Consider the following 72,089-nt stretch of genomic DNA (forward strand, 5'->3'; position numbering starts at 1 on the left):
GCTCTCTTTCGTGATAAAATAATAAAAATAAAATTCTAAATACCACCGTTGAAGCCGGTTTTAGTCCAGAATTGAAACCGTATTGATTCCGGAATTGAAACCGTTTTGATTCTGGAATTGAAACCGTTTTGATTCCGGAATTGAAACCGTTTTGATTCCGGAATTGAAACCGTTTTGATTCCGGAATTGAAACCGTTCTGATTCCGGAATTGAAACCGTTCTGATTCCGGAATTGAAACCGTTCTGATTCCGGAATTGAAACCGGATTGATTCCGGGATTTTTCGGAGTGTAAAAAGAATCCGGAATTCCGGAAAATTCCGGATTTGACATCGTCAAATACCGGTTTCGGAATTTTCCGAAAACCGCCATCCCCATTGAAAACTGATATAGTTGAGAATGTGTCCGAGTCGGGACCACCTCTGATATAATAAAACCAAAGTTGCATAAATTTTCGAACGCTTCTGAGACCATTCTTGAGCTCGACGTGCAATATTGCATACCCTCTTAATTTTATGTAACATTTAAATATTTTGCAAAAGTTCAATGTACATTGAAAACTGAAATAGTTGAGAACGTGTCCGAGTCGGGACCACCTCTGATAGAAGAAAACTAGAGTTGCATAGATTTTCGAACGCTTCTCAGACCATTCTTAAGCTCGACGTGCAATATTGCATACCCTCTTAATTTTATATAACATTTAAATATTTTCCAAAAGTTTAATGTTTATTGAAAACTGATATAGTTGAGAGTGTGTCCGAGTCGGGACCACCTCTGATAGAACAAAACAAAGGTTGCATAGACTTTCGAACGCTTCTCAGACCATTCTTGAGCTCGACGTGCAATATATGTATCTGTAACTGTATATCCTCTTAATTTTATGTAACATTTAAATATTTTCCAAAGTTCAATGTTTATTGAAAACTGAAATAGTTGAGAATGTGTCCGAGTCGGGACCACCTCTGATAGAACAAAACTAGAGTTGCATGGATTTTCGAAGGCTTCTTGTACCATTCTTGAGTGCGACGTGCAATATTGCACACCCTCTTAACTTTATATAGCATTTAAATATTTTACCAAAGTTCATTGTTTATTGAAAACTGAAATAGTTGAGAATGTGTCCGAGTCGGGACCACCTCTGATAGAACAAAGCCAAAGTTGCATAGACTTTCGAAGGCTTTTTGCACCATTCTTGAGTGCGGCGTGCAGTATTGCATAAACTCTTATTTTATATAACATTCAAATATTTTCCAAAAGTTGAATGTTTATTGAAAACTGAAATAGTTGAGAAAGTGTCCGAGTCGGGACCACCTCTGATAGAACAAAGCCAAAGTTGCATAGACTTTTGAAGGCTTCTTGCACCATTCTTGAGTGCGACGTGCAATATTGCATACCCTCTTAATTTTATATAACATTTAAATATTTTCCAAAAGTTCAATGTTTATTGAAAACTGAAATAGTTGAGAATGTGTCCGAGTCGGTACCACCTCTGATAGAACAAAACTAGAGTTCCTTAGACTTTCGAACGCTTCTCAGACCATTCTTGAGCTCGACGTGCAATATATGGATCTGTAACTGTATATCCTCTTAATTTTATGTAAAATTTAAATATTTTGCAAAAGTTCAATGTACATTGAAAACTGAAATAGTTGAGAATGTGTCCGAGTCGGGAAAACCTCTGATAGAACACAACTAGAGTTGCATAGATTTTCGAAGGCTTCTTATACCATTCTTGAGTGCGACGTGCAATATTGCATACCCTTCTTATTTTATATAACATTCAAATATTTTCCAAAAGTTCAATGTACATTGGAAACTGAAATAGTTGAGAATTTTTCCGAGTAACGACCATCTCTGATAGAACAAAACTAAAGTTGCATAGATTTTCGAACGCTTCTCAGACTATTCTTGAGCTCGACGTGCAATATATGGATCTGTAACTGTATATCCTCTTAACTTTATATAACATTTAAATATTTTACCAAAGTTCAATATTTATTGAAAACTGATATAGTTGAGAATGTGTCCGAGTCGGGACCACCTCTGATATAATAAAACCAAAGTTGCATAGATTTTCGAAGCCTTCTTGTACCATTCTTGAGTGCGACGTGCAATATTGCATACCCTTCTTATTTTATATAACATTCGAATATTTTCCAAAAGTTCAATGTTTATTGAAAACTGATATAGTTGAGAATGTGTCCGAGTCGGGACCACCTCTGATATAATAAAACCAAAGTTGCATAGATTTTCGAAAGCTTCTCAGATCATTCTTGAGCTCGACGTGCAATATTGCATACCCTTCTAATTTTATATAACATTCAAATATTTTCCAAAAGTTCAATGTTTATTGGTAACTGTAATAGTTGAGAGTGTGTTCGAGTCGGGACCACCTTTGATAGAACAAATCTAACGTTCCATAGATTTTCGAAAGTTTCTTCGACCATTCTTGAGTGCGACATGCAATATTGTATACCCTCTTAATTTTATATAACATTCAAATATTTTCCAAAGTTCAATGTTTATTGAAAACTGTAATAGTTGAGAGTGTGTTCGAGTCGGGACCACCTTTGATATCATAAAACCAAAGTTGCGTAGATTTTCGAACGCTTCTCAGACCATTCTTGAGTGCGACGTGCAATATTGCATACCCTCTTAACTTTATATAACATTTAAATATTTTCCAAAAGTTCAATGTTTATTGAAAACTGAAATAGTTGAGAATGTGTCCGAGTCGGCAACACTATTGATAGAACAAAACCAAAGTTGCATAGATTTTCGAAGGTTTCTTGGACCATTCTTGAGTGCGACATGCAATATTGCATACCCTCTTAATTTTATGTAACATTTAAATATTTTACCAAAGTTCAATGTTTATTGAAAACTGATATAGTTGAGAATGTGTCCGAGTCGGGACCACCTCTGATATAATAAAACCAAAGTTGCATAAATTTTCGAACGCTTCTGAGACCATTCTTGAGCTCGACGTGCAATATTGCATACCGTCTTAATTTTATGTAACATTTAAATATTTTGCAAAAGATCAATGTACATTGAAAACTGAAATAGTTGAGAATGTGTCCGAGTCGGGACCACCTCTGATAGAACAAAACTAGAGATGCATAGATTTTCCAACGCTTCTCAGACCATTCTTGAGCTCGACGTGCAATATTGCATACCCTCTTAATTTTATGTAACATTTAAAAATTTTGCAAAAGTTCAATGTACATTGAAAATTGAAATAGTTGAAAATGTGTCGGGTCCACCTCTGATGGAACAAAACCAAAGTTGCATAGATTTTCGAAGGCTTCTTGTACCATTCTTGAGTGCGACGTGCAATATTGCATACCCTCTTAATTTTATATAACATTCAAATATTTTCCAAAAGTTGAATGTTTATTGAAAACTGAAATAGTTGAGAATGTGTCCGAGTCGGGACCACCTATGATAAAACAAAACTAGAGTTGCATAGATTTTCGAAAGGCTTCTTATACCATTCTTGAGTGCGACGTGCAATATTGCATACCCTCTTAATTTTATATAACATTCAAATATTTTCCAAAAGTTGAAAGTTTATTGAAAACTGAAATAGTTGAGACTCCCTTTAATACATAGTTTACAGGCGTAAAGGATTCCTACCATTAACACCAGGAGACCAAGCGACTTAGAGTGTAAAATCGTCTGCTATTTTACACTCTAAGTTGCCAGGTCTCCATGTGCAAATGGTATGAATCCTCCACGCCTGTAAACTATGTATATTTTTCTCTATTAAAATCAGCCTCCATTAGTGTGAAAATAGTCCTTAAGTAAAAAACAGAGGCTAATACCAAAATAATAAATGTCTTTATTTCAAAATCTAGTTTACGAAATGGACCATGTTGTGTCTCAGGCCAACAATTGCACGTTCACAGTGAATTATTATAATGGTGGGAGAGCCCCAGCGGCAAGGAGGGTGCACCCACGTCGCCCCCAACCAGAAAATCTACCTCCTGCCCCTCTTCCCCGCCGTCAGCGCCGTCCCCGCAATCCCCCGGGACCTGATAATCCCGCTCCTGCCCGGGTTAATCGTGCCATAGCCGACTCGTGCAGTCGTAGAAGAAGAAGTTGTTGAGCCTGCCAGAGGGGCCAGTTGCCGTCGAAGAACAAATTCCGGAGCATGCCAGAGGGCCAGCTGCGGTGCCGGTCCGCGAACCAGCGCCTGCCCGAAGGGGGCCAGGAAGGCCAAGGGCGGCATACAAATAATTAATCTGCAATTAAGTGAATTAACTCTCCATTTAAAAACCGTGCAATATTAGAGATGTGTACGGAGTAACGTGAAACCTTCGGGAAAGTAAATTTTAAAATTCACAGCCAAATTTAAGTCACATTTTTCAGTCGAAAAGGCTTGACTTCTGAATGGTATATTCGTTAAATGCATGATGAAAACGTACGTTTAAGTAATTTTATGATTTTTAAACCTCTGACTTTAAAATTTACAATGAATAATGCGAAAATTTTGAAAAAAACAATAACGTACGCCTAATAAATATGAGTAAATAATTAAAAAGCTTTATTAATTTAACTATTTCTGAGTGAGCATACTCAGTATACTACCGCAATGAGTCGCACAGTAAAACGCTACCGCAATTATGTTATTTTTGCGGGTTTTTCTTATGATTTGTCTATATTTAGTTTTAAAAGTGATAGTTAATGGCTTAGTGTGAGTCGCGTTCTTGGTGATTTTTTATTCGGATTCCACCATGGTCTCTTAAGCCTTGGTCGCCTCGTTGCATTACCCAGCTATAGATCATCATCATGGTTGTTTCGCGATCCCCGATTGCGACCTTAACCGAGGCCTTATCTTCCTCCACTTTTGATCTTTTTACAAGTATACCACATAAAACATTACTCTCTCATCCACTTGGTTCTACGGACAGTTTATCTCTCTCTACTAGCCCTTTAATTATCTGTTCGGATACGACAGTAGCTTCCTCTATTTTAACCCAACCTCAATCTGAACTTACAATAGAAAATACATGTGATACCCCGTCTGATTCCGATTCAGTGCTCGGTTTAGACTCACAAACTGGTCCCCTTACTAACAAAAGACTACGTAGTTCGCGACTTCGTATTTGTTTTAATCAAAAAACACCCGGTCGTAAAAGCAAAGCTACCTCTAGAAAACGACCTAAGCACCCGTGCTCCTCGTGTCTCACCCAAGTTGACGCTACCCACAAGGCTTTCCAATGTGATTTGTGTCTCTCCTGGTGCCACATTTCCTGTGTCCATATCCCAGACGATATCTACGCTTTTCACACCACATCTAACAGTGAACATTTTTCATTTTTTGCCCGTCATGTGCCTCTAAGGGCCCGCTGGCCCTCCGATCGCTCTCTAAATTTATGTCAGACTTTTATGCATTCCGACAGCAAGTGAGCTCCCTCCCAAAAGAAGTCTTACAATTACAAGCCCAGTTCTCTGCTCTCGCGGTCAAAGCCCTCGTTACCACGGAGCCAACGAATGATTTAACTCCTCAATCCGACTTCCGCGCTCAATTACTTTCTCAATTAAACATCCTGACTGCTTGTCAGACTGAAATTGACTCCCTACGGGTAGACTATGATAGTCATTCGGACAAAATCTCCGCCTTGCGAACCGATCTTATTCATAATAGGGCTCATCAAATTTTAATTTTTGACAAGGTTTGTAACCTTTCTGGACAGCTTGAAGACATTCGCGTCTCGATTTCTACGTCAGTTCTGGCTCCGGCCTTTTGTGTTACCAATGTAACCTGTGATTCAGCTAGTCAAACAATCAACGAGTCACCGCCCCAGATAATTCCTGGTAGCCCTCTTAATGACATTCAAGTGACATCAGGCTCTTCCGGTCCACCTGAACTCTCTTCGGAGCCTAACAATTCTAACAATTCTCCGACTCCTAATCAAAACGTATCCTCCTCTGCCCCAATCGCTGGTCGCGAACTTTTTGAAAATAGTTCTTGTGCAGTCAAGACTTTATCAAATGACCTACCAATTACACATGTCTCTGTACCACCAGCCGCACTGTCTGGTCAGCCACAAAATACTGCCAGTGAAATCTCTACCTCATCCGCTCGAAAGTTGAATGCGTTGCTCTTTCACGTTCCTGACCATGATGATCTGCAGGAAGACATGTACTTTGTCCGCAAACTTCTACAAGACTTGTTCTTCAAACCAGACGAGTACAATTCTGTCTCTATACGCCGAGTTGGGCCTCTTCGCCAGAACTATAACCGTCCCCTGCTAATAACCTTTTTAACTGTGTCGCTTTGACAATATTTCGTACAAAGCATCCATGAATGGCGGCGCCATAATAATTTTCCGTATGCCGCCTCCCATGATCGTAACCCTGTCGAACGGCAGACTCATCGCTCCCTCCTCGCGGACCTTCGTCAATTGAAAGCCCAAGGCCGTTATGACCTTTGTATTCGTCAAGGCAAGATTGTTTCCTATTCAACGAACGGGCCCCGTACACCCCCTCTCCAGTCTCGCTCCCGCAATCTTCGCTGCTGGATCAGTCACCACCGTTAAACTACTACAACCCCTACCGTAGTATCACCAATCTCCCTACCACCACGAGTCGCAAGTCTAAGTGTTTACTCACTCAACGCCCAGTGTCTCTTCAAAAAGCGTGATGAACTACTTACCCTTGCATCTGCCGGTACTCCCGATTGTATTTGTATCTGTGAAACCTGGGCCTGCACCAATCATGCCGATGCCATTTTTAACTTGCCTAAATATTCATTTCTTCGTAAAGACCGCGCCGTTCACAAAGGAGGCGGTATAATTATTTACATCAAGAACTCTCTATTATACCATGAACTAACTGTCCCTAACCAATTTGATGAATCCTTGTGGCTTGAAATTAAACCTCCCACCTCCAAGTCATGGCTAACATTGGCTTGTATCTACCGGAGTCTTTCTACGCCGAAGGAGCAAACGTCGCAACTTTAAAGAGTTCAGCTAGCTAGCTAATTCGACCAAGTCATCTTGCGACTTATTGCCACTTATCTAACTCTTTACAATGCATAGAGGGGTGGTGGCTATCCTCTATGCCACAGCTAACCGACAGCGCCCTATACTAACTATTACCGTTAACCTCTGAACGTTTTGATGGAAAGGAGAAACCGGGTTAGACCGCGGAGGAAAACTCATTTAACAAGCGGGGAGAGAACTTGCAAACTCTACTCCATTTACTCCATATTTCTACCAATAAAACTGACTTTATTATTACCGGTGACTTCAACCTACCATTAATTAATTGGGATACCTTCACTACGCTCCCGCGCGCTTCCCCCGAACACGATCAATTTTTACAATTACTAGCCGACGCAAATCTAACTCAACATATTAAGTTTCCTACAGGCGTCATCTCAGTTTTAATGTCCTTGATTTGATCCTCACGCCCGTAACAGTAATACGTTTTAGTGAGGCAGATTATGTCATAATCGCTGTCAGTTAGGTTTTCAAGCAGGTCATCTTATTTCGTTCGAAGTCCCCTTACATTCAGATAACGTAAATTTAGAGATGTTCTCCTCATGTTTAAAATAGACAGTACTGACGGCTTTTCTTGGGAATCCTAATGACTCGTGCTACTAGTCTTTTGATTTTGATTAGTGTCATCCTTAAGCATTATCGTTGAATTCTCAACTTTTGAACTAATGAACTAATTAATTAGCCGATTAGCAATTAGACATTGAAACTAATCAAATTAAATTAGAAATTAGCCATTTATTTATCAAACTAATTAATTAGAATTACTAATTTCAAATTAGTTACTTGTCTAGTTAAGGAAAAAAAGAAACCATAAGTAACAAAAAAAGTTTAAAAGTGCCCATGGATTTAGTACTTTGGTAATGCAAAGCTTAATGTTTTAATGCCATTGAAAAACGGATAAGGAAGCCGTGAATTATTCACGAAAAATGAAACAAGCCTCGAGCCTTCCGTCATGATAAAGTTTGTCTCATTTCTTCATTTTCTTCCCACAGTTCCTATAATGGACTCTGAGGAGTAAATCCATGGGCACTGCTATAAATTCTAATAGGAAAAACAGTCGAAATTTCGAAATGGGACAGCTACAATTTACGAAATTTCGAAATGGGACAGTTACGATTTACGAAATTTTCTACTAGTACTAGTATTCTCTCATGTTTTGAGGAGCAGAAATATTTAGAGTAGCACTAATGTTTCCTCATCGATATAAAAAGGCCGTTTTCATATTCAAATAGATTAATCAAGAGTTAATTCCTCGATTGGCTCTCGAAGTTGGGGACGCAAGCTAGATGTGGTGTTCTCTTCCCCCCTTGCTTTGGCTTCCCGCTCGCGTTTTTAAATTTACACACGCTAGCTTGGGTCCTCATCAATGCGAAGTATCACACCTCCTCGGTGGTGAGAGCTGGTAACCACTACGTTGTGTGGGCTAAGCGGATACGCGTCCTTCCCAAGCCAAGGTGTTGAGGCATCGTGCCGAGGGCTGCATGGTACTGAAGAAGTAAAACTACGGTATCGCTAACGATCCCCTCGGGGCACCAGGCGATACCTTGTTTTATCTAGCCTTCCACCCGGGTGGGGGACTACCGGGTGGTGACCTTTTTACTTGCCCCCTTCCTCGTGGGATTCTTATGGAAACCTCTATTAAAACAAACTCTAACACTACCAAACCTACGGTGCAGGGGTCTGCTCAATGCAGAACCCACACTGATACCACTACGCTAGGGCCTGTATCCAGCGATACGTGCGTGTGACTGGTAAGGCTTCGAAACGTACCGCGCGACGTCGTCTCAAACGACAGATCGCTAAGGAAAAGGCCAAATCGGGGTCTGGAACGGTCTCCACCCCCGCTGGGGGTGCGGCGACACGTGACACCCAGTTGAAGAGGCCTAGAACGGAGGACTCGACTCCCTCGCCCAGTACCTCGCAGGCGGCGTCGAAAAAGGCTAAGTCCTATAGAGAGGCCGCCAGCGCCGAAAAGATGGCCATTGTTAAAAATGGCTATCCGAAGGCGGTCATTACGGAGGAAGACGTGAGCCCAATCCAGAAGGCGATTCTAAGGGCGCTGGATGGGATACCTTCGGGGAGCCATCTACCGCGCCTTGCGAATTTTAGCCTGACGGCCGGGGCCCTGGTATACTCCTGCGAGGATACGTTCACTGGTCAATGGCTGAAGGATAATTTAGCCTACTCGGTGGTGGGGGATGCGGTGCTCTCAGTAATGAGAGCTAGCGAACTCCCTAAGCCGTTTAAGGTAATGTTCCGCACCAGAGACCAGATCACTAAAGAGCCGGCGGTGCTGTTCCGGCGTCTCAAGGCCCTTAACGATGGCTTTGCTACCGAATACTGGAAATGCATTCGGACATACGTGGACAGGGCAGTGCGATACTGGGTACTGTCCATTGATGGCTCCTCGCTGGAAGCCATTAAGAATGCTGGCTACGTGGGCTTCACTGGAGTGGACAAGGGTTCCTTCAAACTCCTACAGCACACGGAAACCACCAAAGCCACTGCAGCCGAGGCTACGGCAGGGGGTGGGACTAGCGAGATGGGGGATCTCGCTGTGGAGCTCGCTGTTGTCGCTCTAGGCACAGAGGGGGAGGGGGTGGCTCATTCGGAAGCTTGTTCTTCCATGGATGAGTCCACCCTACTGGAAGAATCGGATGGGACCCTTCGGGGTTCAGCCGATGAGCGTTCCAGTGGTCCTGGTGAGGGGGAGGATCTTGGGGCTGGGAGCTTGCCTGTCAGGGGGGAGATGCCACTAGCCCTCTCGGGACTGATGAGGTGTAGCTAGGTCCCTTCTGAACCCCTCTCTTAAGGACCATGGGGACGCTACGTGCGATTCAAATCAATCTGCACCATAGTAAGGCGGCCTCTGCGGTACTCTGCAGGAGGTTTGCTATAGAGGGTCTTGATCTGGCCCTCATACAAGAACCGTGGATTTGCCATGGCAAAATCCTAGGTCTTGACGCGGCAGGGTCACTATTTTATGACCATACTGCTGCTAGACCTAGGGCGTGTATTCTGGTTCGGAGGGATCTTTGCTGTATCTCTCTGCCGCTGTACACGTCCCAGGACACGGCGGCCGTGAAGCTAGTCCTGGCCACTGGGCATGCCAAGTTGACTATCACGGCTGCCTCTGCTTACTTTGCCCACGACGCGGACTCTCTCCCGACAATTGAGGCGATCAATTTGGTCGATCAATGTGAAAAGAGAGGGGACAAACTAATCATCGGCTGCGACGCCCACGCTCATCACATCACGTGGGGCAGTTCTGACTGCAACAGGACAGGAGATGATTTACTAGAATATTTAGTTGGTTGTAAACTCCATATTCTTAATCAGAACAATGAACCTACTTTTGTTACTTCTAATAGAAGGGAGGTCATTGACCTCACGCTAGCCACGGAAAACCTCGTGTCTTCCGTGTCTAACTGGCATGTGTCTGATGAGCCGTCTCTGTCGGATCATAGGCACATCTGCTTTACTGTCGCGACTACCTCTGTCCCGGTGGGGACGGAGATACGCAATCCAAAACGGACCAATTGGGTCGGCTATAAGGAAGACCTAATCCTACGCTACGGAGATGGTCACACCCCTAAACTTACTTCACCTAACGATCTTGATAGGGCTGCTGGTGACTTACAGTGCTCCATCATTGAGTCGTTTCACCGGAACTGCCCACTCAAGACCGCTCGAGGCTTGTTCCTTGGTGGAATGCGGATCTCAGCCGGCTCCGGAAATACACGCGCAGGCTCTTTAACAAAGCCAAGCGCACGGGAGACTGGACTGGATACAGGCAGTCCCTTAATACCTACAACAGGGCCATTAGAGCTGCTAAAAAGGACTCTTGGCGGACCTTCTGTGAGCAAGTCTCCAATTTCCCTGCCACGGCTAGGGTCATGAAGATCCTAGCGCACGACAACACACACCGACTTAATACTATTAAGTTGCAGGAGGGTGTGTACACTAAGTCTGGGGCTGAGACTCTCAAGCATATGCTGGAGGTCCACTTTCCTGACTCCACTTCAATCAATCCAACAAACCCTGACTCTCGATACCCTGTCCTGCACAGGGCGAAGAGGGAGGACTGGCTTGTAGCCAGGCAGGTTGTTACGATTCCCAAGCTTCGATGAGCTGTCAACTGTTTTGAGCCCTACAAGTCTCCGGGACCCGATCGGGTCTTCCCTCGGCTTTTGCAGGAGGGCTTAGACCGCATCGCCTCTCCGTTATGCAAAATCTATAGACTTTGCATTGCTCTCGGCCACATACCTCGTGACTGGAAGCGCTCTAGGGTCATCTTTATTCCCAAGCCCGGGATGGTTTCCTATCTCGAGGCGAAGGCATTTAGGCCCATATGCCTGACCTCCTTCTTCCTCAAAATCCTGGAGAAGCTGGTGGACAGGTACATTAGAGACGAGGTACTTTCGGTAACTCCTCTCTCTTCTTCACAATTTGCTTACCAAAAAGGTAAATCAACTGAGACGGCCCTTCACGGCCTTACGAATTGCCTGGATAGGGCATTCGAGTTTCAGGAATTTTCACTGGCCATTTTCCTCGATATCGAGGGGGCCTTTGATAAGGTCTCTAGCTCGGTTATTACTGAAGCTGTCAAGAGATTTGGCATCAGCGACACTCTTAGCCGCTGGATCAAGTCCATGCTGACCGACCGAGAGGTGACGGCGTCTCTCCTTGGGGACTCTCTAGGGGTGACTACCAGTAGGGGCTGCCCTCAGGGTGGAGTGCTCTCCCCCTGTTGTGGTGCCTGGTGGTGGACGAACTCTTGGAGAGGCTCAGGGGTTCTGGGGTCTGTCACTGTTTCTGGTATGCGGACGATGTGGCGATAGTCTTTACCGGGAAGTTCCCGGATACTGTCACCGCACTTATGAGATCTGCTCTCTCTAACGTGGAGCAATGGTGTCAGGCGGTCAACCTCACTGTTAATCCTAACACAACTGTCCTTGTTCCATTTACGAGGAAGAACACTAAGGATCTGTTCAATGATATCTCTTTCTTTGGCCAGGTCCTGACAAAGTCCACCGAGGTGAAATACCTGGGGGTGACTTTTGATTGTAGACTCATATGGAAGCCGCATCTTGATCGGTGCATCAAGAAGGCCAAAATGCTTTTCTGGAGGACCAGGAGCTCTGTCGGCCAGACTTGGGGCCTTAACCCCAAGGCTGTACACTGGCTCTATACTGGGATCATCAGACCCATATTATCCTACGGGGCACTTGTCTGGTGGACAAGGGTCCGGCTTAAAACGGTGCAGGCTGCCCTGCGCAAGCTTCAAAGGCTTGCCTGCATCGGTGTTACGGGGGCCATGAGATCAACCCCAACTGCTTCCCTGGAGGTGGTCCTTGACATGCTTCCTCTTCATCTTTTTATTGAGGAGGAGGCTGTCCTGGGGGCCTACAGGCTCCACATTAATGGCTGTTGGGTCCCAAGACTCTGGGATTACAGTCATACGAAGCTCTTTCGGGAGTACGCCGCACTCGAGCCGTCGCTTACGATGTGCTCTGACAAAACCGTTACCAGTTTTGACTTCACTAAGCCATTCAGCATCCACTTTCCCAGTCGGGCCGAGTGGACTAACCTGCTGCCTCTTGGCACTGGAGGTGAAACTATTTGGTTCACCGATGGTTCTAAGACTGACTCCGGCGCTGGCGCCGGCTATTACTGCCAAACCACAAGGGTCGGTTTTTCTGCATGCCTGGGCACCTTTGCTAGTGTGTTCCAGGCGGAAATTGCCGCGATCTGTTATTGCGCAGATTACTGTATTAACAAAGGGTATACCGGACGGACTGTGAGAATTTACTCTGACAGTCAGGCCGCCTTGAATGCGCTGAACCAGTGTGAGATTACCTCTCAACTGGTGCGCAGCTGCCTTGATCTGCTAGCGCGACTGGCATCCTGCAACAGGGTTCTGTTGTACTGGGTGCCAGGGCATAGCGGATATCATGGCAATGAGCAAGCCGATAGATTTGCGAAAAGGGGTGCGGAGGCCAAGCTCTTGGGGCCGGAGCCGGCCGTCCCCATCCCCTACAGGCACGTCAAACGGTGTCTGCATGACAGGTTGACTGTCATACAAAACCAGCTCTGGCATAACATGGAGGGCCAGAGACAGACTAAACTTTTTGTCAATGGTCCCTGCAGGTCTCGTGCCAGAGACCTAATTTCGCTCAGCAGATGGGATATTAGGCTGGCCACCGGTCTTTTGACCGGGCACTGTCGGCTTAATAGGCACCTCCATCTGATGGGTTTTGCCGACGACCCTCTCTGTAGGTCGTGTCAGGAGAAGGAAGAAACATCCGCTCACGTACTTTGCGAGTGCGACTGCTTCGCCTCGCTTAGACTAGAATATTTTGATTCACATACTTTGGAACCCTCGAGGGTCTCCTCTATTACGGTGGAGCGAATTCTTCGCTACGCTGCAGCTACGGGCCTATTCAAGGCCTGAATATGAGGTTGCACAATATGCCTTTGGCATCGGTGCTAGGGCGCGTACCCTCCTCAACAACAATAATAATAATTCCTCGATTTGTGGTTTTTACTAAATTAAATGATTAATTGAAAATCCAATTTGCTAATTAGTCAATCCTAAATCTAATTAAATGTTAATTAGATAATTACCTTTCCTATTCATACTAATTAATTAGAATTACTTCTCAATTAGCACTAAGGTAATTAAAATTCAATTTCCATTTTCAATTAGTAAATGTTGTTAATTAATTAGAAATTCAATTAGCTAACTAATTAATTAGCACAGCTCTGTCTTTAATATAAGAATTCCATCCTGTTTCTACGTCCACCATAGTCACCATTTTTCTTAACGAAGAATCCCAGCCAACGGAAATTTTGGAACCAAAACCAAGGAGCAAAGATACCATTACAATCTACTGTCAAGTTGTATGTCCATCAACAAGCTAGTCCTTTCTATGGGCAACGACAAAATCTTGTTGTTCGCAATTTTTACCATTAGCTCTATGGCCAGTTTTGTACTTCCCCCCGAAGGGGGTTTATTATGAACTCCTGCTAAAATATACAGAGTGTAAGTGATCAGATGAACGCTTATTTATTTGAGTAGCTCTTTCAGAGATGAGCCGATACCAGTTTAAATCAATACCCATATATCAGTTTAGCCAAATATCGGTACCGATACCGATATGACATAGGTATCGGCCCATCTCTATAGACGTTCCGATACCGTTTTCAACCGATTCCGATATATCGGTTTAGCCAAATACTGGTACCGATACCGATATTGGTATCGTATCGGCCAGTCTGTAATATCTTTGCTAAACTTTTTATAATTGATTGATTTACGGAAAACCATCACTATGTTAGAAAAGCTAAAAATAAGTAGTAGTACTGCGGCATTGTATTCATAATCAATGTGTCTACCTTGAATTTTATTATCAAATGACAAATACTGTTCCGTTGTAAGGGTAAAAGAAATGGTTTGACAATGTTTCTTGGTGTGTTTTGATCAACGAGAATACGATTTTTCCTTCGATTCTAAATACCTGTAAAATAATATACCAGACAACAGCTTCTACTCTTTGTTTCATACCCTAGCCTACTTTTTTATCTTGTAATATGTTAAGTAATCCCACAAACCTTAATATTTTAATTTTCTACAACATAAAATGAATATATTTATATTAGTAAGGCTAGTCACAATCCAGCTTCAGTATTTTAAAAAGTTAGCAATAAAGCTATACATTGTTGAGGTATAACGAAAGGATAGTGTTTTCCCGTCAACCGAGTTGTGAACATACGTTTTTATAACACGTATAATTGATAATTTTCATTTTGACTTTAGCAGTTTCTTATCAATTGATAGCAATAATTGCAAATCGAGGTAAGTAAGTGGATAGATAGTTATTTTCTCGCCTCAAAGAAGTATAATTTTGTGTACCCAACTTGTTTGTTAAATAAATAATTTTTGCTGAAAAATAAAGAAATACTATGGAAACGTCTCTATTTTAGACTCCAAATAGTCGTAAGGGCCATCCAGCGTTTAACCCTGGAAGGCAACGTAAGAGAAGGGCCTCGAAACTGCTTGAAAAGGCAGTGTGGTGAAAAGGTTAGTTTTAAACTTTCATTATAAATAGTCTAAAAACTAAAAATATTTTTTTAAAAACAAACTATCACGCTTTATTAGGGAACAACTAGCAAGTAATCGGAATAAAAATAATGTAAATATTCAAAATAACACAAGATTTTGATATGAAAATTATTTTTCATGTTAACTAATATAAAATATAAATTGACAAAATTTTTATCAATTAAACTTAATTACAAAATCAACGAGACATTGTGTCTTTTTATGTTCAGTCTGAACTGTTGCAACTGATATTTCGAGGCAGCAAAACTGAGAATAATTAAGTTTACAATGAACATTTTCAGAATTGGTGGTGGGAAGGCTAAGTATACAGATTGTTGCCTCGTCCCCACTAGCAAAAACTAGTCAGGCCGACACCAATACTTACCAATCGGTCAGAAGTGTTATCGGACTGTGTCGACCATACTTCATGTCCAAGCCATTGAGTAGTAACTCGAATAATAATAACACTGCCTTCAAGCCGACTCAAAACTAACTAATCAAAGAGCAGTTTGAAAACTAGATGCCGTCACTAAACCGACTAATAATATTTGGTTTTTGAATTTTAATTATGAAAGTTGTTCTTATCTATCTCTATAAATATGTTATCATACGATCCCAGATATTTCCAGCCCCCAACGGCAGGTATCAAATGATTTAAGAAGCCCCCAACGGCAGGAATAGAATCTCAGATATTCCCAGCCCCCAACGGCACGTGATCAAATCCCACATATTAGAAGCCACCAACGGCAGGTGATCTAATCCCAAATATTAGAAGCCAAAAGCGGCAGGTGATCACATCCCACATATTAGAAGCCACCAACGGCACGTGATCAAATCCCAGATATTAGTAGCCGCCAACTTCAGGTGATCAAATCCCAGATATTAGAAGCCACCAACGGCACGTGATCAAATCCCAGATATTAGAAGCCACCAACGGCAGGTGATCTAATCCCAAATATTAGAGTCGGGACCACCTCTGATAGAACACAACTAGAGTTGCATAGATTTTCGAAGGCTTCATGTACCATTCTTGAGTGCGACGTGCAATACTGCATACCCTCTTAATTTTAAATTACATTTAAATATTTTCCAAAAGTTCCATGTTTATTGAAAACTGAAATAGTTGAGAATGCGTCCGAATCGGGACCACCTCTGATAGAACAAAACTAGAGTTGCATAGATTTCCGAAGGCTTCTTGTACCATTCTTGAGTGCGACGTGCAATATTGCATACCATCTTAATTTTATATAACATTCAAATATTTTCCAAAGTTCAATGTTTATTGAAAACTGAAATAGTTGAGAATGTGTACGAGTCGGGACCACCTCTGATAGAACAAAACCAAAGTTGCATAGACTTTCGAAGGCTTCTTGTACCATTCTTGAGTGCGACGTGCAATATTTCATACCCTCTTCATTTAATATAACATTCAAATATTTTCCAAAAGTTCAATGTCTATTGAAAACTGAAATAGTTGAGAATGTGTCCGAGTCGGGACTACCTCTGATAGAACAAAACCAAAGTTGTATAGATTTTGGAACGCTTCTCAGACCATTCTTGAGCTCGATGTACAATATTGCATACCCTCCTAACCGGGACCTGCTCTCATGGGGCGTGATTGGATTTTTTCCAATTTTAATGTCATCGCAAAACCAGACATTAAAGTGGAACCAACCGTCATCCAACACGTAGCTGCCCCAGACGCAGCGCTCACTGCTCTGGTAGAAAAACATGCCAATCTCTTTTCGCCAGGCATAGAACGTCTAAATGGTCATCAAGTCAAATTAATCATTCGCTCTGACGCCCCCACGCCGCCGTTTTTCAAGGCTAGGTCTATACCGTACCACTTGAAAGACTTAGTTGAAAACGAAATCACGAGACTAGAGAAAGAAGGAATAATCAGTCCCATTAGTCACGCCGACTACGCTACGCCCATGATTCCAGTTTTAAAAAAGGATACAAAAACAGAACACCTTGCAACTCAAAACAAACTAGAACCAATCACAGAACGCCTTGCAACTCAAAACAAACTAGAACCAATCACAGAACGCCTTGCAACTCAAAACAAACTAGAACCAATCGTCTCCTCACAATCGACAACTGTAGGAACCCTAGTTTACACTCGCAACTACGGAAAAGGTACCAAATGGATAAAGGGACAAATCACAAAACCCATTGGAACCATGATGTACCGAATTCGAACCGAGGACGGTCATATAATTCAACGACATAGAAACCAAATTCGTTTCCGTACAAACATTGCCGAAGATCCGTCCGACCAGCCACTGCTGCCTCAACAAAACAAAACCTACGATCCCCGCCATATCTACTTTCCGCTGCCAAAGTCGTAGAAATCCGGGATAAGTTAATCAACCACTTCCACAAATGACTGCCAATGCATCACCTACACAATCGGCAGCTCGTGCCTCAATTTCTACCCCTGACCAAAACACGCCCGCCGACAGAAGTCCTCAGACGACGACCCCAACAACGACAGGTTTCCAAGCAGCCGCCGGAACCTTCCTAGCCGAACCACGACGTTCGCAACGTGCACGAAAAATCCGCGTACCATTTGATGTGCAACTTTTTCTCTAAACGGGGAAGGTGATGTTAGGGTCATATCAGCTTGAAACCCGTTTATATTTCGCGCCTCATCCTAACTCTGACAATGTCATAGATGGCAGCACCAGCGCATAAAAAACATTACCTCCAACCTAGCTAAAACCAACGGAGCGCTCCTCAGTCAGCGCGTAACCCTAGAGCAAATAAGATACCTTTTTCTTTGTAACAACCAACAGTATTAAATCATTCATGTTTAACAAACATTTTTATATCTGTTACTTCACGCAATTAATTTATAAACTTATCCCTTACTTTTTCTAGTCTAAAGACAGTTTCTATTAATAAGAATATAGGGTTAACAGTTGAGGGGTACACAACTGCCCGGTTTCAAACACATAAAGGTTATATTTCTCCCAAAGTAATATCAATAAACTTTTGGTAATATACACTTAATTTCCTGTTTTTTCCCCGCTAACTGATTTCACGTGTCCAAGGCACATTCTTATTGTATGTAAAATTTCATCTGCTTTACCATATACATATTCTCTAAGCTTGGAATACTGCTTTAATAATTCGTAAATTTTTACTTCAAAAAAAGAGAGATAAAATAACGTAGGTGAAACGTCCAAGATTCTCTGGTGAGGCGCTGTCAAAAATAGAAAAATGGACTGAAATAACGTGTGTAGTCAATTCTGCCGTCGTTCTTGAACTAGCTCTCAGTAAGTCTCTAGTGTTACGAAGTATAGGTAGTGTCATACTTATGAAACACATCTTATAAACTTATGATGATACTTATAGATATATGAGGCGCTTGTATTGTATCCCATTTTGACGTCACCATGGTTCAAGCGTCAAACTTATTAGAGTACCCACCAACAATGCCTTTGACAGCGACTAACCAGGAGTGTCTGGTGCAACAGCGCTTCCAGAGCAAAAATTAGGGTTGTTTTTGCTACAAAACAATAAAGAATTTTTATGTTTCATTGTTTAATTTTTTTAATTAGGTTTAAATAGGGGGAAACCGGTTTTGATCATAGAGATAGGAACATAATTCCTATCTCCATGGTTTTAATAGGGCTTTAACTAGGAGTATGAAACTTTGTATACTGGTGTGGTTATCAATTAACATGAAGGTAAAATTGGTTTGCTTTCTCATCTTCGCCGCTCGGGCCCTGTTCCATGTTCTCATCTTCGCAGCTCGGGCCCTCCTGTACCTTTTCCTGATTTTTTTTCACCACTTTTTAAAAAAATAAACTTCAAAATGCCCTGCCTTTCTACAATGCGAACAAATTTTAACTTCTGGGCGCTTTTCCCCCGTACCACCTCCCCTTCCAGCGCCACTTCCACCTCGCCGTCCACAAAGAGAATGGAAGTAGAGGAGTGGAAGGAATGCCTCAACTTGTTGCCCTTTTTCCTGGTACAGGGCAACTTCCGCTAAGCAAAATTAAACGGGCTGGGAGCTCTCATGTACCAATTTTAGAGCAACATCATTATTTGCGCTTGTAGAGCGGGGACCTGCCACTCCTTGGGGTTTATAGTCTCTATGCCGTCCAACACCACGTCCCCCTCCTCCTACATAAATATTGATGGTGACAATGCACCCTTGGATACTGAACTTTTGCTCCATTTTGCTAAGCCTAACTCAATAAAGGAAAAATTATTTTTTTTAAATTTAAAGTCATTACTTCCCAAGTATTTTTAAACTCGGCAACAAAATTAAGTGTTGTAAATTCTTTTTATACGCCGAAGTTTAAAAATAATTGAAAATCATGACATATTAATATTAAATTGTTTACTTGAACTTACTTTCAATCACAGCACTTGACAAATTTAAACGAGTGGCTAAAAGTGCGCCTCTTTTTAGGATAGAATAATATTTTGGAAAAGGTGGCAATAAACAAGCTAATTAGCAGTTATTTAGAAAATGTAGCGGCTAAACTTTACTTTAGCTCGCGCATTCAAAATACAGTTTTTTCAATAAATATCGTTTATTCAAGGTTAATTATAGGATAATTAGTTAACATTAAGGTGGGGAAATTAATTAAAATGTATATTTTCCATGTTTTTCTATATTTTACCCTTCATATTAAAGGATTAAAGGTTAGGTTAGGTTATAGTTTTAGATATTTTATGGTATTTCGTGGCTAGGAAGAATGAACTGGTCGGGTTTTTATGGTCGTGAAAATATTTATTAAAATAGTTTCCGCGACTTAAATGTAATTAATTATCATATAATTAACCTCCAAGAAATGATATTTATTGAAAAAACTTTATTTTGAATGCGCGAGCTAAAGTAAAGTTTTTCCAAAATTTCCTGGGCTTCTACCTCACGTAACCTCAGCCTTCACCGCGGCGAAACGTCTTACCATTTTCAATGGTGATCGTGAATTTGCAGCTCGACCGTTGCCTCTTTTATCTATCAAGGCCTGTGCACTGTGCTATTTTAACAATAATAATAATTCGGAATAGGTAGCAATATTAAGGGGTAAAAACATATCCAATTCAGTAAAATTTTGGAAAAGGGGGAAATTTATTCAGTTGTTAAATTAAAACTTCATAATAACAAAAACATGCGCACATTTAGCCGCTCATCATTTAACATAAATGACCCTGTTTATCTACAGATTTCTGTGTTATTTGGAATATGCGCGCTTTAACAGAAATGGTGCATCACTACCTCCTATATAAGAATCATATTGTTATATAGGATAACTTAATATTTCCTGAAATATTCCTAACTTACAATGGTTGCAGGACACTGTATCTCTAGAACCTTCATTCCAAAAAGATTATAGAGTGCTGTCAGTTGTGATGTTGGATCCAAGGTTAAACGTCATGAGTCTACCTTTAGCAATGGGCGGCCAAAACAGTTACCGTTTTTCTTTATGGAAAAACAGCATGGGTGACGTCACACCGGCGCTTCTGACAGCACTCTATAGTCCTTGATGGGTGGCTGCCAAAGTAGAAAATAGACTTACCCGGGAGTAATCGAAAGGGGATACTAAAAGGCTAGCTGAAATTCTCATCGCTGCTGCTCGGGCTCTCATCGCTTCTCGGGCTCTTGTGTACCTTTTTCGTATTTTTTTTTCGCATTTTTTTCTTTTTTCATTTTCGCCACTTTTTTAAAAAATAAAACTTCATTCACGTTAGGAATCCGCGATAAGTTTAAATAAGTATTTAACTCACATTTTTTTTTCTGGGCAACTACGGACGAAATGCCCCGCTTTTTTGCAATTTGAACACATTTTATCTTCTGGCCGCAAGCGCCCCGTACGAGGTGGTCCTCGCCCTTCCCCTTCTCGCGCTCCACCTCCAAAAATATTGTTATTGACCTGGCACCAAAGATGGCACCCTTGAAAATTCATCTCTGGCTCCATTTGTCTAAGCCTTAATCAATAAAGGAAATTATTTTGAAGTAAAACATACAATTTTGGAAAAGGGGGAAATTTATTCAGTTGATTTAACTTGATTATAACAAAAACAGGCGCACATTTATCCGCTCAAATAAAAACTTGAAGGTCTTACCTTTTCTGAAAAATTTTGTTGGCTTTTTTGGAATATTTGTTGATTTTGCTGCATAAATTTTGTTTACCTTTCTGGAAAATTCTGAAATATAAGTGAGGCCTAACAATTTTTAATCGCGCGTGATTTGAAAACGCGCTCCTATTATCACGTGACAAAATGTAAAGGCAACGTTGTAACATGGCTGCCAGATTCCTTGGAGTTTCTACTCCTTGGATCTGGCAGGGTATATATGCCTCCATGATACAGGCTCCTCCTCCCTACTTTACTTTAGTGATAATACCAGTCTGGGAAATAAGGATATTTTTAATCTGGTCCTTGAGACCAGTGACCCCCCTAGTCCCCGAAATAATTAACTGGTCTCCGGACTGGTCCCAGCCTTTGTTCTCCTACAGATTTGCAAATAATAAACTGGTCCTGAGGACCAGTAACCCCCACTCCTTGAATTAAAAAACTAGTCCAAGCAATTAATAAATTGGTTTTGGACCAGAGGAAGTGTGCTATTTCCCAGACTGGATTTCACTGCGATCAAAAGCGCAGTCGTCAGTTATCTCTCAATGAGAACTGTTTTGTAATTAGTTGGTCAAGAACCGTAAAGTCTACGGGTTAAGGCGGGATCTTTATCCTTTTGTTATTTACTTCAATAAAAGTTAGAAGATTTATTTCTTCTATTTTTGGATGAAAAAGTAAGTTGTCTTAATTCTTTTTATGGCCCTCGGGAGAATACCTCTTTATTTTAATTAATTACTACCGAGGGTTACATAAATGGCACCCGAACAGGGACTCGAATTGACGTCGAATTGAAATGACTAGGCCTTAAGCCTCGGTCTGTCCCGTAGATTAAATTGTTTATCATTGTCGTTATATCCGCCCTCCACGTAAAGTTATGCCTTGGCTCTCCACGTTGGTTGGTAATTAAAGATAATTATTTTAATCTTAATTAATCATTACTAATTTAAATAATAAATTGAAATAAAATTATCCTTATGATTAACGTATCGAATTAAAGATAACTTACATTGGTTATTTTGTATAAACTTAATTAAATTTAATTAACTTGTATATTGGTAAACTTAACCTTAATTATGGCCTACTCGGACGATAAACAATCATGGAGATCACCTCAAACATCTGAGGATGAGGAGGACGATTCTACCTTACATAGACGGGAGGATAATACGAAGGAAGATCTTTTTGCCTCCATGGGAGACGATGGCGACACGCTAGCACCGCCAGAAACAGATAATCCTTTGGAGGGTTTTAACCGGATTCTTCGCATTGATGAAGAGAAGAATGAAGAAGATACTAATACGAGAAAGAGGACGGCCGCCTCTTCAGTATTGTGATTTTCTCCCTATCAACTCTTCCCTCATAAGAGCATTCCTGCTCCCCAGGGAAGTTCAACTCCCTCAAATTTCCCTCCTCAAACTGGGATTGATTCCCTTGTTCCTCCCAAATCAGCCTAAAGTTAGTTTTACAACCACATTACCTAATCCAAGAGTTAGAACTATCGGAACCCAAATGTCTCCTTCTCGACACGTCCCTCGATTGGGACCAGACACGACTGACGAGGAATTAAGATCCCAGTGGCGCCGCCAGAGGTAATCGCGGTAAGCGACTGCTTACTTCAAATTTTGAAGGGGGCCTAATTTTGGAGGAAGGGCCTCATTTACAAAAATACGATTTTACTGAAAATATTCAAAATTTAGTCCTGGAGTCGCAGGTGGAATACCGCGGTGGCTATTACAGGTTTGGCCGACTTTTATCGCTATCATAATGGGATCGGATTAGGTTAGTAAAGAATGTGCTTTGGGGATGGGGACCTTTAGTCCTACCGGGCCTAGAAGTGAGAGGCGAAAATACTTTCACTTGATCGAAACCTCCTTCTGGTAGGAATTTATTGGAAGCGAAAGAGGTAGCTAAACCGAGCACTTTTCACTTCGACCAGCTCTATTGTGTTACTTTTTTGTGTACTGATAAGGATCGTCAACGGGACGGCGCTGACTCGAGGATTATTATTAGAGAGTTTATGCTGCACTACTTTTAGGCTTCTACGGTGCATTTGTCCAATGCACTGTAGAACCTTACACGTATTGCAACTTAAACTCTCTACTGTTACTTCTTATTTCGAAATAGTAAATACGAAGAGGAGGGAAAGAGGGAGATAGAAAGGCGCTTTATAAAATGGAAAAATAGGGGGTAGTAAAAACAATTTTCGGTACGTTTAGTTTTAGGACGCACATCCTTTGCGCAGGGGGGATTGACCTCCTTGCCCTATCTCTGTCATCCTCTACGTCAACTGTGCGCGAGAAAGCAGCGCTCAGGCACCGCGGTGCACCTTAGATTTACCCCCGTTTTCACCACGCATGGATCACGGCTGGGTAGGGGGCCCATACACAAAATACCGCTTACCCCGCAAAAGTTTCTAGCGGCGCCACTGTAAGATCCTTTATATTACCCTTACTCCAGACATTGGCAGAAAATTCTACCACCCAGGCTAATGCAGTAGCCCAAAATGTAGCGATAAATAAAGCTCTAGCTACCAGTTTGGATAAGTTAGTTAGGGATCTACCCAGCTTAATAAATAGAAGTTCAATTCCTCAGACGGCAAAAGTCCCAATTGAACCACCAGAAAGGTTAGCTTTCATGGGATCTTCTAGCGATAACGCCTCAGATTTTTTAGCTGCTTTTGAGGAGTATGCAAAATTTCACAAGCTATCATATGAAGACAAGTTAGCGGCATTGCCTCTCCTTTTACGAGGGCATGCCTTGTATTGGTACAGGGATTTACTTCGTCAGTATGACGATATTTGCAACTCAGACCCTGCCCATCCTCATTTAGCTTGGAAGACATTTAAAAGGCATTTTAAAGCTCAGTTTAGAGACTCCGAAGCTGATTCTAAACTCAAAATAAAGATTTCCCAAAGGAGTCAGAGAGATAAGGAATCAGTAGAGGATTTCTTCGGGGATGTAATGAAGTTAAACTTAGGGATGACCCATCCTCTTACCGAAAAGGAGTTAGTTCCAATTATAAAAAGTAATTTGAAAGACGAACTTAGAACTCCCCTTCTCTTTTTGCAATTCACTACAATGGAACAGTTAAGGAATTCTTGTAAAACAATTGAGAAGGATATTGTAGTTAGGAAAAGGAATGCCGAGAAAAGGGAAAAGAGGAAATCTCCCTCTCAACCTAAGGCAACTGCAAGGGCTGAGTCCCCTTGCCCAGCTAACAGGGGCTCCTCCCATAGTCATTGTTCTCCCGGGCATTGTCAAAGCCCTAGTAATCCTCCTGCTTCTCCTCAATGGGAATATCCCTTACAACCGTTGGACTCTAGAGCCAAAGATAGGGCTAACAACTCCTATAGAGGTCAAAGATCCTTTACTAGGAATAATAATCAGAGATAAAAATCTCCGGGTCGTCAATTAGCTTTAGGCTACCCATCTACACGTGTTACAACATGCTTTAAATGCCAAAAACCAGGTCATCTAGCACCCGACTGTCAAGAGAAAAAGATTAGCAAGTCGTTGGAAGCCTAGACGGAAGAGGTCCCTCGTGGTCCCTCTCCCGGTGCCCAATACACAACAAACGAATACGCGGACGACAACGCCTTAGTTGGCGCCGACCAAGACTTACATAAATTGATTACTCAAGTGGAATCGGATCATGCGAACTTAAAAAAGGCCTTTATCCAGAAAGGTCTAGTCCTTAACGAATCTAAAACCATATTAGTATATAATTCATGAAATTACTCTTTAAATTTAATTGTTTGGTATTATTTTTAGTACTTAAGCCGTTGGATCATACTCTGTAAATATCGGTATCGGTAACCCGGTAAAGGGTTAAGCCGGGTATCTGCCATCTCTATTTAAACAGTTTAAAACCGCGTGCTTTTTTAAATTTTCGGAAAAGCTCAATTTTTGGCAGCCCTTACGCGGGGAGGATGTAGAGAAAAGAAGAGTCAAAGAGGAAAGGGGATGGTTACTTAAACAAGACAGTCCGGTATGCATCACGCGCGCACCTACCTCGATGCACAGCAGAGGAGCCAGACGTCACATGATCCGTTAAGGAGGAAATTCAAAAGGGTTAGAGTTAGAAGGTCACACCGGCTTCCTGAATGTCCGTAAATTGGGTAGGATTTTACTTTACCTATCTAACCAAACCAACACTGGTTTCTGATTAATTAGACTACGTGGAGTTCTAAAAAAATAGTGAAAAAAATTCTAAACCCGCCGCAAGTTGGTAATTTTTTTTTAATTTGAAAATTGTATGTATTTACCACCATTAAGACGGTTGCCCGCCCTAAACTCGTTCTGAAATCAATTTTGAAAAATTACTTAGGGGGTAAACATAACAGCAAGGACTCGCGACGGAAATATAGCTATGAAATTTTAACCCCCGCTGAAACATTAACAATTCTCATATTAGGATAGGAAAATGATTGATGAAACCTTCAATTTTAAAAATAAACGATAATTTGCTTAAATGCGTAAATTATTTAGGAACGAAATGAAGGTAAACAACGAGATTTTGGAAAGGCGTAGCATTATTTGGGAAACTAACTAAATTTAAACATCAATATTTAAATATTAAAATCATATGAATTATAGGAGAGTGATTAGGGATATTTTAGGAATATTGATTACTAAATTATATCTAAATACAGGATAATCTAGGAAAACAAAGATAAACAATTGAATGTTATTACATACTGCTGAACTAAATGTATACAATTTCACCCTTGAATTTGAAAACTGTACTTTAACAACGGTGGTTTAACTTTAAAGTGAATAAATTAAGCGAAGAAAATTAAACAAAGTAAACTAAAATTTAAAATGGAAAATTTAATATAGCAACATGTTTGATACTTTTAGCAGTTTTCATCTCCAAAATCCAACCTAGCATAGAGTAATTTCTTTCCCATATACGGCTACGTCATAACCCTCCATCTCTTACCTTAGTAATATCCCCCCTCCCCTTCCCTTCCGGTGGCAAATAGTATTCTCTAGTACAAAGTTGCCCCTAACATAGGGTATACACAGTTCACTCCCCCTCTCAACCGAAATAACTCTATAGACAGGTTAACCAAAAATAGGAAAATAACGGTCGTTTTCAAAATCTCTTACTTCACGCCGTGACGTAAAAGCTATAGTTAATCGCGCCTCTAACGGTAGAGACTGGCGAATTAAAAATTCACTTTTGGAAATTTTTTTCGGACGGCGAACGGGATTGGATTACATATTGGAGGCGGTGTTCGGACAGCCCGTACACAATTCAGCTCAATGAGAAAAATTTTCAAATAAAACATCAACTGAGCACCCCTAGCCACGATTAGAGGCGAAGTAAAATTAAAGAAAAAACAGCTGGATACCCGAGGGGAAGAGGTCTTATTTCAAATCACGTGGCAACTGTTCGATTAATGGCTCTAATATCTTTTTAACAGGACATTATAGGTGGAGCTATGAAACCCAAAGAATAAATTGAACTAGAAGTAATAATAATAAAAAAATTTATGACAGTAAAAATTATAAAACTTTTTTTCCAAATGTGTTTGGCATTATTTCTAAGTTAAGGATTCTCACTCAAATATTGTGTTCCTTGAAAGCAAAGCGCGGATCCCCTACAAGGCGACTTTCCTCCTGTACTCCAATTTTGGCTTGGCAAATGCTAGTGGGCGGGATTTATTAGTGCACTTATAAATGACTCCAGCCTTCGACAAGCCAAAACTGGAGTTCGTAAGGAAAGTCAACTTGTAGGGGATCCGCTGGACCCGCTCTTCACTTTAAATTGAGGGTGTAAGCAAAATATATTTATTCCTTCATCAATTCTAAGACATACCCTACTGTCAGTATTATTTCTCAATGATTTAAAACTAAAAATAGATTCCCTTTCCATTGATAATCTGGTATAAAGTAGCATACCTTTTGGGTCTATGTGACGTTTATAACAAAAATCCTTCACTTATACAGGGGAGGACCGTGTGTTCCATGATTATTCATATAACAAAAATTATTAATGAAATCTTAACAAATTTCATTTTTAAAATCATTGAGAAATAATTCATGAATTTTCCACTATGCAGGCAGGTCTTAGAAATAACAAAGGCATCTATAATAAATTTCTTTTTTGCCATCCACATAGTGTATGTGACATTTTATTGACAAACGTAGGGGAAGGTGGGTGGGCTTCTTTGTTTAGAAAGCTGTATCCGTCGAAACATTTTGAGCTTCATCTACACGAAATTCCTTGCTTCTATTTTGCCACTCACGAATTAAGTCTCCCCCTGTAATTCGCGATATTTAAATTTTACTTGATTTCCCAAATATGTCTGAGTTCACTGTAATTGCACTAGTCTTAGACTATCTTTTGTCCCTTTAAAGTGGCAGACCTTTAGAGGGTTTTGTTTCCAGTGCTGAATCTTCGGAAAGACTTTGAGCAAGCTTCACTTGATGTGGCTTTAATAAATCAAAAATTCCTTTCTCATCTTTTGCCATTTAAGCGTTTGTAACCTCCTCTGCTGTGATTCACGATACAAGAATTTTAGTTCATTTCCCAAAAACATAAGATGTAAATTGTAAATGAGGTGTCCCCAAAAAAGCACCAAATTTAATAGCGTCAAGACTTGGAGCAGCGCAAAATTGTAAAATACCCTAGACTTTAGAATCCTAGCAACTAAATACTTAAAAATAAGGCTCAAACTAACTAGTGAACTTAATTTAACGTGTACTGCTATGTAAACAAGTCTAAAGATTTATGGAATGTTCCTTATTTAAGCATTTTAATATTATCATTCTAACCTCTGCAAAAGAAATCCCACTACCGCTAATATTCTATTTAACTATTCTTATCCAAATCTTGTGTTCCATTAAAGTGACATTTTTATTTGGTGTCTTAAGTTCCAAACATCAAGTCAAACGATTATCAACCATTTTTTCTATATCAACGAGAAAGTAAAACAATTTTATTAGTTTACAAACCAACTGTTAATAATTCTGTCATTTTTAATTACAATGAAAGTCAATGCGCCTTCCTTGAACATTTCTCCATTCCGAGCTACACATCTAAACGCCCGTTGTCTTTTAGTCTTCGAAAACGAAACTAGACCCTTCGAATATTTGTAATAATTCAATAAATGAGTTAAAATATAATTTAAATTGAACTAGTTAATATTCATTAACCTCAGTAATAGCATTACGTCAAGGTCTGTTAAACAACCTTTGTAAAATATAGACAAAATATAAAACTAAATCTGTTAATAATCAACGAATTGTAAAAAGAATTCACTTTAGAAATCTGAAATATTTATTTTATTTTAACTTTAGATACTTAATTAAAAATATTAAACGTTTTTCGGGAAACACTTTCCTAGCAGAAGACGATTCAGACATCGCGTTACTCGCGTAATTTTAAAAATCAAAGTTAAGAGGGCTGTAAATAAATCAAAATGATTTTCAACAGTAAAATGATTCTATTGAAATTTGAAGTATTATAAAAAATAAACCATAAAGACGTAAGCAATTAACAAGCGCGAGTGTAATTAGTTTAATTTGCAAATCCAGTTTAATTTAAAATAGATAAATAAGTAAACTAAATGGTTTTTCAGGAATCTCCACGCTAGCAGACTACGTTGCAGACAATAATTACGGATTGTATATAAGGCGGGCTGTAAATAAGTTTATCATCGCTGCTAGGCTGCTAGCTAAGCTGCTCTTGTCGTGTCGTCTGCTTACTGTACTGCTTCATGATCCAATTATGGCTGTTTTCACTCTTTTAAAACTTGAAATCTACCTTGATTTAGCGCGGAAATGGTTTTTTAGCCTCTCATATTAGCTATTTTGATAGATATAGCCAACGAGACGTCCATGTCCCCCATGAAGAAGTCTCCTATTCACAGACTCGTTTTCCGTTGCCTAATTCCCCCAAGTCGCTAATGTTGATTTCTCATTATTAAATGAAGCAAATCCCTCAATTACCTAGAAATTAAAGATTTTTATTACCTCGAAACAATTACAGCGTTCTCTTTCCACTCTAAATATTTTATTGAAAACTGAGATTCATTATTTTGCAAGAAAACGGAAAATTTCTACGATTTTAAAATTTCTTTAAATTTAATCTAATAATAAATTCATTTAATCAGGCTCATATTATGGGGGTTGAAACAAACACAATTAAAATAACGATTAATGTTCCATAAATTTTTATCAATCTCAAGATTGGTGGGTAAAACTGGATATCCCATATTTTCTGGTTGGGATCGTGTTGCGGTGAAACCCTTTGTAAAAGGAAACCTGAAATAGTTTAAGAATATTCAAATTAACGGTTAAGCTATTATGTACACTTTAAAAATAATAAAAACCTCACCGTACTTGTATTAAATGGTCTGAAAAGAAGGCATCAGCGAGTTTAAAACAATGATAAGGACGTGACCAAAGAAAGTCTTGGTTCAAAGAAGCTTGGTTAGTTTTATTTCGAAAAAATAATACTTCGGAGAATCGGCGTTTCAATCTCGTGAATAACAAGGACTATGTTGTCCAACTCATTCCTTGGGTAGTCTTTGTATCTTGGAGTCACGTGGTGTCTGTGACATATTTCAAATAATTCTAATTCACCGGAGAAGCCTTCTTTGCAAAAAAAAACTGCGTGAAATAAAATATGATTTGCTTCTTTTTCATTACGATTAATTCCCAACATTTCAACATTAATTCTTATTCGATTTCGTGTCCCTTTAAGTACCAACCTTTTCGACCGCGTTACATCCTTTCAAAGAGTTCTCAGCTTCGTCTAGAGTGTTCCTTCAACTACGCTCGGCTCTCTTTTGCAATATACCAATGATGAGAAACGCAATAAGTTGGCAACTTTTCTGAAAATTTGAGGTTGCAATTTTAGTCTTTAGAACAAGAATTGGAATTAAATGAGTATAATGATTTCGCAAAAGTCTGTGACGTTATTCTAATTGACTGTGTCATAATCAAATTTCGTGTCCCTTTAAGAGGGAAATAGGGAATTTTTAAACAATAATCGTTAACAACGCTTCATAGTTTCCAATTAAAGTGGCTGGCAATCTAGGGGCGTGGTCTAGAAGCTATGGGCGGGGCTTCATCGTGTAACAGAAAACAAGAACCTCCCATGCGTCCTTGAACTAGATAAAGCCCACCATAGTACTAATTGCGCTCCATCATTTCCAATTAAAGAGGGTTGAAATCTTGGGGGCGTGGTGCATTTAAAACTACAGAGGTATGGGCGGGGCTTGGTCTATTTACAACTACAAAAGGTAAGGTATGGGCGGGGCTTGGTCTATTTACAACTACAAAAGGTAAGGTATGGGCGGGGCTTGGTCTTTCATCAAATAGGAACCTACCGTGTCTCTTTGCGCTAAATAGAGAGCCTACTCCATTGAGAGACGATTTTGAGGCGAAAGGCTTTCGCCCCACCCCCTATCATCAAGTCATAATGACAATGGTGGCTATCAATCATGTTAAATATTGCCGCTACTAATATGCTTCAATAATAATAACAATTATTTACAAAATTTCAGTGGAAACGGAACGGGGATGAAGATCTTTTAAAACATGCAAGGTTAGTAGGTTCTGACGGGAGTTTCGGGTAAAATGAGATTAGTTTCAATTAATATGACGTTTATTTACCGTTATTTAAGTTAATTTGACTTGTTTAAGGGGGGTGTAATGACTAACTCGTAATATTATTGATGTTCGTTGAAACTGCAATAAGCAACGGCTTTCAGTGCTCCGTAGTTAAGAAAAATCTGAAATTATGTAGTTTTTTTCAATTTTAATTAAATTAACAATGGAACTATGCATTTAAGAATGATTCCCCTTAATTAAAAATGCAAAATATGTATTTAATAACGCGAAACAGTAAGGAAAACAATCCTAAGCCTTGGTCGATTATCATGAAAAACAATTGTTATTCAAAATACTTACGTTTCTCTCGCTTCGGTGACGTTGAAACGAATAAATTAAAATATAAAAGGTTGAAACATATAGTTCTGAAAAACATTAGTCGCATAGAATTAAATATAAAATCTTCAAACTGCATTGTAATTAATTCTACGAGCTACTTCGATTCGAAGGCAGCCATCTTTTTTATTTATTTAAACAGGAAGTTGGGGAGTATAACCCGCCTAAAGAACAGCCAGCCTTTGGCAGTGCATTTCGATAATGATCATTGTGGTCGATATCTGACTCTTGGAATACCTCGGCTGGGGCTGGTTAGCCATATAGCCTGGGGCACATGAAGTTCAAGAGTTTGATTTTAAAAATGGTTGTGGAACCCGCGTTGACAACATCCTCTGGTAGAACTAAGCCTTGGCCTTTAAAGCTTAAATTTGAAACTTTTTGAAAAGATCGCGAGGAAATATTCATGCGACTGCACAGAGCGAGACTCTCTTTTATATATTCCAAAACCAGGGAACGAACCCTTGTGCGTCTTTTGCATTAATCTACTTTAAACAACAAAAATTGATTTAATTTAAACAAATTACCTAATTAGCGGCTATCGTTGGCCGATGGCACCAGGTGAAACACCTTAAAACGTACGCTACACGGCCAATTGGTCTCTAGTCTCTACATACAATCAGCTGTATTCAAATTTTGACCGAGGCTTAGTGAAATCAGTGAATTTAAAAATTATCGGCTAAATCCTAAATTTAAATTCTTTTGTATTAAATTATAATAAGGTTTAACTTACGAAATTAAAATAAAATGAGGACGAATTAACCCATTCTTTTATGTGAAAAGTTAAAAAATTCGCCTTAAGCTCGACATAGCCACACGCGTTGTCTAAACAAAAATCTTCGCTCAGTCGCTCTATTAGCGGTAAAACAGCGTAAGTCCAACAGTACGTTTCTCTATGATTTTAGCTAGGATTAAACCACGTAAGTTTAAGTATGTGCTTAAAAGTACAAAAAGTAATACTTAATATTAATTGTTTTCAATAAAACTTCGAAAGGCACCAGAAAAATGTTCAACCTCTCATTTAAAACCATTTTCAGACCTATCGAATAAATAGTCTTGAAAAAATGGTCGAGACCATTTTGCTATCACAGCAAACATTTCCCATGTTATTCCTATGGGAAAATTTCCCTTTTTTTGCCAAAATGTCTTAATTAGTAACTTTATTTTCTATGAAAAAAACTAATAGAGGGATCTCTTTGAAATTTTAACCACATATTAAGGGTCCGAATTTTAGTTCAGTGGAATTTTTTCAAAACAACTAATACAATACAAAAAAAAACTACATCCAAACAAAAAACCCTCCTTATACATTAAGAGCAGTATGAAGTCTTATCTAAGAGAGCGACCGCTCTCTCAGAATAACCCCTTCCTTAGAGGGCATTAATCCCCCTCACAATGGATTTTTTTTTCTACCCAGAGGCCAGAGCGGGTTAGTGGCCCCAACTTAGTTTAGTATATTTCTTGTTTGGTGAAGGTAAAAGCTAAAATTTCTTGAACGAAAGTACTTAGTAATAAAGTTAAAAATAATGCCGCCTGCAAAAGCAACAACTGGCCTACACATGCTAATAAAATGGTCAACCGAAGAAAACTGTTGGGATAACTATTCTATTAGAAAACTATGCGATTGTGATTTAGCGTATAAAATAGCTTCCGCCACCGACTATACGGAATATTTGAATAAGGAAGTGTCCGTTAATTGGAAAGAAGGAGAAGATTCTTCACTCGGAAAAATTATGGCACTCGGTAAGTAAAATTTAACTATGAATACATTTTTATAATGAAACGAATAGGCAAATTACCCATTAATCGTTAAAGGGAGTTTACATGGCTCCCATGTTAGGAGGATCCATACCATTTTCAATAGGAGGCCTGGCTTTAGCCTCACCTAGTGAGGCAGGCCTCCTTGTGTAACACCTGAAGCCTGGCCTCCGTGTATAAATGGTATGGATCCTCCTAGCATGGGAACTATGATAGATTTGCGCTTGAGTCTGCAGACCTTCTCTTCATTTCCAGGTTGGATGAAACCCGGAGGCTGTTCCATATACAGGTCCTGGACTATGTCTCCATGCAGGAATGCGGTTTTGACGACATAGTGTTTGACCGGTAAGTTCTTGGCTGCGGCGATACTGAGTAGAAGTCGTACGGTCTCGTACTTCACGACAGGTGCAAACGTCTCGTCAAAATCTTCGCCAAACTTCTGAGAATAGCCTTTGGCGACTAATCGGGCTTTATATTTGCTGAGTGATCCATTTTGATCATGTTTGGCTTTGAAAACCCAACGACAACCAATGGCCTTTCGATTTGGTGGTAGGTCTGTTAACTCCCAGGTGCCTTTTTCATGCAAAGATGATATTTCTTCTTTAGCAGCATCTGTCCAGTTCTTCCTTTCTCTCGGATTTAAGTCGGCGAGTTCCTCCCATGAGCTTGGTTCGCGAGGATATTGAACCGTTGCCTTGTACGTCAATCTCTTTGGTGGAATACCCTTATTATCCCTTTCCGATCGTCTTGGAAGAATAGGAACTGATGGTATTTCTTCAGATTCTTGTTCTCCATCAGATGATGATTCTGATTGTTCCTTTTTCGGATGTGACGTGATCAAGGAGTCAGCTGAATTAGTCTCCTTTTCCCCTTCTGGCTCTGATATGATGCTTTCTTCAAAGGTGTTGTCTCCTGTTCCTTCGTCGAAAGTGACAGAACGGCTGAAGTGAACTTTGGCAGTCTCAGGATTGAGAATACGATAGCCTTTCGTTGCTAAGCCATATCCGACCAGGACTCCTTTAAAAGCTTTGTCTCCGAATTTTACTCGTTTCTCCTTGGGAATGTACGAATAGGCTTTACTTCCGAATACACGGATGTGTCCAATACGTGGCTTTGAACCACTCCAAAGCTCATAAGGTGTAACGTCAATGGCTCTTGTTGGCAGACGATTTTGAAGATAGGCGGCGGTCGTGACAGCTTCACCCCAGTAACGGTTCTCGAGCTGTGCGTCTAAAAGCATGCATTTGGCCATTTCCGTCAAAGATCGATTCTTGCGCTCCGCAACTCCGTTCTGTTGTGGATTATACGGTACGGTCAACTGGTGTTCGATGCCAAGTTCCTTGAGATAATCTTCAATTTCATGGCTGATATATTCTCCACCATTGTCTGATCGAAGAGCTTTCGGGTATCTTCCGAATTTGGTCCTTACGGATGCAATGAAATCCTTGAATGCAGTTAGAACGGAGTTCTTGGTCTTCATCAGATAGAGCTGTGTAAATCTTGAGTAGTCATCGATGAATGTTAGTATGTATCGATTACCGCCAGGTGTCACTGTCGGCATCGGCCCGCATACGTCCGTATGGATTAGTTCCAGTGGCTCCTTTGTCTTCGATGTAGATGTTGGGAATGGTTTAGCTGTCATCTTTCCCTTTAGGCAACATTCGCAAATAAGCTTCCGTTGACATTCGGATAGCTTGATACCATCGGCAAGATTCTTCGATGAAAGAGACTTCACGGCATCTATGTCTCGATGCCCTAGCCGTCTATGCCAGAGGTGAATGCAATCGGCTGTATGCGAGTTGCTGGCAACTTTTGCTATTTGCTTGGTTTGAAGTCGATAAAGGAATCCATCCATCTTGGCGAAAGCTGCAACGTTTTGACCTTCCATGATTCTGCATTCGTCGCCTTCAAAAATGACAGTGTGTCCTGTCTGCGTCAAACGATGTACAGAAAGTAAGCTGCCTCCTAGTTTTGGAACATAAAGGATGTTCTTCACGGCTATACTATGTACTTCTCCGTTTGGAGCGAGGCAGTCAATCATGCCATCGCCAATCCCTTCTGCCATTATGATTGAGTCGTCGGCGAGATGAATCTTCTCTGACTTCGGCGTTATGAATTTGAAATTCTTCCGATCGCTGGACATGTGACTGGTAGCCCCTGAATCCACATACCATGAGTTCGCTTGTGAGCCATTCGAAGCCTTGAAGGCTGTATACTCCCCGCTCGTTCTCTTTTCTACCGCTGCTTTACTTCGCTCACTTCGGGATGCAGCATGTTCTCGATCCAGCTTATCTTTGTAGCTTCGGCAGTCCTTCATATAGTGCCCTGGCTTGTTACAATGATAACAGACTCCTCTGCTTGGACGACGCCGTTGATTATTGAATCTTCGACCTTTGCTTTGACTTGAAGTCTGCAACGCTGTGTCATTCCTAGAGGAAGCTGCTCTAGTCTCTTGACGTCGATTGAATTCGTCCAGTAATTTCGCTTTCACTAAGTCTAGTGTCAGATCTGCTTCCGGTCTCACTTCGAGGGCTGTGACCAAGACATTGTAAGATTCCGGTAGACTGCAGAGTAACATGGCAGCGACGTGTGTATCAGGCAAATTTTCTCCGATTCCCCGTAACTTCTCGACGATCTCCAACATGGACCCTATGTGGTCTTGCATACTTTGGTCATCGTCCTTGAAGCGCATTTGATGCATCTTCCGTAGCAGGAATAATTTGCTAGTGATGTTCGCTTGCTCATGTAACTTCTGAAGTGTTTTCCACATGGAACGGGCAGTCTTCTCGTGAACGATATGAATTAGTTGATCGTCTTCCACAGACAGTGCTATAGCAGCTTGGGCTTGCTTGTCTCTCTTATCCCAGTCAGCAGGAGGTTCCGACGTAGGCTTCGGTTTCTCTACGACTTCCCATAGATTGTCTCTGGTCAGTACCATCTTCATTTTGAATTTCCATAGTTGATAGTTAGTATTATTCAACTTCGTGACAAGAGATTTAAAGTCGCTTGAAGCCATCTTGTACGTGTTGACCGAAGACTAAGTCTAGTTATACTACTATACTAACTGGTACCCGACTTTCCTTAACATAAGTATTTATCCGTGGCTGAGCCCATAACCTGATAGATTTTCATAGCCTTGTAGCTAACTTATATTAAAGAAATAATCCATAAGGAAGAGAGACCAAATAAACTTAACAAACTGTTTATTACACGAGTGAGTGAGTGAAGTGAGACTGATAGAAATTAAAACATAACATTGCTATTTATAGTAGTTACTAAAAAACAGTATTAAGATATTAACCGGTTAAAAAACATATCGCCTTAATTAAATTACAGAGTTAATATGTTCCGAGTAGATAGGAGTCGCTTTCTCCAACAAACTATGTATCTACTTTGCGCTCAAAGTGGTAGTCTAAAGTTCACACGCATGCTTAAAAGAAGTTATTTTCAATTCCAAAAGTTACGATTGGAATCAAGCCATCTCGTAGGCTAACAAATGTTTGTTTGATTTGCTGTATACTCCCTTTAAAGGAGGTTTACATAGTTTACAGACTAGGAGGATTTATACCATTTACACTAGGAGGCCAGGCGACGTAGGGTGTAAAAGACGTCTCGTCTATCTTCTAGTGTAAATTGTATGAATCCTCCTAGTCTGTATTCCGTCTTGTTTCTCCGTCTTTTCGTCGATTTCGACCGCGTTTTATTACATCTTTTAATCGGCTCACGATCTTGAGAATTTTTGAATGTGAAGATAAACATTTTTGCTAAACTGTGCATTTTATTAGTTATTTAATAAACTTAAATGAAGACGCCTGAGAATTTTTAAAAATTTACCGCCAGAAGGAATAGGTAACATAGGGAGAGGGCGTTTGTCAGGGAGGGAAAGAACTTCCGAGGTCATTTTATACCTCTACCTAGGGGAGCGTTTGTAGGCGCGATACTGAAATTACCCCGTTAGGGGGATGGAATCGAGGTAAGAGATATAAGCCTATGACGTAGCAAGAATGGGTTTGCCCTCTCCCTTTAGACCTAGGCTAGTCTCTTAGTGCTATACATAGTTTGCACTCTTTGAAAAACATGGAGGATTCATACCAATTACACAAGGAGGCCAGGCTACCAAGGCAACCACAAAGAGGCTTTTTGGCTACTTTTTGGCCCGCCAGGTAGCCTGGCCTCCTTGTAACGGGTATGAACTATGAATCCTCCATGTTTTTCAATAAGTGCAAACTATGGATAAAATAACCAGATACTTGAACTTTATTAATTTTCTTCCATAATTTATAATCATAATTTATTCTTTTCATAGGAGGATCTGATGAAATGGAGAAAATACTAAAGAGAGAAACCAATAAAACTTCAAAAGGGAAAAAACCCACTAAAAAAGGGCAACCTATTAGGAAGGTAGGAATACAGTGTAAAATCGAAACTAAATTTTTAGATATTGCGAATGTATACATATTTAAAGGGGTTATAAAGAAGCCTAACTTAAGTTTTCACGAAACGTTTTATATCATAACATCTCCAGACCGAGTTTTATTCGGGGACTTATCTGTGACCCTTTATGACAGCTAAAGTTGAGTTCAATCGGAATTGATATAATAGGAAAATCCAAGGCGGACGAATACACAACGTTAAATCTCTTTGGAAAGAAAGTAGGCGCACTCAAGTCCGACTGAACACGAGTATAGAGTAGTGTCGGTAGAGAGGGGAGTAGACGGTGTATCCCTCCCTCTAGGCGTGCTTTTGTAAGAGGGGATGGTGTCCCCCCATATCACCCAATCTCATTTGTCCCAATCAGAAGAATTTAACCCAAAGCATATATTCCTGATTCACCCAAATGTATTTCTCCCAATTCCCGTTTGCCACAAATGGCGATAACACAGGAATTTGGCACGAATAACATACCCGTTTTATTAATTCGTATTTTCCATTAAAAAAGCAATATTTTAAAATTATTATGTAAGAGACTGTTGATCAGTGTAATTTATTAAATATGGAAGTCGAATGGCTGAAAACTTCGAAAGGAAAATATGCCCCCGTAATTCTGAATTAGGGTTAGGTAGGTTAGGTTTGGTTAAGTTAGGTTAGTAATATTTTATAAATCATTTAACTATGGTACGCCTTTTCCAAAATATCGATGTTTAGGTTCATTGACTTCCCAAATAATATGCCTTTTCCAAAACATTACTGTTAGGTTAGGTTAGGTTAGGTTAGGTTAGATTAGGTTAGGTTAGTAATATTTTATAAATCATTTAACTATGGTACGCCTTTTCCAAAATATTGATGTTTAGCTTCATTTACTTCTCAAATAATATGCCTTTTCCAAAATATTGATGTTTAGCTTCATTTACTTCTCAAATAATATGCCTTTTCCAAAATATTGATGTTTAGCTTCATTTACTTCTCAAATAATATGCCTTTTCCGAAACATTACTGTTATGTTAGGTTAGGTAAGGTTTGGTTTGGTTAGGAGAACGTCTCTTCCTCTTTGGAGCGGTTATACACTTCAAGTAAGTGTATCCCTTATGTTATGAAAAAATAAATAAATAAAACCATCAAATTCTACTCTATTTGAGTCTTTTTGGGTATGCAATATTGGGTTAATTGGGATAGGCGAACTGGGAATTGGGTTGAATGGGAATTGGGTAAATGGGAATTAGGTGTTTTAAATTGGGTGAATTGGGGGGTAACCGAGGGGATACTGTACGCGCCTGGTAGGGGAATGACACTGAGCTAAGAGATAGAAGGGTATGACGTTTGCATACGTAGGAGAACTGACATTACTCTATAGTGAATTTTCATTTATCCTCAAGTCTCTATAGACACTATGTTCGAAATTTTGTTTGAAAATGAAAGTTTAGCGAGCCTAAATCACAACTTTGATGATAAATTACAAATTAAAAAGAACGCTTTTTTGAGATATTCCAATTTTTATGCATAGTTTAACAGCCTTAATAATTTAAAAATGTCTTTTTTACATGATTCATTACTACTTTAAAGGGAGGTTGAAAAACAATAGCGGGATTTTTTAATGGATACTTCTTTTAATTATAAGACCTATCTGCATAGTTGTTCAGATAATATCCCCGAATCATTTCAAAAATCAAAATAGATTCACATTTCACCGATAAATTGATTTGAGCCTACGACTAATCGTGCTCCCTGCCTTCCAACTAACAAAATACTAGCGGCATGCTTTATGTCGCGCCGCATTGGCACATCGTGAGCATTATTTATCACATCTCGCGCTAACTGCGCTCGGGGTGTTACATAAATTTTGTTAACTGAAAGGCAGGGTGTTACGTGATTGGTCGAAGGTTCAATTTTCAATTTGTCGGTGAATCTGAATATATAAATTTGTTTTTCTAAAATTATTTTGGGATATTTCCTGAATTTTTTACTATGCAGATAGGACTTATAATTAGTAGAAGAATAGATAAATGATTTTCCTTTTCTTCCTCCCTTTAAGTTACTTTAATATACTCAACACCACTTGCAAAGACTCGATTTATCTACATGTTTTTTATTTTTAAAGCAACATCAAGAAATTTTGTCCAATGTGGAGAAAACGAGAAATGAAAATGAGGAATATTTGATTGCCAAAATTGATAAGCTAAAAGCAAAAAACAAACACTTGCTGGAAGAAATAGAAAGGCTTCAAAAATTTAAAGGTATGTGCAAGTTTACTTTTACTTTTCTACCACGTGTTTACTCTAAAGACAAATTCGGAAAGCCCTTTTAAGTTTAAAACTCTTGGCCAGATTAAGGGGGGCAGTGTGGGCCCGAGCGATGGGTGGCGCCCAAATTTTAAGTCTTCCTCCTGAGCGAGTGTGAAACTGATGAAATGATGTGTTCAGTCACTAAATTAGGGGCGCATATTTTCCGTTTTCCCCCTGGGCGCCACTTGTCTTAATCCGGCCCTGTTAAAATTGCATGCTTTACAAAAAAATCTAGTGTAAACTAGTTTTCTGGATTAATTCCTACAATCACTATTAAAATCTAACATCATATTAACATAATTATAGAAGTGGACCGCTGGATTAAAAGGCTGAAAACCTCTCACGAAAAACTTGAAAGTGTTCTTTCGGGTGATGTTTTAAATGGATTTGCACGCAAGACTCCAGAATTTGAAATGGTAAAGTTCAAATATGGATTAAAGTTTATCTTTTGTTCCATTAGCTAATGCCATTCACGTTCACAATTCACTATTTCAAACCGTTCAGAACCGTTTTGGAAAGGTCAAAATGTAAAATATTGCCGTTAATTATAGAGATTTTTCATGAGAATATAAATTTATAATATAATATAATGTATTTGACCTTTCCAAAGTTTTTCCAAGCAGTTTAAAACTGCTAAATGCGACAAATTTTTTTGTTAAGAGCGTGACAACCAGAACTACCAAGTTTCTAGATTTTTACATAAATTCTACTTTCTTTTGGAAATTATGCATTTTAGATTTATGGTTTCATCTTGAATTAAGTAAAAAAATCAGTTAACAAATTAAAATCTTAATTGACTGGAGAATAATATCATTAAAGCTTATAATATGTTTTAAATATAATTGTTTCAAATTTCATCAAGATGAAACTTTGAAACAAATTCGAATTTTGCCAAAAGAATGGAGATAAGATGAAAATTTCAATGAAATATGAGAGTTTATTTTACATATTTCTCATAAAAATAATAATTGTTGGTGGCTTCAAATCAAAACCGATTTGGCAAAAAACTTGGACTTACTGTCATGAAATAATCTAAAGCTCACTTAAACATTAAATAAGTTATTTCGTGTACTGAAATTTTCTAATTGTACATTTAAGGTGGACTTAGGAAATGGAGTGGAAATAAAAAAGGGGAGTTGATAAATTTGGAACATGCGAGCAATGGTAACGCGAAATTTTTCGCTCGTTCTTTATTACTTGGACTATTTTCTATTGATGAACTATGTAATGGATCCATTAGTGGAAAAAAATCGAACGCTTTCAAAGACCACGAAGCTCGAAAAATGCTAGATCCTGTCAAAATTAACACGATATTAAGTAAATAAAAATAATATATATATATATTTTTTTTCGAGATAATTATTCAGTATATTAATATTATCTAGCATACACAATGAACAAATTCCAAGTGGATAAAACTTCTGTCAAACAATCCATCCAGAGCAAAATAAAGGAAGTTCGAAATAAGAGAGAAATGATGTTGAAAAAAACTAATCAGGAAGCTAATCAGGAAAGAAGAGTGCTTGCCGAAGACGGTATCGTCGTAACCGAGCAAAACTTGGTCCAACAAAACAACGAACCAAATGATCTTGACAAGATTCTATCAAACAATCATCAAGAAATCTAATGCTTGTTAAATAATTGGAATTTAAAATTAAAATTAAAGATAACGATTTTGGACATAACTAATTTTTAATGCTGACAAAATACAGAGGGAGTTTTGGAATGTTTGAGTTTTGTGGAATGTTGACGGGAGGTACGTTTGTGGAATATTGTAGGGAGTTTTGAGGAAAATCGGCGGTAGTTTTGAGGCATGTCGGAGGGAGTTTAATGACATATGGGAGGGAGTTATGAGGCATATCGGTGAAAGTTTTGAGGTACATCGGAGGTAGTTCTAAGGAATATTAGAGGACGTTCTGTAGAATAGAAATAGGTAGTTCTATAGATAATTAAAGGACGTTCTATAGAATATTAGAGGGAGAGTTAAGGAAACTTGGAGGGAGTTCTGAGAAAAATCAAGGGAGTTCAAAGGAATATCGTAGAGAGTTTTATAGAATATCGGATGAATTTGTAAAGAATATTAGATATCGTTTTGAGAAAAATAGGATGGAGTTCTAAAGAATATTAGGAGGAGTTCTATCGAATTTTATATGGAGTTCTAAAGAATATTAGAGGGAGTTCTAAGGAATAGTAAAGGGAGTTCTAAAGAATATCGAAATGAGTTTTGTGGAATATCCGAGGTTGTTTTGAGGAATATCCGAGGGATCTTTGAGAAGATCGGAAGGAGTTCTAAAGAATATCGGAGGGATCTTTGAGAAGATCCCCATGGAGTTCTAAAGAATATCAGGAACAGTTCTAAGGAATAGGGGTGGAAATTTTCCAAAGTATATTCTTCGGAACTATTAATAGAAACACGAAAAGAATCTTTATGGAATATTTTATTAAAAATTCTCAAGACTATTTTTTTAGAAACTCTGAAGACTATTTTCTTAGAAATTCTCAAGAATAGTTTCTTCAGAACTCTCAAGAATATTTCTTAGGAAAAAGGTGCCAAATATACTAAGGATTCCAAAGGAACATTCCAAAGAGTTTCTTTAAAAAGTTCCAAACCATTTTTTCAAAGAAATCCTAAGAAAGGTTTTGTAAGGGTTGTGTATTGTGGAACGTATATGACGTCTCTAAGAATTAGCCGCACTTCTCTATTATTGAGCTGAGATGATAATACCACGACACCTTTCCCAAACCGCCTTAACTGTTCCTTGCGCAATTGTTATGGGTGTTTCGATATCATAATAGTTATATAGCCATCCCTTCGTATTACAAAAATGATGCGTTGCGGCAGAGTCATACACCCATCCTTTAGTTAGTGGAGATTCGTTTCATTTATGTTAATTTATTTAGTTAAGAAACAAGTTAAATCTTTAGTACAATTATCTTCTTTAGTTACACTAATAACGGGACCAATATCGAGAGCACCTACCGGCATCGGGTCAATACTAGGAAACTGACTTTTGTACAATCTAAAAATCTTTATTCCACGTGGCATCCCTTATGGTGCATGTGGATAGTGGTGCATAGGAATAGTGGTGCATATGGATAATGGTGCATATGGATAGTGGTCCCATGTCAGTGTATACAATATGTCTAGGTCTCACCAACAGAAAATATTTCTAGTCAAAGCGGAAATACGTCACAAAAGAGAAAGTTAAAAACAAATGTAAAAAAGAACACAAAAACCTTAATTGATTGGTACACTTCTATAGCCAATGACTTTCTTTGCCTCTCTTCTTATTTTCGTTTTTGCGAAAGTTTTGAAAATGAAATTGATGACAACGAAAAACTACAGATGCTTCAGATTTACGGTAAAGTAGTGTATTCCAAAATTAAAAACACAATTCCGACAAGAATATCCCGCAAAGTCCTTGAGCTCAAAGTCGAACAACCTGCCAAATTCACAATGAAGTATGAGCATTAAAAAGCATGGACGAAATATAGCTCAAGTATGTATATTAACCTATGTTGAAATTAATTAATGGGCAAGTTATTGAAACTATTCCGCTTAAAGGCAGCAGCAGATATTGTCAATGAAGACAGGGGCCTGCAAGAGACATTGGCCAACGCGTGCAGTTCTTTATTTCCAAATCAAAGGAGAGAGGGTCAAATTTCTTTTCATAAAGAATGGCAACGGAAGATGTTGCACGCTACCACCAACGAGGTTATAACAGGGTTGGCAAAAATCCAGATTTTTCTTGAAAAAGCCACTGGTATGGTTTTTTGCTGGTTTAAACCGGATTTTATTGGATTTATCTATCTTTTTTTTTAAACTACTCTCTAGTGCTTAATTTTAGCACTTCTATTTACATTTAGTGCGCTAGATGTCTTTTACAAGGCCGTCTGATAAAGTTGATAAAACTATAGACATTTCCCTTAGAGATGAGTAGGGCCCCTGATTTAATCGGGATTTTTCAATTCAACCCGACCCATATCGGGTCGAAAATTATTTAAAAGGTTTTGCTGGTCGGGTCGGGCAGGGTTATCATATCATCTACCCGGGTAGACATTTTTATTATCTTCAATAGAGCAGGGTCGGGCCCGGGTAGACATTTTTATTATCTTCAATAGGGCAGGGTCGGGCCCGTTTAGGCTTTTTTGTGAACTTCAATAGGGCAGGGTCTGATAAAGATTTTTCTAAATGCGCGGTCCGACCCAACAATTTAGCGTTGCGAAAAATTCAACTCAGTCTCATGAGTTTCGGGTGGGGCAGTGAGAGGAGGGCGCGTCAAACTAACCCACAATATGTGGGAATCGACCATTTCGATGAAATAAAGAGGTAAAGACATGTGGGTCAAACCTTTTCTTCCATCTCACTTTATGGTGCCTATATTATCATTTTTTTGGAAAAATCCACTGGATTTTTCAACGTGGTTTAAACCGGTTTAATCCAGATGGATAAAACCGGACTGGATACCAGCGTGCCAACCCTGGGTTATAACAGCTTGGAATTCAAAAATGTCAGAAAAGGAGAATAAGATTCAAAAAGGTTGTGCATCATTACGAGACACTTTATTCGTGGAATCTGCAAAATCCAAAGAAACGTCTACAGCAAAGAATCAAAGTAGAAATAAAGATCTGAAAACTATTAATAAAAAGGTCGTAGGAAAAGACAATCAAAAACAAGTGCGAAAAGAAAGAAAACCTAAACCAAACACATAGAAACCTTAAAGAAAAAGCAGTGTTCAACCAATCGTCACGACACAACCATAAACAGTTTCCAAAACAAGGATGAGACAAGAAAATTGGAAGAGGGGAAAACTACCAAAGGACTAATAGCTGGAAATAAAAAGATCTGATGAAACAGGGAAAGTCGGGTATGTCTAAAGTTGCCAAAACGGTAACCCCATCGATCCTTGGAGAAATGGAATCCAAGAAAAGGAAGCGTGTTAAGCCGAAACATTTGCAAGACCATGAAACAAACTAGTGAAAGCCATAAAGTACATGTCCTGCATATCAAGGCTGTATTCTACTATTGATGAACATTAACTAGTCTCAACTATCCTATACATATGTTCCTATTTTAAAGATAATTCACAGTTACCAGTATTAAAATTTGTTTAACGTTATTGTTATTTGTTCATAAAACCAAAGCTACGTGATAAAATAAATACTATGTGATAAAACTAGTTTCCAAACAATAAAAACATTTCACAGATTGTTGGCAAAATTCTGCTTTACACATAATGGTGCGTCTCTATATCCTTTGCCCGAATGATGGTGACCATGCACGTCTTCCTTAGTAAAGCTTTTCTGGCATAGGCAAAATTAAAACTGGTGATTTTCCCATTTGCGTTAAACTTGTATTGGGAGAAAAGGCTTTCCACAGCACTACCATTCAGTCTATTTGGCATAAGATAATACCTTGGATATTTCTTTGTGAAGTAATTGGCCAGCCTTTTAAATCCAAGGTAGGTCCCATGTCTAAAAATATGTACTTGCTTTTAAAAGTCTGGTACTAATCGATGAAGGTACGTAACATTAGAAACCATTATCAGGTATAAAACCTGCCACGACAGAAATTCCTTCCCAGGATACATACAGTTGAACTTAGCGTCCGTACCTTAAAATAATATTTGTAATGAAGGTTATCCCAAGCACCTATCAATCCGTCGTCTGACACGACAAACAGGACATAATTCAGCTTTATTGTTTAAATATAATTCAGGACTTGAGGGTCCAATTATGATAATAGGTTCTAAAATGTGCTGAGACAATTGTTTAAGGGTCTGAACTTTATTTTGGGTTTTTACAAGCACCCACAAGTACCTTCAAGCACACATAAGTACGTTCAAGCACACACAAGTACCTTCAAGCACACAAAAGTACCCACAAGCACCTTCAAGCACCCACAAGTACCCACAAGCACCTTCAAGCGCCCACAAGTACCTTCAAGCACCCACAAGTACCCACGAGCACCTTCAAATACACCCGCCGCTGGAAGATGCTGCTTCGTCTCTATAGTAAGCTGATGATCTACAAGGTGTAATCAGACTCAGTAAACGGTTGCTGCTAGTTTTTATACGTCCTGAATTATTTTAGAAATCCAAGATTTATTTTTAAACAAGAAAGCTGAATTATGTCCTGTTTGACGTGCAATACGCTAGGGGTTTGCACACAGAAAGGCTATTCTACCTTTAAGATCTAGTAACCACTGTTTGAAAAAGTCCAAGCCATCTTCAATATTTTTTATAACTGGGTCAGTCATGGAATATACCTTTGATTTGGATAACATTCCATTTTCAAACAACAAGTTACAAGCTTTTAAATAAGCATATGTTTCCTTGGTTTCTTCACAATCAATGGGGGATCATTATTTTCAGGATTCGCATGTTCAAATAATTCCGCCAGTACATGATCTTGCTATTTTAAGACATTACGATGTCCAACCTAATATACCATTATTTAAAATTTACCTGCATAATTTTAGCTGGCTTGACGTTCAATTTCGTCCATGAATCGCGAATTATGTACGATTGCAGCAGTTTTGGAACATACCGGGGAACATCTTCATCTCGCCTTTTGTCTTCTCTTTTTTTCACTTCAATAATAGCATCCCATCCAAATGTAGTACCGTTGTTTTTAAACGATCTGCTTCCATTTTGTTTAGATGCGAAAAGGGCGTTGACTAAATTTTTAAGCTTTCAACAACGGAAATTACGATATAAAACAGTTCTACTTGACCTATGTTTAAGACAAAATAAATACCTGATGTGAAGGACACATAATCCAATATATGTTGTTGTTCAAGCGAAACGGATTCTTAAACCATGGCGTTACTGCGATATTAATATCTTGATTCACAGGGTTAATTTTAACACCATATGCTCCTGAGAGATTTTGCGTAAGTTTCATGAGACTCAAATTTGAGCTCGCACCATTACACAAGAGGGCAGACACTTTGAAACCGACAGCGTGGAGACCACTGAGAACATCAAATAGGCAAGCGGATATGAAGTGGCTCTTTGTTGAGCTTTCAGACGCAAAATAAGGGCAGATAATATCATAGTCTGAAGTTAGATCGCGCCACAAAAACTGCAACATATATCCAGCTTTAGGTAGTGTTTCTTCATCCGTCAGTTGTTCATATATGTCATCCAAGGTTCCAAGTTGATGCGCTGACATCGCCAAGCCGGTTATTTTGTGGGACTGCTATTCCAGGCTACTTTTGGTGCTACGTTGACTTCGTTAAATATTAATATTCCATCACACATTGGTTTTTTAAATCCTCTCGCCACTTGTTCCTTGACATAATCGTCATAGCATTCTTTTTGATGTCTTAGTCTTTCCATATTTACTCCAGGTTCTTCATAATTATGTTTCATGCTTGATTCCACAGTTTTCCAACTTGGAAGCTTCAATATTTTAAAATTCTGTAATGCCAAGTGCGCCGCTTTGCTTCGACATGCAATTGCTTGAGCAATACGAAATGTTATCGCACTCCAGCGATTTCCTTTATGTCCAGGTTCTAAATTTATCAAAATATTTGATTGCTTGTATTTTGTAAGAAACCGTAAACCAAAGAAACTTACCATTACGTTCTTGGTCTTCCTTGAAACTGAGATTATCTTTTTCACCTTGCTCCCTGCTGTCTTTAAGCCATACTTCTCTTAGAATTGTCTTAATATCTGTGTCTGTTTCAGTGTTTGAAGGTAATTCAGAGGTAACCTTTTCCATTTCTCCCTTGAAGTCTTTATTTACAATCTTAGTTATTGCCAACACTTGACCATGCTTCTTATCATTGAGGTACAAATCCAATTTCTTGCATTTCCTTATCAATTTCTCATTAGATTTGAATAAGCGATGTTTTCGAGCTCTTAGCTTTTGATGCCTAACTCTACGAGTTCGAGGTGAAAGAAATTTCATTCTGTGAGTTGATGTTGGTGACGTCATGCTTTTAGGAGTAGACGTTTGGCTACTATGAGTGGTTTTCCCTTTTTTCATCCTGTTGGCCGCTTACGTTTTGCAGTACCTAGATACGTAACTACAGTTACTGCATGAGTAAATTCCAGTTTGTATTTCCATCAAGGCCGCATTCGTTGGTGGTTTGAACCATACTAACAGTCTTTAGAAGCAAAGCGCTCCATCGGGTAATGAATAATAGCGACATTCTGTGGTGTAAAAGGAAGGTTCTTGACATTTGAAATTGCATCGACAGTTAGACCAGGGCAAATATAGAAATATTCTTCCAAGACGCCTTTAAACACATCCAAAGCTATTTCTTCGGAGATAATTCCGTCTTCAACTAACTGTTTTTTTGCTACGAGGCCCTTAAAGATAATGAAAACAGATGCCATTCCATTTTCGTCTATAATCACTTTAATAACAATCCAAATTTAGGTATAAGATGGCCCTTCCGCGAGACTTCCAAATAAGACTGAGAAATATTGTTAATTGCATATACAAACCATTCAAAATCAATTAAATCTGACAAAATGTACCTTGGTATCACGATATGCAGTCTTAAAGTACAACAAATTGAATTTTTCTTGACATCATCAGTATACAGCCATGATTTGACCAAATCAAATACATTGTTTTCACCCAAGTCATTATTAGAAGATGAAGAACCCGCATTTAGCGCCTATTTAAATTTACTGACATGTTAATTCAACCCTTACACGTAACTAAACCTAAAACCGTATCTCAGTCATATTCTCCCCCTGATTTGTTTCGTCAAATGTGGCTTGACAAAACAAATAGGGTCTAACTTGAATATGTAAACAAACTTTAGTAAACCAAACAAGAGTGGCTAAAAGTGCCCCTCTTTTTTGGGTAGAGAGAAACTTAAATTGCAATATTTTAGAAAGGTATCAATAATCAAGCTAATTATTAAGAACTTGGATAAGGTGACAATGATTTGGTGTGAAAAAAAACTATAAAATTTAGTAACATTTTGGGAAAAGCGGCAATTTCTTCGGTTGATAATAACAAAAACAGGCGCATAGCCACTCATAACAAAACAAGCGGCAAAGGCTTAACTCACCACTACAGTTTCTTCTATTTTACGCTTTTTTGTCGGATACTGGCACACTGTAAGACTACTTGAAATACAGCCGAAGCTTCTTTTTTGCTGTCGTTCAAGTTTTAAAACGGTTTGGACAAATTTATTTGCGCTATCTTTAATATAAAAATTACACTGCGTTTCTACGTCAACCATAGACGCCATTTTTCTTTTCGACGAAGATCGCAGCCACCGGAAATTTAGGATGGAAAACCAAGGAGCATAGATACCACTACAATCTACTGTAAAGTTGTATGTCCATCAACAGGCTAGTCCTTTCTATGCGCAACGACGAAATCTTGTTGTTCGTGATTTTCATCATTAGCTCTATGGCCAGTTTCGTACTTTCCCCCCGAAGGGGGGTTATATTATGAACTCCTGCTTATAAGCAATTTCAAGGCATTTTTGGCGGTCAATTACAAAACTCAAAGTATATTCCAGGATTTCAATGACCCGCGGCCATCTCTAATACGCGCACCATGAAACAAACTCTCTAAACTCCGACAAAAATATTTTCCAGGTAATTTCACGACAAAGACAATTTCAGTTTGGGCAAACTACATTCAATCGAGAAATTGCGGATCTCTTAAGGGTTCCAAATCGCTGATTCACCTGTCTTACAGCGGACGATCATTTCTCGAGTTGGGAAAACAAGAATTCGAATTGACGCCATTTTCAATTTATTAGTCTTCATTTATTTTGAACAATTTGACGAATTAGTGACGAGATTCACGAACAATTAAAACCATTTACGGACTATTTAAAATATTTAAATGAGTTTTCAACATTTTATTAATTTGTGTCGCGTCGTGTCTTGGTGAACGAACTTCCCGTGAAAGGTTTCGCGATAATTCCGGACCAAATAGCTCAATCATTTCAAATCAAAGTTTTCGCCAAATATTTCAACCTTGTAAATAATTTATTAACCTTTTATTCGCAAATGCAACGAAGACTTTATTTTCCGTTCACTTTGAATAATGTCCAGCGAACTTAATGGTCAATTTCAAGAACTAAAGAATCAACTTATTTGCGAAATTTATTCATGCAACTTTTTCTCATGAATTTACGAGTTGTTTTCTATGAAAATTAAAATATATATTTTTTGTAACGATTAAATTTGATTGAAAGAAACTTGTTTCAAATAAGAATTGATCAAAAAACCAGACTAGGCCTAGTTTCTCTATGTTTAATATTTTCACAATTATTTGAAACCTTTCAATGGTTTTTTGAGCGCTATTATCATAAGTTTATTATGCCTCTAAGAACACAAATACGGGGGCTACAACTGGGCATCTTCCGCAGGCTACTGTGACCTTGAAGGAGAGAGGAATGGAGTGGAAACCCCCATACCTAGAGCGGTGCCTCTGTACTCCCACCTAGGGAACGGCACCGTAGTCCTCCCAGCATCCTTAGCGGTTAGGTAGGGTGGTACCGGAGCAAATTGTAAAGGACGCTCCCTCTATCTTAAAAATAGAAGCTAGTTCTCGTACATATAAAATGGCGCTACGCGGCAGCACTTAGCAATCGCCTACCGAAGGGTAGGGGCGTGCGCGAGGTACACTGGGAGAGATACGGTGCTGCGGGTCGCCCATCATCATTTCCAACCCATCTCACCTCCCTTATCCCTGCTGTTACGTCAGAAATCGTAAAGCGCTAAGATCCGAAGAGAGAGAAAATTTTGAAATTTCTGTCACGGTGCAGCCACTAAGCGGTCGAGACGATTACTAAATGGGTCACGTGATTTTTACGTTTCGTGTAGGCCGGCATTGGGGGGGGGACGAATTTTACTTAAGCAACCCCAAATCCCTCTCTCTCTGGTGAGGTAGAGGCGGTTTCAGTCCTGAAACATTCTAAAAGGGATAAAAGAAACGCTAGGCTAGGCGGTACAATTTTGTATTGAAGTTGCGGTGATAAATGATACGGAGAGAGTATAGGGTTTCATTAAAGGGAGCCAGACAAACACTATTGCCATAGGAATAGCAGCCATTTCTCAACTTAGAGGCATTATAAACTTATGCTATTATCCAGAGACCAGATAGAAAATTTTATCGGGCCGGTCGGGTCGGGCTTTTCAAATTTTGCAAATTAAGGGGTCGACCAGGGCCGGCCCGCCGGGCTTTCGTTTATTTTTCAAAATTCGGGCCGGGCCTGACCTTGTTCTCCTTTAATTCATAATTCAAATGAAAGATAATTTAAGCTTCTTAGAACAAATGTGACGTTGTGACGGACTATTATTAATAAAAGTGATAAATACCACACGACGCTTAAGCAAATATCAATTCAATTCATTGATGTCATCAGGGGTAAATAACGAAAGGAGTTAGAGACGCTAGCTTCCGTAGTGTAGATTACAGTGGGACCTTGAAACGTCATAGAATTTGTAACTAACGTAGTGCCATCTCTAGAACTGTATTGTAAATAAGACCAGAACCTTAAAAGTTTTGCCTTAAAATCTCGCGCCGCAAGGTATTCTGGGTAAAGTAAAATGGCGGGTGTCGATGTTGTGAAGTCGTCTCATAAATCAACCCAATATAATTATTATATTCAATCGCGAGTATACAGCGATTTAAAGAAGAAAGATAAGTCAACAATTTACAATTTGAAGCCGGGGAAATCCTCAAAATGTGTTCAAACTTGTTTTCCCGTAAGTGCGCGGTTACAATCTTACAGAGTCGGCCCAGTGAGCCAAGGCTTAGTGATTTTTCCGAGGCATTGCCAGTGGGAACTGTGGGATCAGGATCATCGACTGTATCTGTGACTAAAAAAATAAAAACAAATAAAACTGTATTGAAGGATGCAAAAACGACATTTAATTCCATTTCATTATCGAATTAGGAATTTACCAACTTTAAAGTTGCATGTTTCTAATTCAAGTGCACCTTAATGAATAAACTTTACTCTAAGCCTAATTGTGACTCAGTCGTAAGCAGACGAACACTAGCAGACAGGAGAAAATCGATATCCCAGCATGACTTTCGAAACTTTGCTGCCACGCTATTGGTTGGAAAATATCATACCTATTTTGAATTATAGACGGCGCGACCGAGGCGTTTTCTCTTTTCTGTGTCTACGTTTGAAAGTCCCACTGTATTCTACACTACGGAAGCTAGCGTCTCTAACTCCTTTCGTTATTTACCCCTGATGTCATGTAAAAAAAATACCAACGTGGCTGGTCAATTCTTGCAATCGGTCGGGCCGGGTCGCGCTTGGTCAATGCATGTAACGGGCCGGGTCGGAAAACCAACTATATACTCGGACCCGGGCCGGGTTGTGGCCTTTTTCAAAATGATAGATCCCGGGCCGGGCTCGCCCGTGCAGATCTCTGCTACTATCCCTTTAGTTCCCTGGGATTTTCCAAAATATTCCAGGACTTTTTGAATTTGAATTATCGTGGAATTATTTATTTCCAATGTTATGTTTTTAGTTTAATTTTTGGTTAAATTTCTAATTTAAATTTTGTCGATCTTAAACCCAAGGTCCTTGCGCCTAAACTAATCTAAATTTGGCAAGGGACGGACCTATTCTTCCAATTAATAAAAAAAGTGTCTTCGATAACAAAGCCTTGAAAATTAAAAGATAAGTGGTCAAAATTATTTGTCTTAAGTAGCGGATATTATAATTTTCAGTTTTAAAGGCAACATAAATTATTCGAAAGAATTAAGCCTACTTAATCGTATTTCTTTTTCCACCAAAATATTTCATTTATGAAGGCCGACTTCCAGCATCGAAAAGGGAACTTCTAGCGAACTGAAAACCGAGCATCGAGACTAACAATGGAGTAGGGACCGTGCCGAAGCCTCGCAGGGGGTCAAAAGATGGAAGGGTTCTATAGCTAACTGAAAGCCGTGCAATGTGGACGGTTCTAGCGAACTGAAGATGAACAATAGAAATCCTTTAAAACTTATTTCCTCTCGAATTTTTGCTTTTCCCGCCGAAGGAAATTCTCTATTTTGTATCTTCAGTTCGCTAGAACCACATTGCAGCACGGCTTTCAGTTAGCTAGAAGAACCCTTCTAACTTTTGACCCCAGCGGGGATTCATAAGTCGCTCCATTGTTAGTCTAGATGCTCGGTTTTCAGTTCACTAGAACCTTTTCCGAGGGGACGGACGTTTCTCAAAATCCCGTACAGTTCATTTGAAATCTATTAAAATCTCTCTCGAAAATCTCCAAATCCCGAATAAAATCTCAAAATCCTGAACAAAATCCCGAAATCTCCTTCAAAATACTTTGCCTATGTACTTTTGACATTTTTGTATGAAATGTAGTTCTCGGAAGAACATGGGCTCTTCCCGGATAGTGGTGAACCATGTAGGTACTTGTGGGTGCTTGAAGGTACTTGTGGGCGCTTGAAGGTGCTCGTGGGTACTTGTGGGTGCTTGAAGGTACTTGTGGGCGCTTGAAGGTGCTTGTGGGTACTTGTGGGTGCTTGAAGGTACTTGTGGGCGCTTGAAGGTGCTTGTGGGTACTTGTGTGTGCTTGAAGGTACTTGTGTGTGCTTGAAGGTACTTATGTGTGCTTGAAGGTACTTGTGGGTGCTTGTAGGTACTTGTGGGTGCTTGATGGTACTTGTGAGTAGTTGTGGGTGCTTGAAGGTACTTGTGGGTACTTTTCCGGGTGCTTGCCCCGGGTATTTGTGGGTGCTTGCCCCGGGTACTTGTGGGTGTTTGTTGGTACTTGTAGGTACTTGTGGGTGCTTTTAGATACTTGTGGGCGCTTGTAGGTACTTGTGGGTGCTTGTAGGTACTTGTGGGTGCTTGTAGGTACTTGTGGGCGCTTGTAGGTACTTGTGGGTGCTTGTAGGTACTTGTGGGCGCTTGTAGGTACTTGTGGGTGCTTGTAGGTACTTGTGGGTGCTTGTAGGTACTTGTGGGCGCTTGTAGGTACTTGTGGGTGCTTGTAGGTACTTGTGGGTACTTGTAGGTACTTGTGGGTGCTTTTAGGTACTTGTGGGCGCTTGTAGGTACTTGTGGGTGCTTGTAGGTACTTGTGGGCGCTTGTAGGTACTTGTGGGTGCTTGTAGGTACTTGTGGGCGCTTTTAGGTACTTGTGGGCGCTTTTAGGTACTTGTGTGCCCTTGTAGGTACTTGTGGGCGCTTGTAGGTACTTGTGTGCGCTTGTAGGTACTTGTGGGCTTAGGTTAAGATAAGAGTGCCATTCGAATAAAATATTTACTTTAAAAACCTTATTTTTCAGTTTTTCATAAAATTTTTCAATGGTTTCAAGCTATTTTGAGGGTGCTGAACACAACACGAATATCGACAAGTGCCCTCTAAACTGCACTTGTTCCATTTTCCTTTTTTAAGGGTCACGTCCCTCACTCTGACAGAGAAACCAAGGATGATGATTTGGGTGCTAAGGGATCCGAAATCTGAGAGAAATCGGCCTGCGCGCTAGTTGTGGATCGGCCCAGGTTGGGTGGAACACCAGAAATAGGGGGGGAGGAAATAATCGGACTCAACTGTAATTGGTTCCTCCGTAGCCCTTCTTGACCAATTACAATTGAGCCCAATTATTTCCTCCCCCTCCCCTATTTCTGGTGTCTCACCCAACCTCGCCCGTTCCACAGTTAGCGCGCTGGCCGATTTCTCTCAGATTTCGCATCACCCTTGGCGAAACTAGCGTTCACCTTCCTGGAGTAAGCAATCGAGGCTTTTGGGCTTTGCATTGATGTAGAAGTAACGCAAACTTAATTAAGTTAAGTGGTCCAGGACTGGACGGGCGACCATCTCGTACTTTGATTTGAATCTTATCCCGTCTCGTAGTGTTCCCCAAATTGAAATAAACCAAGGCTTACCCCCTTTCTATCTTCCTCCATAGATCCTCGCCTGTCATCTTCTTCTATTCACGCAAATGCCAATAGGTGATTTCGCAAACTATGTCAGCACGTGCCAGCTTGTTTTAGTGTTTGTGCAACGTAACTACTACGTCATAGGTTTATTGCAGGGAAAACATAGGGTGAAAGGATTAAGCTGTCTGCTTGTTCAAATGTTACAGTTGGATTAGTGAATGCATCAGCAGCTAAATGGTTTGTTTCCTGTTTAATAACAATGATTTTTATATTTATTTCGTAACCAAATTAATGAAGAGTAAACATGTTTGTAAGTCTTTAACTTGTAGCATGGCCTGTCTATTTGTAGCAGACGACACTTAACAATCACCCTCTAGTAATACGGCCGCATAAAATCTATTCTTTACTGTAGTAGGACTTTATGTGACGTCTCTAGAAACAGTTGCACGTGACCAGCCTGAATTTGCGAAATCACCTTTTGCCGATTGTTGACGCAACGCGAGCACTGCGCGCCAGCTCCCACCTTTACTCTTCGTCGAAATCCCAATACTAGAACAATTCCACATCGGCAGTTCGCCACTCACCGAGTCACGCGCTGAAACAGTTTAACGACAGTTCTATATTTTCTTTGGTTTAAGGAACCAAATTGAAGAACTCGAAGCAGACGACTCTTCTCGATTCATGTCGTTTTCCAGGGCCGGAAATAAGCAAAGGACACTGGAACAATAAAATTTCCAAATGTTCCATAATCAGTCTGGGAAAAAAGGATATTTTTTAAACAAGTCCTTGGGACCAGTGTCCCCCCTAGTGTCCTAAATAATAAACTGGTCTCCGGACTGGTTCCCGCATTTGTTCTCCTATAGATTTCCAATTAATAAACTGGTCCTGGAGACCAGTGATCCCCCTAGTGTCCTAAATAATAAACTGGTCTCCGGACTGGTCCCAGCCTTTGTTCTCGTATAGATTTGCAATTAATAAACTGGTCCCGAGGACCAGTAACCCCCACTTTTTGAATTAAAAAACTAGTCCAAGCAATTACTAAACTGGTTTTGGACCAGAGGAAGTGCACTGCTATTTCCCAGACTGTCCATAATTTAAAAAAAAACAAAGGAGGTGATTGAACATTTTGACCATTACATTTTCCGAAAGTTTTACTAGCTTGACTTCATGGTCAAGCCCCAGTGACCAGTTATTTTATCCAGAGGGTACGTTCAATAACCCTCTTTGATGACAGCGCTTACTAAGCGATGTCTGATTTTCCCTACTGTACGCTTTTTCCGCGTTTCCGGTTTTGACGTCATGATGCTCAGCGCTTGCCCATCAAATAAACCATCTTGATTTTAGGAATCTTGACAGACGAAAAGTTGGCTCGGGACTTAAAAAATAAATTAATACAGTAATTGTATTAACTACTTCTACCATTCAAATGGACATAACTTTCTTAAACAATTTCATTATTCGCGAGCTCGTTAATAATTGAAAAGTGCTCTTCGTAACGTTTTGAGGGCCAGTAAGACGAGACGTTTTTTTTTGCCACCTACTGACACTAGTGCTTAGCCGTTAGGCCTTGAGCACCAGGAAGAATTGAGCGGGAGACTCTACGCGGCCCAGCACTGACGGGGGCCGCTAGGTCGTATGTGTATAAGCAGGGAAGGAAATGAGGTTTACTTGGGAGGTGACGGAAGGTGGAATTGGGGTAAGTCACCTCCGGCGGACACGGGACAGTCGGCACCTATAGAGTAGGATCGCCGGCATGTGTCGTATTCCCTCAAACTTTGCCGCCCAGAAGCTTGGCTTACAGGAGTGCGCCACACTCCCGGCCTAGACGAGACGTTTTCCCAACTCGATTTTCGAAAACAGTGCTAACTTCAAAATGTCCCCTTTCCGTCAACAACCTTTTACGTCACTGTGACGTCTCGAGCCCATCAACCAAACATCAAGAAAACGGCGATTTATATAATTGAGATTTTCGTTACTCCCCCTCTTTGCTTAGCTCAACTATAGACCTTTTCACACTTATGGCCGCGCATGAGCAGCAGTTGCGAGTTTGTTGCCTTGAGTTTTACACTTCAATGGACTTAACGTGTAAAATAAACTACGATGGACGTGTTTTAGAACGTTTTGTAATTTAATATTGAAATAAAATGCCTAGTATTTAAACCGAGAGAGTAAAATTAATACCATGTTAAGAAACAAACAGTTTTTAAGTTCTAATGGAAACGGTGCAATGATAATAGGGAGCTAACAGTTCTGACCCTGAAACGTCACACCCTTATATCTCTTACTGGAGTTTCATCCCCCCTAACGGTTGGAAACAGTATTCTACGCGCAAAAATGCCAACCAGAGAAGGGATGCGTGACGTCAGACTATCTCTTCCCCCTAGCCAGTTGTTAACTCCCTATAGTTGGTTAAAACTCACTAAGCCTCGGCGATCGTATGGGATCGACGCTTCATCGACGGACATCGCCGATGCCGTGCCCGAAGCCCCGAAAGCGCCGCGTATAACACGATAGTAAGCCTTGGCGCCCAATTTGGTCTGTAGAATATTATAAACTACCCCAATTTAACGTCTATTAATTGAATTCGATAAAATTTCACCTAGGAAATTTTATTTATACTTTTACAACCATTAATACAACACTGTTTTATAAAAATAAACTCGAATGCCTAACTAGGAAGGTAAAAGCAATGGTTACATAAATACGACTGGCAACAAACATTTTCTGCGCATGCTCACCTCTCGAGAATTTTACCCCCTTTTCACCCTCGCTCTAAGTGTGAAAAGGTCTATTGAAGGACAAGTTGGGCAAAATTTTTACGTATTAGCTAGGTGTGGTTGGGGGTGGGGAAGGCGTGTTAATGTCGTATGCGCTAATGTAATAACATTATTCATGTTTTCTAACTCGCTAAGGTAATATTCGAGATGGCCCAACGGGTTGGGGTACATTAAGGTCTTACTTATCACACCTACCTAAAAAGGTCTTTTCGTCTATCCAGACTCCACAGACCAATCACAAACATACACACTCACAAATCATAATCGTAAAGCCAGAAGGGACACACTTTATATCTCCATAATGCTTTACACTCGTAACAACAGTCTTACTAACCTCAAATCAACTACCCTTGACCGATTGGCTGCTATCTAACTTTTGCCTAAGCTGTGACGTCACATAAGAAGGTGACGCCTCGGTTGACGAATAAAAAGTAGTTTTGTTTACAACTTTACATTGAAGGAGATAAAAATGGCCGAATTTCATGTTGATAAACGAAATCAAGCTGTGCAATTAATTTAGATGCAAGGGAATCGAAAACATACCAAAATCAGATAATTTGAAGGTAATAAATAGATGAAAACTAATTATTCTGAATTAGTATTAAAAAATAAAAATTAGTTTCAATAAAATACATACTTGAGGTTAAAATTACACAAGAACGAAACATCGACAGCCCTAAGTCTTTGGAGAATGAAAATCTAGCAGACAAATGCGCCACCTGATACCGCGGAGAACTTAAAGAACTATATTTGCAGTAAATTGGTTATAAGCTGTGTACTTGCGCAAAGATTTCGCGGTTTTCTTGAGGTTGGTCGTACTGTCGTTACCATAGCAGGCTCTAATGTCCCCCTTCTCTCTTATTCCCTTCTGATATTACTAATCTTATTCTAGCCCAACCTTACCTTTAAGAGAACTCCCTCCCAATTACTGACTGCGCTCGATGCTGCTTAACTTCTTCGATCATCCAACTCACTCTAGTCATAGCGCTACTGGAGCTCGGCAACTCAAGGAAAACGATTTGATTTTATATGTGTAAACCCATCCCATTCAGTCGAAAGCTCTTCCATATAAATATTCCCATTGAGCAGAAAATCGCTCTTTGGGCTATAAATTGTTTTTAATTTGGCTACATTTGTACATATCTGAATTCGGTCCAACGGGATTCTATCCAATAGGCGTATACCAGTTGAATTGTCTTTTATCGTTAATCTAGTTTAATTGTCTTTAATCGGTAATCTAGTTTGTCTTTAATCGTTAATCTAGTTTAATTGTCTTTAATCGTTAATCTAGTTTAATTTTCTGTAATCGTTAGTCTAGTTTAATTATCTTTAATCTAGTTTAATTATCGTTAATCTAGTTTAATTATCGTTAATCTAGTTTAATTTTCGTTAATCTTGTTTAATTATCGTTAATCTGGTTTAATTATCGTTAGTCTTGTTTAATTATCGTTAATCTAGTATCGTTAATCTAATCGTAAAAACATCGACAGCCCTAAGCCTTTGGAGACTGAAAATCTAGCAGACAAATAGGCCGCCTTATACCACGGAGAACTTAAAGAACCATATTTGCAGTAAATTGGTTAAAAGCTGTGTACTTGCGCAAAGTTTTCGCGGTTTTCTTGATGTTGGTCGGACTCTCGTTACCATAGCAGGCTCTAATGTCTCCCTTCTCTCTTATTCCCTTCTGATATTACTAACCTTATTCTAGCCCAACCTTACCTTTAAGAGAACTCCCTCCCAAATACTGACTGCGCTCGATGCTGCTTATTTTCCATATAAATCTGAAAGGTTTTCATATGATTCTTAATGGTTTTCATATCATTCTAAATGGTTTTCATATCATTCTTAATGGTTTTCATATCATTCTTAATGGTTTTCATATCATTCTTAATGGTTTTGATATCATTCTTAAAGGTTTTCATATAATTCTAGAAGGCTTTTATATAATTCTTAAAGGTTTTTTTTATAATTCTATATGTTTTTTTTATAATTCTAGGTTTTTTTATAAAAGTGTTTCATATAATTCAGAAAGGTTTTCATATAATTCAAAAAGGTTTTCATATAATTCAAAAAGGTTCTCATATAAATCTGAAAGGTTTTCATTTGATTCTTAATGGTTTCATATCTTTCTTAAAGGTTTTCATATAATTCTAGAAGGTTTTTTTTAATTCTAGATGGTTTTTTTATAATTCTAGATGGTTTTTTTTTATAATTCTAGGTTTTCATATAATTCTAAAAGGTTTTCATATAATTCAAAAAGTTTTTCATATAATTCAGAAAGGTTTTCATATAATTCAAAAAGTTTTTCATATAATTCAAAAAGGTTTACATATAATTTGAAAAGGTTCTCATAAAAATCTAACAGGTTTTCATATAGTTCTAAAAGGTTTTAGTATAATTTTAAAAGGATTGCATGTAATTCTAAAAGGTTTTTATGCAATTCAAAACGGTTTTAATTTAATCCAAAAAGCTTTTCATGTAATTCACAAAATGTTATCCTATAATTCAAAAACGTTTTCATGTATTCCAAAAAGCTTTTCATGTAATTATAAAAAATGTTTTTCCGTAATTTAAAAAACCTTTTCATGTAATTTAGACCCGTAAAACCCTTAAGTATTTTTAATCGAACCATGCTTCTTACCCTCTCACTCTCAGAAATTACCGTAACCATACAGTAGGAACACTGTAAAATATATATACGACTGAAAAAAGTTTTGCCGTAAATATAACAGTCAATTTAGTGTTTTCCTTGATCATGTTAATCTCCATTATAACTACGGCCACACCACGGTAGCCATCCATGACTCTTAGAACAACGATCAAAATGCAGTTATTTTGGTAGACTGTAACAAACCATAACATGAAACTGCAGAACGTGGACAAAAGAATGCCACAGTTAAAATGAATTCGAAATCTCACTATTTTCATCTGACGGTACAAACATTAAAAAATAACAATACACCGTTGAAAAAATGTATTCAGTGTAAAAATAAAAGTCCGAAAACAATTTCGCTTGGCGATGACACAGCTTGAAATAAAATCGAATATATAGTATAAAAAATTATGTATAGAAATACATGTCATACTCCATTCTTCTTTTTACAGTAAAACAACATTAAACTCATCGGTCGTGTTAAATAAATAAATCAAGATGAAATCCGAATCTATTTTGCATTCCAAAATCAGTGGAGTATTGTTCCTGAATGATAAATTCTGCAAATAGGTCATAGGCTTATAATAGAAAAACCAAGTGTAAATCACTTGATTACCCGTCCCTTCAATGGAGCGCTATACGTCACGCGAAATGTTTATCACATTGCTCATAATAATAATTTGCGCGATGCATACGGTGTGCATTTCACGGCATTTGAAATTTAATTAAGTGTAAGGCTGTTAGAGTGTTACCCGTATTAGGGCGAGTCAGTAACTAACGATGAAAATAATTAAAATCAATTATATCTATTAAACTATTTAAGTAAAATATCTGGATACAGAAGGAGTAATGAAAATTGCGCATGAAGTCGACACACTAAATTCCTTTCATAGTTAATATATATAGCAAAAACGGATTTATGTAGTAAGAACGTCGGACCATCGCTTTTGCTTCTTGTATCATCCTCGGATACTTTATTGATCGTCTGCTTATATTTTGACTCCACCCACAAATTTTGTACAAAAGAGACTTCTAGTGGTCGAAAATATCATTCTTATCTCTATTTTCGTGGTTTAATAGTTATTTTATTTTTTTTTCGAAATTGTACCAGTGGTGAAGAAAAGCAAAGTGGACAACAATGCGATGCAACTTCCGATTTAGTGTAATTAAGTTTCAAAGTTAAGAATATATATAATTGATGTTTCTTTATGTATCTGGTTTTTATTTCTTTGTACTAAAATTATTATTGTAGTACAATTATAAGTTATGATTATTATTATTATTATTTACTTTGAGCAGTATTTATTATGCAAAGCCCAAAATATAAGAGAATAAGGCCGATAGATGGCGAGCGCGAGTTTTGAAATTATAAGCCACTCCCATCAAAATATACAAAGTAGTCTAGGATGGGTAGGGAACTTGCTACGTTCAACGTTCTTCTTACATAAATCCGTTTTTGATATATGGTGAGTAATAAAACATTACCTATACTCTTACCAAATTTAATTCTAAGTTCAGCGACAAGTGGACAAGAGTTGGAAGAGTAACGGCGTAATGAATTTTTAAACATCCTATCAGTAGGTGAATATATAAAGTATTTGGTCTTGTTGAACTTGTTAAAGAATAAGAAATCGTCATCGCAGTTTTGCACGTCACGTGAGTCTCGTGATTTACTGTTAAGCCAAGGATATGGAATGCGCGCGAGGAAATTTTTTTCACACTATTTTATAGCGTGAAAACAAATTTCCTCACGTGCATTCTTTATCCATGATCTTACGAATTTGAGCGCGAGCGTCATTTCTCCAGACTAGAAACGTCACTCGTTTATTTTTATATTTGTCAATTAGCTCCTCCTACATAATATATTTACCTGCTGGCAGCTCGTATTGAAAACACCATTGTGGCCTATTTTGGCAATTGTTCGTACAACCAACTAAAACTTCAAGATGGCATTTTTAGTTTGAGAATTCTCGAAATTCACGGCCGATGCGTTAGTATTACTGTTCGGCATTTAACCGGCTTTTTAGTGGAAGACTCATGCTATGGTATTTTCATATTTGGTAAAAATGCAACGGTAAATAACTCAATTTTTTCAGATACAATATGTTTACATACCTAGATGAACCCAACAATCGTCTTCTCCCCATTGAGCTTGTAATGAGCTGGAGGAGTCAATTTCTCGGGATAGGGACGAATTTACTTTGGCCAATTTCATTTCTACTGTCGGTTAGTTTCGGCGAAGTGTCATATTTTAATCTAAATAAAATAATAAATAAAATCCAAAAATTTAATGAGTCAGTGTTTCTGTTAGAATTAGTAGGGCAAATCTAGTTAACAATTTTCTTCTTGTTCTTTGTATCTTATATGCATAAATAACGAAAAATATTGACAAACATGGACATAAAAGATTTATTTAATTGCAAAATAAAAAGTGTATAAAACAAGTGTTCCAACTCTCGCAGATTAAACAGAATAAACAATGTACAACGTCAATGAAACACATTCGCTGTTCAAAAAATTATCGTCTTTTCTAGCGGCGTTCGTCATAAAATTCACCTCAGGACGAGGCAAAATTTTCCAATTGAAAACAGCGTGGGAAAGTTATGGGTTTTGAGATTTACTCGCTTTCTACGTACCGTTCTGTCGAGAGCTTTCGTTCCCCTTGATGTGTTCCCACCACAAATTGATGCGAGGTGAAGTTCGAATTCATCTGTTTCCGTCTAGGGTGAATACTATGACGATCGCCGCGGAAATTGTTGTCTTAAGTTAAACAAGCAAAGAAAAAACAATACTTTCGACTTTGTTGATGCCATTAATTTTTAGATTAAAAGTTAAACAGTTCAAATAATGGCTCTAATTTAAAATCCGAAACAATTCCAACAATCCAATCGCCCCGATTAAAAATTCTAATCAATCCCAATAATCGCTCAGATTCAAATCCTAAACAATTCCCATAATCGTTCAGGTTTAAAAAAAATTAAACAATTTGAGAATAAAATTTGTTACGAATTGTTGGTTATCTGTAATTGGTGTTTTAGTTTTAATAGTTAACCACGTGCATTCGATTGTAGTTCTGCATAAAAAATTTTTAACGCTATCTCTTTTACCTGTTAGGAAGGGACCACCACTTTTGCAAGTGTTATTTTAAATCAAAGGCCATGATATGAGGGTCTAACATTTTGCTAGTAGTTTATGTTTTTGAATTAGTTTTAGTTAATTAGAAATTTAAAACCAATTTAGAAATGGAAAGATATGAGGCGCCATTTCTTATTTTCTAAAAGCTGTGACGTTAGTTGCAAATGGCGTCGTGAACATCGTTTTGTGGCCACGTGATAGCTGCATTGTTGATCTTTACCGAAATGTAAACAATACAAGACCCATAGTATAAGATTAGAGATGAAGAATTATCTGCATTTGTCTGTTATTTTAAAAACAACCAAATAGACGAGCCAAAAAAACCAATTAAAATAGATTGAAGTAGGAGAGTTCAGAGATATGAATTTGAACCGGACATTTCAACACTAGATTATCTTAAAAATCGCGGGATCCGAGCAATGCACGAAATGATAGCAGGAATACATCGATTTTTCTACTTGGAATCTTTAACAGGCCATTTTCTGGGTCTTTCTGCTTGACTTAAAGGGGAGGAGGTGTAGAAATCGTCACCCCTGACGTCATGCATCATACATTTGAACTTACAAATCACGTGGTATTGACATAGCTAGTGACCTGTGCCGCGATTCCCGGGACCCATGAGCGCCAAACCCTAATGTTAACAGATTCTTTTTGCATAGATATTTTATAAATTTAAATTTTTGGAGTTGTAGTTGACATTTGCCTTAAGTAAATGTCTAACATTTTTGTTTGAGCTACTTTTTTATTATTTTTTTTGGTTTTTAATGGCAAGATATGAGTTATTTAGAGTCGTTGGCTTGTTGCGAGAGGAGGATTTATTTTGTTGTTTGATTGATTAAGTGTCATTTTTCCCTGTGGTTTTCTTAATTTTTTTGTTCCTATACATGTGAACAGCCAATGAAACGGAAAGTGGGAGGCGCGGGCTGTTAAACAAATTTTAAGCACTACCCTTTACAATCAATCAGTAATAAATATGGGGTGTATGGCCTCATAACGATTCCAAGAAGAAGAAATCTATGTATTCCTGGTGCTAGCGAATCCAAATCCTGCAGCGTATGACATCTTATAAGAAAAAATGGCGCTAAGCTGAATGGGTTATTTGGTATGCTAAAAATTATAATATAAATAATTAAAGACAAATTATTTATTATCGTTACTTTTTTCCTATTTTTTACGTGTAATACTAATTTAAAAAGGTTTTTATTAATGGTGGCCCTTACCTTTAAACTACTGGTATACGGTAGATCCTTGTTATTAATGCACTATTACTGTTGGTGCACTCTTAAAATATACTGTTGCATTTAAACACCGTATATGGTTTTTTCGGTGCCAAAAATAACATCATATATGTTGTACTTTAACAACATTTTTATTATGATTAATTCACACCATTTACAACTATTAATTGCAAGTATTAAATAAATATTAGGCATTTATGCACCATTTATAGTGCTTTTTAACTTCTTTTTTAGGCAATCTGTTGGACTTCTTATATTACTACAAAGTTTAATGGTGTAAAACAAAGGCGAAATTACGCCATGTATATCACATTACTAAACCAAATGAAGTGAAATAGAAGTTAAATATTTACTTTTTCTATATTTAGCACCACGTTTGTGATGTAAACCATTAATACACCATTTCAAGTTCCTATTTATCCTATTTCAAGCCCCTGTTTACCTCATTTTAAGCCCTTAATTACCCCATTTCAAGCCCCTATTTTCTCTTTTTTTAAGTTGGTTTTACTAAAGCGTCACCAAGAATTAACCAATACACGATACCTAACAATTCAGATTTATCGAGTGGGATTTCAACAAGTACAAATTTACGATTTTAACACACGCTTAGTAAGTTCTTATGTGAATAAAGGGTGGATATTATAATCATGTAGTCACGTTAAGTAAGAATATTGATGAGTTAACACGTTTGGTTTTAAGATGACTAATACAAGCGGGAACTAAGGGAATATGGTCTTTGACTCATTTATGCAATGAGAAACTTTTTTGGTCGTTGAAAAAACACAAAGCCCAATGGATTTCTTTATTGATTGTAGTGGCAATTCTGTTAAGTATTCTTACAATTACATGGGAATCGGTTCAGAACTGCCTTGTCCAACTAGGTTTGAAATCCCTTTACCCACTATAAGTTTCAAATTTATAGCGATTGCAACAGTCTTTTCTCACACTTAGAGCCGTTCTAATAACTATTGTCTGCGAAGGCCCTTTGCTATTCCCACTCGAATAGTGTGGTTTCAGTATTTGTGGGCAACACTGTAAAAAATACCCGTACTGTCTAGTACCTATAAAGGTATTTTTCGATGCGTCCCCAGACGTAGCTATAAAGGTACTACAAAATACCGTTGTGTAAAGGTACTCTTTGAAATACCTCTTAAAGAAGGTCTACAAGGTATTTTATGATCCCGTAATGGGTATCATTAAAACCTCAACAAAGGTCAGAATAAATCTTTAAAATTTAGAACGGTACTCCTTATTACCGAAATTGGTACCTGTTAACACTCAAAAAGGTTCGAATATATACTTTTAAAGGTATTTTGTGCTACCTAATTAGGTGTCAAATAAAACCGACAAACAGGTCTAAATTATACATTCGCGCCATCAAAAATATTTGCGGCACATTTGAAACTGGTAAACTTTCCCTTAATTACCCCGGGCTTGAATCATTTTCAGACAAGGTAAGCAATACACCACTTCGACGTAAAAGAGACGGAGAGACACGAGAGTAAAATTTTGCCTTCCATCTCGCCTTTTCCGTAGGCTTGCGGGATCGTGAGAGTTCGCACAGAAAGCAAGTGATCAACCACTCTAGATTTCCCGATACTAAATTTTGCTTCTACTTGTTAAGGAAGGTGTGACACTGTCATAGTGTAAAGGATTCAGGGTCACATATACATGGAAATTTTCTGAATGGCGACTGAAGGCGTAAGCTCGGATTCAAACCTTTATATTAATTATGTATGCCTTATATCATAATTATATTGCCTTTAAATGATGTAACGTATGCTAGTGTATATAACTGTCAAAGAAAATAATTAATATTAATTATATGTAATTAATTATTCAAGAAAAACCTCTAGCTAGAAAACTTGAGATTGAAATTTAAATCTCGGGTTGAAAACCACTACCCTATTCTACCCTACCGAACCTATTCTTTATGTTTTTTTAAAATATTCCAATAGAGATTTGTTCTACGCTGCCATTACGCAGTGCTAATGGTGAAGTAAACAGTCAGTGTTAGAGAATTTGGGCTAGAAGTATTATAGCATGTATTTTACTTTAATAGTGTTAGTTATAATCAGCACGCCGGAGCTAAAAAATCCCTCTAAAGAAGTCTGTTAAGTCCTTTTCTACTTCCAGGGTACGATAACATACCACCAGAAGCGCTGCAACTCTAAAAGGTTTCAATATATAACTCGTATTTCCAAAATACCCCTTTCGAAATCATTTAATACCCGCACTGTGAGACAACTAATAGAATACGTTCATGGGTACTAAAAAGGTCGCGGAGGTATTTTATAGTACCTTCAAAGTACCTTTATTTTTAACGGTGTATGAAAAGTTCCTGGATAGTTTTTTGTTTCTCTCGGCGCATGACGCGTTTTTGTAATTTCAATATTTTCTTCGAGTACCCCTTAAAATATTTAATATATCCAATAAACTCGGGGTCGAGTCTTGTCGTAGATTAAGGAGATTTTAACTTCAAATTTTAACTGTAAGAGCTTCGACAGTTTACTGTAGATACTATACTTTTCACCGTCGCTTATTTAACCAGTTCTTTCAGTTCCTTCCAGTAAGCAACATGTTTTCGAAACGCTGAGCCAAACGTTGTCGACTTGTAAAAGAGATACCGGACAATCAGTGCTCAAGGTCCAAATTAACCGTCTTTTCCGAACACGATCTCGATATAAATTGGGACGATCTAATGAAATGCAAAGACCAAAAATATAACATCTCGATGTGAAACTACATTCGACGAGGCTGGCAATATCGTCAGTCACGAAAGTCGCCTGACATTTGGCAACGACGGTGATGAGGGTAAAAAAGTTCGATCATTTCTATTCTAATTACGAGTACCGAAACAAAAGTTGTTCGCAAATTTCTATAATAAATTCTTCTCCGATAGGTTCGAGTCGACAACCGGAGAACACAGAGTCGGTTTCGGATTGTGTTTTAATGGAAAGCCCGGTTCAACAAAACACTCCAGCGAGCCTGGACTCTGGCTTGGACTCCGATTGCGTTATATTGGAGAGCTCGACGTCTAACGCAAATAGAGGTTATAGTCCGGCAAGTCCGGACCCCTTGGGATACAGTCGGAAAAATCCGGACCCCTTAAGATGAAGTCCAACAAGTTCGGACCCCTTTGGATACAGTCCGGCCAGTCCGGATTCTAGCTTTTACAGTAGGACAAGGTAATATAAAAAAATTGGGAAAAAATATGTATATTACCTTGTAAATTAAATAAAATTATTTTATTCTTAAACTTAAATAATTTTGGATTTTTATTAAAGCAAATAACTTTGATATTGCATTTTGATAATTTAGAGCTCTTATAAAATAAAATTTTCTTACTCAAAGGGATAGTAGCATTAAACAAATCGACAACCATAGCTTTTGATAGTTTTAAATACTACATTAACGCGAAAATTAAGTCCTTTTATTTGGGAAAACAAGAGAATGATAAAAAAAATAGTCAACTAGGCAAGCCTACAATTGTCATACCTTCAAAAAGATATTGAAGCGCAAAATTAAGTTATTTTAAGCTGATCCAGAAGGGGGATGTTCGAATATGCCCAAAAAATATTAACTCGCTAAAACTTTCTTGATAATTTATGATGAAGCCTAACTCCATTTTGCAACAAATTTTGAATTTGTTTGGGAGAAATGACTTTTAGTGATTAGATTTTAGAGCAAAGCGCTGGTCCAATGTTTTAAGATAAGAAACATTATGAGGGTACAAAAAGTATTCGTCAAAACTCCATTTTGCAATAAATTTTGAATTTGTCTGGGGGGGGGGGACTTTTAGTGATTAATTTTTAGAGCAAAGCGCTGGTCCAATGTGTTAAGATAAGAAACATTAGGAGGGTACAAAAAGTATTCGTCAAATGTCTTCAAATATATCATATCCTTTATCACGGCAAGTTACAATTTAATTTTTTCTCCGTCTCAACGAATAGAAATAAATACGAATATAGTTAACGAAAAATTTTTGTTAAATACCTTACGTAAATAAAATCGTGCAGTCGATTAAATTATAGACTTTTTAAAAATAAATTGGATCATTTTTAGGCTAGATTACTCCACGTTACGCCAAAAAATGTCGATTTAAAGCAAAGCTCGGGTCCAGGGGATCCCCCACAAGTTGACTTTCCTTACGAACTGCAGTTTTGGCTTGGCGATGGCAGGAGACATTTGTGGGCTTTGCTTAAAAGCGCATTTATAAATGCCGCTCACTAGCCTTCGCTAAGCTAAACCCGGTGTTCAGGAGTTAAGTAAACTTGTAGAGGATCCACAGGACTCGCGCTTTGGTTTAATATATTTTCTTGCCAAAAACTTAACGGTTTTCCGACGTATTTTTTTAATGGCCTTAGCGAAAATGAATTTTGAAGAATTGAAAATAATGGCGAATAACTTTATCGTTCGCTTACTCTTGTTTATTCCGGACATAATTCTGGAAATATCCAATAAATTTTAAAATTTGAAGATTTGGCAACCCAATCGCTGTCGAGTGAATATTTACGGGCGTAACTAGAGGACTGCAAAGGCTTTGGGAAAACTCCAACTCCTTAGAAAGCCAAGGGACTCCCTCATTTTTGGTCGGAGTTGGAGTTGGGTAAAATAAATAATTTGGCTTTGGGTGGCCTTGGGAATATTATCTCTGAAATGGAACGGAGTCGGGAGGGAGTGGAAATATTTCAAAAACTTATACGGAAGTTGGTCGGGACTGGATTATTGTTGGATTCAAGTGGCTTCGGCTGGCGTTGGCATTTATAGTATCCAAATGGAGTTTATGGCATTGAGAGCCATCCTTATTTTATTCATTCGGAGTTGGGTGGCATTAGTGATATTAGTCAATTTTTCCTCTTTGAATTTCCCACGCGGTTGTTTTGGCGCAATCGGGATGCATGAAGTTCAACCCCACACAGACGACACGTGACGGTCGCGGCGCCCTTCCTCCGCAAAAGAATCACACAAGTTATTTGCTTTGCGAGAGAAAACGAAACTAAAACTATTCGTTCTTTTTAGGTTCGCGTTCGCGAGTCATAAATTTTCGTTCGCCTTAGATTAAACTTAACAGGACGGCCCAAGGGCTCGTAATAGTAGCCATATCGTACGAGTGAATAGCCCCTCTACACCCTACCCTAATGAGTGGATAACCCCTCTATACCTTACCCTAATGAGTGAATAGCGCTATCATTTTCAATGCTTAAATGATTTACCGTGCATAAAATCAGAGTGAACAGCCCCTCGATTCCCTACCCTAAACAGTCGGGGAAAATCGTTATCTATTTAATTAGCACATACATAAAAATAAAATGAATATGAAAACCCCAAACATACAAATTCATAAGTATTCGACCCCACAGATAAAAATTCAAAAGTATCCGACCCCACAGATAAAAATTCAAAAGTATCCGACCCCACAGATTAAGAGATACCCCACTCCACATCACCCCGACATTTTAGAGATAAAAATAAATGATAAAAAACTCGGGGTTTTTATTAAGTCTCTATGGTTGAGTGGTAGAATGTTTGTCTACTATGCCAGCGACCCGGGTTCGATTACCGGATCTGACCTGAAAAAATTTTAATTAAAATTAAATCTCTAACCGAGCCCAGAAACCCCTATGAGTGGGTTTTGGTAATATAAAGTTCCTTTTAAGCTAAAATCTGACGATAACGAAGCGACAACCCCGGCCACTACTACTACTACTACTACGACGGCTCGGGTCAAACTAAGAGCCTATCGTAAACTACGATATGGCTAAAAAGGAAACTACAATTATAAACAATTTTCCAGTTTATAATAAAAATAGTTGAAAACATGCAGTGGGACAACGTTGGAAAACGTTCATAATATATAAGTTCATAATATACCACACGGCCGGCTGGGAAACGTTGGGGTAAATATAAACGAAAATTTGTTAGTTTAAATGCTTTTGTGTTTGGATATGGAAAGTTTGTTGGAGCTCTCATTAGCTTTGTCATGGATTAGAAAACTTGTTGCATATCTCATTGGCTTTGGCAGGGTTTGGAAAAATTGTCAAATTTCACATTGGCTTCGGCATGGATTGGAAATATTATTGAATTTATCAATTGGCTTTGGTAGGGATTGGAATGATTTTTAAATCTGTCAATTGGCTTTGGCAGGGATTGGAATTCGTGTGAAACTTCACAATTGGCTTTGGCAGGGATTCAAAAATGAAAAGAACTTTAGTGTGGCGTTAGAGAGGAGTTGAAAATATAACAATGGCGTTAGGGTGGCAGTGGCGTTTGTGAAAATTTTACCATTGGAGTTGGCAGGCTTTGGGAATGACTTTTTTCAGTTTGCAGCCCTCTAGGCGTAACCGATGTAATAAGTTAACTATCTTCTAATATTGCATCAGTCATCACCAATTGATGTCCGAAGAACTGAAGGAAAGCCATTTCGTACGATGGGAAATTTTGAAACATGAATTAGCGGCCTTTGTAGAGTACGAGCAACTGTGCACAATAAGAAGGAAATACGCGTTTCAAGATTTAATGAACCGTTACTTCGACGCCAGGGTCGACGCCAATCAAATATTGCCTTACAAAAAGGGTACGAATCTTACTAATAAAAACTTCAATAATAATCTCTTAATAAAAGAGATAGGACCTCCCGCTTTTGACCCTCGTCCAAGTCCTCTCCCAACTCAATTCGAGAGACATCCGCGGCTAGGTTTACTTCGGTCTCTATGGGACCTTGGGTGTCTACCTTGTCATTCTCATCCTTAACTTGGACGGAAGCAATTTCGAATGGTTCCTCCGGGTCAATGGCCATCTTTTCCACCTCACTCACTTTAGTCATTTTCTCATTTTTGTTAAATTTTAAAGGCTTATCACTACAGTTTACAACAAAAACATCAATCTTACTTTCACGAGAGAAAACCAAACTCGCGGGTACATTAAATTGTTTTCCTGGCTTACTAGACATGTGGGCATGCACAAAAATACTAGCATCATTATACAAATTAAAATTACAACAAGGTATACACGCGTCAATAAAAGTGGCTGACCCAGCAGGGACTGTTACTTCTCGCGCCGTGACAACGTTAAACGTCTGTTCTTTTGTTTCCACCGTGTGTACAGGAAAGTTCTTACCGTAGGTTTCAGTTGGGTTGTGTGGTCCTTCCATCTCGTAGACGCCTCTGGTTATTCTTTGAGGAATCTCTCGCTGTTCCTCGACCGTCGCGCACTGTGGCTCTCGCGAAGGATCAGCCTCATCGATAATCGCTGAGCGCGGATTCACGTACCCGATTTGACCATATTGACTAACGCCAATTAGATGAAACGCGTTGTCAGCGAACACTATACCCGCTCGACACCTATTGAACCAGTCGACACCGAGAAGTAGTGGTAAAATTGAATTACTCACTACGAAACACTCGACGCGTATCGACTCGAAACCGCACACGGTAACTGCTATCTCGATAACGCCAAGGGGCATCGATATCCGCTTATCGAACCCAATAACGGGCGGCCCGTTCCACGCTTTTACCCGATCCTGTAGGTTGTTTTCCATCACCAGTTTCTCGTCGATTACCGAAATCCGCGCTCCCTTATCCAAAAGAGTTTTGACTTCTCCCAGGGCTTCCACGACTGTGTTTATAATCGGTACCATGCAAGTGTTGGTTAGCGGAGGCAGTGGGGTTATTTCTTCTGACAGTCCCGGTACCCCTATTGCGGAACTGACCTCCCGTTTCCCGGAAATCGAGAGGAGTTGTTGCCTGGCCCCATATCTTGATTCCGGAAGGCCTGAGCTCGTTGTTGGAACGT

The 72,089-nt window shown here is 38.8% G+C and overlaps 1 protein-coding gene and 2 long non-coding RNA genes across 5 annotated transcripts; 2 read left to right on the plus strand and 1 right to left on the minus strand.

The window, feature by feature from the left end:
• Nucleotides 1–29,166: 29,166 nt before the first annotated feature.
• Nucleotides 29,167–29,890, minus strand: LOC149611439 (uncharacterized). The gene is made up of 2 exons (XR_016376422.1): nt 29,564–29,890; nt 29,167–29,485 (listed from the first exon to the last, which is right to left on the minus strand). It is a non-coding gene; the product is annotated as an uncharacterized LOC149611439 (long non-coding RNA).
• Nucleotides 29,891–32,677: 2,787 nt separating this feature from the next.
• Nucleotides 32,678–41,327, plus strand: LOC149611440 (uncharacterized). Of its 3 annotated transcripts, XM_089858495.1 has the most exons (7): nt 32,678–32,914; nt 37,236–37,330; nt 39,465–39,600; nt 39,955–40,064; nt 40,747–40,812; nt 40,889–40,965; nt 41,034–41,327. In XM_089858495.1, exons 1-5 carry the CDS (start codon nt 32,698–32,700, stop codon nt 40,786–40,788), a joined length of 600 nt encoding a protein of 199 aa, XP_089714621.1. In that variant the 5' UTR covers nt 32,678–32,697; the 3' UTR covers nt 40,789–40,812; nt 40,889–40,965; nt 41,034–41,327. The 3 variants fall into 3 exon arrangements, with proteins under 3 accessions (XP_089714621.1, XP_089714620.1, XP_089714623.1); XM_089858494.1 differs by having other exon boundaries at nt 40,747–40,965; XM_089858497.1 differs by lacking the exons at nt 40,747–40,812; nt 40,889–40,965.
• LOC149611441 (uncharacterized) lies at nt 33,176–34,064 on the plus strand. Its single transcript, XR_016376394.1, has 3 exons — nt 33,176–33,274; nt 33,335–33,626; nt 33,710–34,064. It is a non-coding gene; the product is annotated as an uncharacterized LOC149611441 (long non-coding RNA).
• Nucleotides 41,328–72,089: the final 30,762 nt, after the last annotated feature.

This window comes from Phalangium opilio, unplaced genomic scaffold (genome assembly GCF_054372755.1).
Source record: "Phalangium opilio isolate 3A_F unplaced genomic scaffold, DU_Popi_V2 ptg000246l_1, whole genome shotgun sequence".
Lineage (NCBI taxonomy): Eukaryota > Metazoa > Arthropoda > Arachnida > Opiliones > Phalangiidae > Phalangium > Phalangium opilio.

Excerpts from the sequence above, each read along its gene's own strand:
- LOC149611440 (XM_089858494.1), top strand. The coding sequence starts at position 32,698 with ATGCCGCCTGCAAAAGCAACAACTGGCCTACACATGCTAATAAAATGG. Across the intron at positions 39,601-39,954 it reads AAGGCTTCAAAAATTTAAAG|AAGTGGACCGCTGGATTAAA; the intron begins GTATGTGCAAGT and ends ACATAATTATAG. Across the intron at positions 40,065-40,746 it reads AGACTCCAGAATTTGAAATG|GTGGACTTAGGAAATGGAGT; the intron begins GTAAAGTTCAAA and ends TGTACATTTAAG.